The sequence below is a fragment of the Coregonus clupeaformis genome, chromosome 13 (genome assembly GCF_020615455.1).
Source record: "Coregonus clupeaformis isolate EN_2021a chromosome 13, ASM2061545v1, whole genome shotgun sequence".
Classification (NCBI taxonomy): domain Eukaryota; kingdom Metazoa; phylum Chordata; class Actinopteri; order Salmoniformes; family Salmonidae; genus Coregonus; species Coregonus clupeaformis.
The window spans coordinates 7,614,347-7,675,294 of NC_059204.1; the positions used below are offsets into that span (position 1 = coordinate 7,614,347).

Here is a 60,948-nt window from a genome sequence, read left to right on the forward strand (position 1 = left end):
TCCCGCTCTTCCAAAGAGAAAGTTACATTTTTTTTAGTTCAGTGCAGCGATAGAGCAGTGTAAGGGCCGGTGGCTGATAGGTCGCTGGTTCGGGTCCCCGTTTTTTGACCTTGTCAAAGGGAGATCTGTCGACGTGCCCTTGGGCAGGGCGTTGACCCTGGTTGCTCCTATGGGTCGCTCTGGATAGGAGTCTGTTAGATGACTAATGTGATGTAGATGTTGAGCGGCTTCACTGCAGGTAGTTTGTATGTTTTAATATTTTTAAATATATATATTTATTTTTAACAGAGCTGCATGGTCCTGACTGTTACCATAGTGACCAGAGCACGCCAGAGCCAATGGTGGCGTCAGTGAAGATGGAGGATGAAAGTCAGACGCAGGAGCTGAATGTCATATAATCAGAGAAGAAGAGGTGGATCATTCTATTTAGTTGGGTTTAGGGCTGGATAAATAGGTGTGTCTGGACTTGTTCTTCTGTCCTTGTGGGGACCTGAAACCCCCAAATGTCCCCACAAGGATAGTAAAACAAGGAAAGTTCTCCCCACGTGGGGACATTTCCCACTTCCCCATGAGGGCAAATGAATGGACTTTGAATGGAATTTAATTTTGGGTCCCCACGAGGATAGAAGAACGTGTCAAAATCAAGGAAGAAGAAAAGTTTATAATAATTGTATTTACCAAAGTAAGTATTAGTTAGTTGTGTATGTGAGTGCGATCAGGAAATACACTACCAGTCAAAAGTTTGGACACACCTACTCATTTAAGGGTTTTTCTTTATTTTTACAATTTTTTACATTGTAGAATAATAGTGAAGACATCAACAGAAGTACATGTCACTCTTGGTATTCTCTCAACCAGCTTCATGAGGTAGTCACCTGGAATGCATTTCAATTAACAGGTGTGCCTTTTTAAAAGTTAATTTGTGGAATTTCTTTCCTCCTTAATGCGTTTGAGCCAAATCAGTAGTATTGTGACAAGGTAGGGGTGGTATACAGAAGATAGCCCTATTTGGTAAAAGACCAAGTCAATATTATGGCAAGAACAGCTCAAATAAGCAAAGAGAAACGACAGTCCATCATTACTTTAAGACATGGTCAGTCAATACGGAACATTTCAAGAACTTTGCGACTGCACTTGAAGAAACTTTCAAAAACCATCAAGCGCTATGATGAAACTGGCTCTCATGAGGACCGCTACAGGAACGGAAGACCCAGAGTTACCTCTGCTGCAGAGGATAAGTTCATTAGCGTTACCAGCCTCAGAAATTGCAGCCCAAATAAATGCTTCACAGAGTTCAAGTCACGGACACATCAACATCAACTGTTCAGAGGAGACTGTGTGATTCAGGCCTTCATGGTCGAATTGCTGCAAAGAAACCACTACTAAAGGACACCAATAAGAAGAAGAGACCTGCTTGGGCCAAGAAACAAGAGCAATGGACATTAGACCGGTGGAAATGTGTCCTTTGGTATGGAGTCCAAATTGGAGATTTTTGGTTCCAACCGCCGTGTTTTTGTGAGACGCAGTGTGGGTGAACGGATGATCTCCGCATGTGTAGATCCCACTGTAAAGCATGGAGGAGGTGGTGTTATGGTGTGGGGGCGCTTTGCTGGTGACACTGTCTGTGATTTATTTAGAATTCAAGGCACACTTAACCAGCATGGCTACCACAGCATTCTGCAGCGATACGCCATCCAATCTGACCCAACACATCTCCAGGCTGTGTAAGGGCTATTTTACCAAGAAGGAGAGTGATGGAGTGCTGCATCAGATGACCTCAACCCAATTGAGATGGTTTGGGATGAGTCGGACCGCAGAGTGAAAGAAAAGTAGCCAACAAGTGCTCAGCATATGTTGGAACTCCTTCAAGACTGTTGGAAAAGCATTCCAGGTGAAGCTGGTTGAGAGAATGCCAAGAGTGTGCAAAGCTGTCATCAAGGCAAAGGTGGCTATTTGAAGAATCTCAAAAAATAAAATATTTGGATTTGTTTAACACTTTTTTGTATTTCATCGTTTTGATGTCTTCACTATTATTATACAATGTTGAAAATAGTAAAAATAAAGAAACTCTTGAATGAGTAGGTGTCCAAACTTTTTACTGGTACTGTACATCAGACTTATTCTTCAGCAAGGCTTATTCTGTTGATATCTAGACTATTCTGGAGTTCTGAAGGAAGGAAAGAGGAAATGTGGGAGTGTCCTCAGCCTGGTAAGTTTTATGATAATAGAAGCATTATAGGAATTTTGGCAAAACAGTTTGGATCACCGTAGACAGTTTATTGAATTGGCATTTCAATTTACTACCTGAATTGATTGAATGGAAATTGTAGGCATTTTTATTGAACTAAAGACCCTTTTTACCTTTTACAGGACTGTGGAGAAAGTTATTTAACAGACCACCAGTCTATGGAGAACTCAATGAAACCTCACTGCTGCACTGAATATGGCAAGACCTCTTCGGCAAAACATTTAACAAGGCATCAGCTTGTACAAAAGGAGAGAAGCCTTACCATTGCTCTGACTTTGGGAAGCGTTTCAGATATAAGAGCAGTTTGGTACAACATCAGAGAACACACACTGTGGAGAAACCTTATCGCTGCTCTGACTGTGGGAAGCGTTTCAGTCAACGTTCAAACTAGGAACACCATCAGAGAAAACACACGGGAGAGATTTGATAGCTGCTGTGTGAGGAAAAACCTCAAACGAAATGAACATTTGGTACAACATCAGAGAATGCATAGAGGGGATACATTTTTGTAGCTGACTGTCGGAAAAGTTTCTTGGTCTTCTACTCTAAAGAACTGTACCTCTGCTCTGACTATCACCTGGAGGCATCACGATTTAAAATCCTAGATAAGTAAATATATTTAGTTGAACAATGTATGTAGGAATATAGCGCCATTTAAAATTTAAAGGCAATATTCCAACGTTAACAGAGACTGCATTCACTGTGTGGAACGCTGCATATTTCGTCTCAATCGGAAATTACCTTTAAAAAAGGTGCAACATGCAGAAATCGCTCCGCCATTTCCTGGTTGCAAAAAATTCTAATGGATCACCTAATTTCAGTTTGTGACAAAACAAGCAATGTTTTGTGTAGAGAATCATTGTACCATCTAAACCACTGTGAAATATATTTTCAGCTGTTTGAAGCTGGTGTACAAAACCGGAAGGAAAATAAGCAAAAATGAAATTTAAGCACAGGAAGCATAGAAATAGCTCACATAGAACAGATCTACCGCTTCTCATTGCTTTCAATGAGTGACAGATCTATAACTCACATTTCTATGTGCAATTGGTCAGGTCGCCCCAAAAAGTTACATACTGCAGCTTTAAATTTCAAGTGCGCTATAGTGCTGGACTTCGCCGATGCGGATTGAATCGAGCCCTTACACTTTGGGTCAGATGTGACAATTTCTTTTCACACAATATATATATATATATATATGGGGTTGAAAGAAGACTGGAGTTCAAGCTTGTTGGTTCAGTGTTATGCTGGAACAATGGTCTCGATGGTGGTATTGATCTAAACAGTGGAAAACATATTACTACAGTAGTTGTCAAGTTTCCTCAATTCTTCTCAAAGCTCATTGGAGGAGAGGATCCAAGGTCCCAAGTTTCCTCAATTCTTCTCAAAGCTCATTGGAGGAGAGGATCCAAGGTCCCGGATCTTATTCACATTCGGATTGTGCTACACATTGTAGTCATTGCATCTACACATGGTAGTAAAATGTCTCTTATCCGTCCAGTGTGTGTGTGTGTGTGAATATATCCCGGTCCCTTCCCTGTATGCAAATTGATGTCAAATCAATGGTGTCACCTGTCAATGATTTTAGAGGGCGGAATTATGATGATTTAAAATTGGTTTCACCGTCCAGATCCGGCTACACCTGTAAGATACCCAGACACGTGAGTGTCTGACTACCTGCGGAGGTGGGCAGGCAGATCGGATCACAATGCGCCTTTTAATTGTCTACATCTGTCTAAATATGTGGACCCAATCATAATGTGGACAAGATCAGGAGACATGTTAGAACCAGGTATAAAACGGGACTTACATTTCATATACAGTATAAAAAGACAAAAACACAGTCCCAGTCCTAGAAAAATACATTACCGTTTTTGCATTGTATAATACACACACACACCATTTTTTTTACTCCCATTTAAGCTCGACGAGTAGAAACCATAAATTAAAAAAATTAAATAAAACAAAGGAGTAAAGTGCATATTTCAGAAACGTCCTATTATATGCACAAAAGTGATAAACATCTGTTAGAAATGTACACATCCATGTGGAGATATTCTGTCCGCCCCACCACACAAAGTCCAGACTCTTAACAGATAGAAAACATATCGATATGGAAATATTGGCTCACACACACAGTCCAGACTCCAACTGATATAAAACACGTTCTAAAATGATGAAACACACTCAAATGCACAATACAGACATATGCAACAATAAAACACATTACTCATCCTACAAGTCTCTACATACAGTGGAGGCCAAATATATTGACCCCCTCCTTGCACTTTTCTTAAATTCCCTATTTCTTCTCAAATAAGTTAGAAAAAAACTTTTGGTCCCCACACCTTATTGGATTTTCAACATTGCAGAAGCAATTTTCAACATTTCAGAAGCAATTTTATTTTTGTAAACTTCAGTTGGCCACAAATTGAAGAATTAGAGCAGTTTGCTGCTGAAAAGTGCCAGTAGAAAGGTGCAGCCAGCTCATTGTTGGCTCCAAGAAGCATTTGTTGGCAGTTATCTTGGCCAAAGGCTGTGCAACCAAGTACTATCTCCGGGGTGCCAGTATAACGGCACATGCTGCCTATAACATACTTAGTCTCCCCCTCTCTCTCTCGCTCCCCCTCTCTCTCACACACACACACACTTCAAGTAGTCTTCAAGTTAATGTAGGCAAGACAGAGAGAAGACTGTGCTTGTTTGAACTGATTGAATGATATTAAGTGATTGACTTGATGATTGTGCTGGTTGTGCTGCTCAGGTTTCAGGCCCACGAGGTATTGAACAGTCAAACTCATCTCGGAAAACAACCTCTAGCCCCTCTACCCCTTTACAGTCAGCACATCTGGGCCCGCAACCACAGAGCATCTCAGAGCAGGAGTCCTGATCTAGGATCTGTCCATATAATATTATTCATTATGATCTAAAAAGGCAAAAACGGATCCTAGATCAGCACTTCTACTCTGAGACGCTTTGTGGATACGGGCCCTGAAGAGAGAAGCTTTGTGTTAGCATTAAGCACAATGGTGATGGATCCATCTATTCTTCCTATGTTCTATGGGAAGGCAGCCATATTGTACATCCTATCAGAGTTTTGCAAATCTGCAAGCGACGGGGGGGTAGAGGCTCAGGAAAGTGGCTGGGGTTTGACCCGTTTTCACATAGTTCCAGATAGAAATAAAGTAGAAATTAAACAGTTATTGCATACACACATTCATCACTTTGTGTCTCGCGCTCTCACACACACACACACACACACACACACACACACAGAGAACAGTGTGAGGGTCACATAGTGTGGTAGAGGGTGCTGACAGTCTGTTTCTTCAGCCTATGTAGGGGGTGTGTCCTTCCGTACTGCTGTCGTGTTGCCACGACGATCAGGTCAGGCATCGGCGAGGGGGCGTGACCAGAGTCAGGCGGAGGAGAATGCAAGTGTTCTGAGGGGGTGTGTCCACCCTTACAAGGCCCCTCCCCTCCGGTCCTGAGGGACTCTGGCCTGCTGGTTGAGACAGAAGAAGTCAGACAGGGGGCATTGTGGGATAGCACCCTCAGTTTCTTGGAGGACTCGTCAGCTGCCACCAAAGGAGGGAAGGGTTCCACGGTGGGGCTAAGCTCCCAGCCGCTCAGGTCATTGGCCGACAGCTCTAGGCAGCCCAGCTTAGCCAATGAGGCAGAGCGCTTCATCAGGGAGGGCGGGGTCAGTCCAGCCCGGCGAATCCGGGCCTCTATCTCCCTGGCTCTCTGCCGGTCGCCCCCCCTGCTCCCCTTCTGCCTCGCCTCCACACCTTCCCCCCACACCTGGCCCATACACCTGGGCTCCTTGGCCCCATCCCCGCTCTCCTGGCGACGGAACGCCCCCATCTCCCGTGTCTCCCTCATGATGTCACCGCGTCCTCGTCCCGGGGGGCTACCCCAGTTCGTGCCCGACTCCAACTCAGTCACCCCCTCCAGACAAAGGAAGTCCACGGAGGACAGGGGGGCATAGCAGAAGGCAGTGTGGCGAGGGGTGATGGAGGCAGGGTGGTGGGAGGGGTCGAGTGGGAGGGACGGGGGAGTTGGGGAGGGGGAGCCGTGCTCCTGCCTCATTCGCTGCTCCAGCTGTCGGGTGACGCGGCGCACAGAGCCCATTGCCCAATCACCAGAGAGAGGGGTGGGAGGAGAGTGGGAGGCAGTTTCCATCTCCTTTGCTTTGTCCTTCACTTCCTCTTTGACAGCCTTCACTTCCTGCTGTGACTTTGCAACTTTCTCCTCTACTTCCTGGTGTGACTGACACATTTCCTGGTCCTGGGAGGCTGTAGACTCTGGTTGGCTGGAAGGACCAGGGGAAGGGGCCACAGTGTGCATCAAGGACTCCAGTTCTGTGACTATGAGGTGAACAGAGACGACGTTCTCCTGAGAGAAAGAAGAGAGAAAACCAAGCAGTAAGTAAAGTATAGAAGAAGTCTTGGTAACTAAAAGTTCATTTCCAAAGTATATTTTATTTATAAAGCTGCAATATGGAACTTTTTGGGCGACCCGACCAAATCCACATAGAAATGTGAGTTATAGATCTGTCATTCTCATTGAAAGTGAGTCTAAGAAGCGGTAGATCGGTTCTACGTGCGATATTTCTCTGTGGCCGACGTGAGTAAGACGTTGAAGCGTGTTAACCCTCGCAAGGCTGCCGGCCCAGACTGCATCCCTAGCCGTGTCCTCAGAGCATGCGCAGACCAGCTGGCTGGAGTGTTTACGGACATATCCAATCTCTCCCTATCCCAGTCTGCTGTCCCCACTTGCTTCAAGATGTCAACCATTGTTCCTGAACCCAAGAAAGCAAAGGTAACTGAACTAAATGACTATTGCCCCGTAGCACTCACTTCTGTTATCATGAAGTGCTTTGAGAGGCTAGTTAAGGATCATATCACCTCTACCTTACCTGACACCCTAGACCCACTTCAATTTGCATACCGCCCCAATAGATCCACGGATGATGCAATCGCCATCGCACTGCACACTGTCCTATCCCATCTGGACAAGAGGAATACCTACGTCAGAATGCTGTTCATTGACTACAGCTCAGCCTTCAACACAATAGTACCCTCCAAGCTCATCACTAAGCTCAGGGCCCTGGGTCTGAACCCCGCCCTGTACAACTGGGTCCTGGACTTCCTGACGGGCCGCCCCCAGGTGGTGAAGGTAGACAACAACACCTCCACTTCGCTGATCCTCAACACAGGGGCCCCACAAGGGTGCGTGCTCAGCCCCCTGTTCACCCATGACTGTGTGGCCACGCACGCCTAGGGCTGTTACGGTGACCGTATTACCGCCACACCGGCGGTCACGAGTCATGAAGGCAGTCAAATTCCATGTGACCGTTTAGTCACGGTAATTAGGCTTCTCCAAACTCTGATGCTGCTGATGGTCATTAGTAGTCTTTAAAAAATAAATATAAAATAAAATAAAGTTTGGTAAAGCTAAACGTTCTCATCTGTTGGGTCAGCCACATTGCATTTAAAAAAATGTTTTATGCTAGTGGTTGTATTAATTTGGGATCTATCGCATCCCACAACTGTCCCAGACTATGTTTGGAATATTTATTTGTCGCACAGAATAGGTAGACTTTTGTACTATGGGGGATAGTAGATTGACATAGGCTAGTGCTTTTCCTGTTCGTTAGACCTACTCATCTTGTTGGCTGACGAAAAGTAAATGTGGACAGTTCTTTCAATATCGTCAATATGCACCTCGGAATTGGATAAGGACGCGCGCAGTTGCGTCCCCGATGTGTCGGTCTTCACTTGTAGCCTGTGAGAAACACCTGATTACGTGATGAGAGCGCGCAGCACTCAGAGAGAAGGGCACAACAAAGGCATGGATCTTTTTAGGGGGCATTACGGCCACACAAAGGGAATGACGCCGTGAAATTCGAGGCATTATCAAGTGCTTGTCAAATTGTGAATGAGAGACTGATGAAGTGTGTGCAGCCTGCGCAAAAAAAACAAAGCAGAGCTCATGCCTTTTCAAGCGACCTTTTTCAAATCATCATTAGAGTCGCATCATGCAGCCTTAAAAAAAAGTTCTTAAAAATCAAAACATATAGCCCAACGTTTGTAGAACGACTAAAGTTGAGAGTGCGTGCCAAAACTGAGATGACCCGCTACATGGAAGAGAAGGAGCCGCCGGTCATGGTGGCCTTTTCCTTTATACTCCGGACTCCACATAATGTTTACATACTGCTTTACTCATTTTATATGTATATACTGGCTACACCCGCAATAACATCTGCTAAATATGTGTATGCGACCAATAACATTTTATTTGATTTTGGAAGGCCATCCTATTTCAGGCAGTTTTTTTTTTTCAAACCGCTCTTACACTAAAAAAGGGCATTATCATAATTTTCATTTCACAGTATTATTCCAACCTCACAGTGTGGGAATATATACTGTATAGAACACAGGAAAAATCACGTTTTTGACTGCACTGGGCCTTTTAAGATCCCCTCTATCCTGTATGAAAATGCTTTAACTCTACTGGGGAAAAAAAGGTTTTAAAATTTGAAGCTACACATTTTCAACGGTGCATGGTCTAGTTCCACTTGTAACAGTTGTATTGCAGCTACAGTTAGTAAAACCTCATCTAATCACTGAAACAATGATTGTTTTCATTACATTGTAAAGATTATTTCCTGTTACAGCATTTCATTATCATCACCACCACCATCTTTAAAATAGTCAAATGACAACTATCGGCTACGCTCACAGGACTGTACCCTTTTGACTGTGTCTAAGGTTAGATTTAAGCATATGTACTTTGGACGGTGTCCATATTGATCATGTCCGTGCTTACAAATATCTGGCCATCTGGATAGGTGAAAAGCTGTCTTTTTAAAAAAGCATATTGATGAGTTAGTTCAGAAGCTGAGAATAAAAATGGGCTTCTTCTATAGAAACAGGTCCTGCCTCTCGCTAAATAGTAGAAAGCAGATTATTCAGTCGACGTTCCAATCGGTCCTGGACTATGACGACGTCATCTATATAAACGCAGCTGCCACTTCATTAAAGCTGTTAGACGCAGTTTATTACTGCGCTTTATTACGGGGGAACGATTTAGTACTCATCACTGCATTCTCTACCAGAACGTTGGCTGGCCCTCTATGATGTCACGTAGGTTGCTATGTTTTCATTTATAAAGCCCTTTTACAAAAAGTCCCACTGTACCTAACATCTTTACTAAACTTTAGACATGAGTTTCCACACCCCGGTCTCAGGGATGGCTAACTCTGGAAATTCCTTTGGTCTCTACTGAGTTAACTAAATGCTGATTTACTTTTCTTGCACCTTATTTGTGGAACACTCTTCAAAATGTTAAATTTGATGTTTTGGTGCCTCTAGGGTAATTCAGAAAGTTGATTGAGGACTTTATTACTGATGAATGTGTTTGTTTTTTATGACAGTGTTTTTCTTCCTGCTTGCATTTATATTTTGATGTAATTCAGGGCTGATCTATAAAAGAGACCTTGGTCTCAGTATGACTCCCTGATAAAATAAAGGTTACATAACATTTAAATAAGGCCCGTAAAGGGCTGGGTAAAAAAAGCGTTCCAGTTCCCCTCCACTTGCAACAAGCTATAAAAGGACATGGAATTGCAGGACCTCATCTCCTTGAATGAGTTCAAAGCTAGGGTCCAAACTATGGTGGACTAAGTGGGGGGCTGGCAATGTTTTGACCCCAGGATGCATCACACCTCCCCAAATAATTATTGCCTGTTCAATGTGTAAATGGATGTTTTTAAATCGTAGTGCTTTGTTTTTAATGTTGTAATTGTGTCTGAAACTTTGTGTGCTGCTATTTTGGCCAGGTCTCTCTTGGAAAATAGATTGTTAATCTCTCTGGAGACTAACCTGGTAAAATAATGGTAGAATATATTTAAAAAATTGTCTCACCCTCTTCCTCTCCTTGACCTCCTCAGTCGCCTCAGCAGAGGGGTCCTCCTGCTGCTGCTCCTGTCCTGGACCCCTGGGTATGGGCTGAGGTGTCTGCTGCAGTGCCTGATCAGAAAAGCAGCGGGTCCTCCCGTCCCGAGTCATGTCCTGGAACTTCTCTCTGGCGCTGAAGAAGTTGATGCGGTCTGTGCTGAGAGCCGAGGACCCCTCTGAGACAGGGTCCTGAAGGGGGGCACTGGGCTGGCTGATGATGAGCACCTCACTACTGGAGGGTTGTTGGGGTCCTGAACTGTCCAAAAACACCCCAGGTAACCGCTGGTCACTGTGTAGTTTCTCATAAGGCACTGGTGCGGACAGCTCTTGGGATCCTGCTGTTTGTCTGCTTGTTACCGGGGTCCTCAACAACAACAACAACAACAACTCGGGCACCTGCGACTGGCGGGACTTTTGCCCAGGCAAGTTAGAGGATGGCTCCTTGGCTTTCAGAGTCTCGTCTGCGCCGGAGGGGGTTGGAAAAGGTGCAGGGGAGAGGGGGAGGTGGTGAAGGGAGGGGGGCAGGTGAGGACGCCCGACCGGCACGGTCTCCACCACGGTTACAGTGGAAACATCAGGCACCACGGTGGCCGCCCGCGGCCGGGGGAGAGACTGGGTCGAGGGATCCTCCTCTGAGTCACACAGGCCGTTGGACAGAGGGGGGGACGGGGGACACGCAGACCCAGCCAGGGGAGCACTGTCTGGGGAATCCAAGGACTGGACCCCACTGGGAGCTGACTGGTCAACAGTATGGGAGGACTGGACCCCACTGGGAGCTGACTGGTCAATAGTATGGGAGGACTGGACCCCACTGGGAGCTGACTGGTCAACAGTATGGGAGGACTGGACCCCACTGGGAGCTGACTGGTCAACAGTATGAGAGGACTGGACCCCACTGGGAGCTGACTGGTCAACAGTATGGGAGGACTGGACCCCACTGGGAGCTGACTGGTCAACAGTATGGGAGGACTGGACCCCACTGGGAGCTGACTGGTCAACAGTATGGGAGGACTGGACCCCACTGGGAGCTGACTGGTCAACAGTATGGGAGGACTGGACCCCACTGGGAGCTGACTGGTCAACAGTATGGGAGGACTGGACCCCACTGGGAGCTGACTGGTCAACAGTATGGGAGGACTGGACCCCACTGGGAGCTGACTGGTCAACAGTATGGGAGGACTGGACCCCACTGGGAGCTGACTGGTCAACAGTATGGGAGGACTGGACCCCACTGGGAGCTGACTGGTCAACAGTATGGGAGGACTGGTCACCACTGGGAGCTGACTGGTCAACAGTATGGGAGGACTGGTCACCACTGGGAGCTGACTGGTCAACAGTATGGGAGGACTGGACCCCACTGGGAGCTGACTGGTCAACAGTATGGGAGGACTGGACCCCACTGGGAGCTGACTGGTCAACAGTATGGGAGGACTGGACCCCACTGGGAGCTGACTGGTCAACAGTATGGGAGGACTGGACCCCACTGGGAGCTGACTGGTCAACAGTATGGGAGGACTGGACCCCACTGGGAGCTGACTGGTCAACAGTATGGGAGGACTGGACCCCACTGGGAGCTGACTGGTCAACAGTATGGGAGGACTGGACCCCACTGGGAGCTGACTGGTCAACAGTATGGGAGGACTGGACCCCACTGGGAGCTGACTGGTCAACAGTATGGGAGGACTGGACCCCACTGGGAGCTGACTGGTCAACAGTATGGGAGGACTGGACCCCACTGCCTACTGACTGGACCCCAGTTGTGGAGGTCAACTGAGCTTCAGTCCTAGTAACAGTGGTATTGGGCTGGCTACTGGACCGTACCACCTTCCCTGCACTAGAGGGCGTCCCACACTCAGAGACGGACTGCACCACCTGCCCCGTGTTGGAGGGGGTTCCCAGCGAGGGGTGCAGCAGCTCCTGCAGGGAGGGTGCGGTGGGACTGTTGCCCTGGTTACGGGGGTCTGAGCGGCCCAGGGTGTGGGGGTGGTGGGCGGTCTTACACAGTGGCTCGTGGTGCTCTGATAGATCGCTATCCGAGTGGGAACGCCACAACTTGTTGTGTCTCTGCTTACTGCGGGGGGGAGGGGGGGAGGGGTAGGGGTAGAAGAGTGACAGAACAAGAGGAAGAAAGAGAGAGATGTTAATCAATGCTGGTAGCTTCCTCTACTCTATCCAGCTACATAGCAGGCTACATAACAGGCTACATAAGACTACATAGCAGACTACGGAAGTTTACATACACTTAGGTTGCAGTCATTAAAACTTGTTTTTCAAGCACTCCACACATTTCTTGTTAACAAACTATAGTTTTGGCAAGTCGGTTAGGACATCTACTTTGTGCATGACACAAGTAATCTTTCCAACAATTGTTTACAGACAGATTATTTCACTTATAATTCACTGTATCACAATTCCAGTGGGTCAGAAGTTTACATACACTAAGTTGACTGTGCCTTTAAACAGCTTGGAAAACTCCAGAAAATGATGTCATGGCTTTAGAAGCTTCTGATAGGCTAATTGACATCATTTGAGACAATTGGAGGTGTACCTGCGGATGCATTTCAAGGCCTACCTTCAAACTCAGTGCCTCTTTGCTTGACATCATGGGAAAATCAAAAGAAATCAGCCAAGACCTCACATTTTTTTTTAGACCTCCACAAGTCTGGTTCATCCTTGGGAGCAATTTCCAAACGCCTGAAGGTACCACGTTAATCTGTACAAACAATAGTACGCAAGTATAAACATCATGGGACCACGCAGCCGTCATACCGCTCAGGAAGGAGACTCGTTCCGTCTCCTAGAGATTAACGTACTTTGGTGCGAAAAGTGCAAGTCAATCCCAGAACAACAGCAAAGGACCTTGTGAAGATGCTGGAGGAAACAGGTACAAAAGTATGTATAACCACAGTAAAACGAGTCCTATATCGACATAACCTGAAAGGCCACTCAGCAAGGAAGAAGCCACTGCTCCAAAACCTCCATAAAAAAGCCAGACTACGGTTTGCAACTGCACATTGGGACAAAGATCGTACTTTTTGGAGAAATGTCCTCTGGTCTGATGAAACAAAAATAGAACTGTTCGGCCATAATGACCATCGTTATGTTTGGAGGAAAAAGGGGGACGCTTGCAAGCCAAAGAACACCATCCCAACTGTGAAGCACGGGGTGGCAGCATCATGCTGTGGGGGTGCTTTGCTGCAGGAGGGATTGGTGCACTTCACAAAATAGATGGCATCATGAGGAAGGAAAATTATGTGGATATATTGAAGCAACATCTCAAGACATCAGTCAGGAAGTTAAAGCTTGGTCGCAAATGGGTCTTCCAAATGGACAATGACCCCAAGCATACTTCCAAAGTTGTGGCAAAATGGCTTAAGGACAACAAAGTCAAGGTATTGGAGTGGCCATCACAAAGCCCTGACCTCAATCCTATAGAATATTTGTGGGCAGAACTGAAAAAGCGTGTGCGAGCAAGGAGGCCTACAAACCTGACTCAGTTACACCAGCTCTGTCAGGAGGAATGGGCCAAAATTCACCCAACTTATTGTGGGAAGCTTGTGTTTGACCCAAGGTAAACAATTTAAAGGCAATGCTACCATTTACTAATTGAGTGTATGTCAACTTCTGACCCACTGGGAATGTGACGAAAGAAATAAAAGCTGAAATAAATCATTCTCTCTACTATTATTCTGACATTTCACATTCTTAAAAGAAAGTGGTGATCCTAACTGACCTAAGACCGGGAATTTTTACTAGGATTAAATGTCAGGAATTGTGAAAAAATGAGTTTAAATGTATTTGGCTAAGGTGTATGCAAACTTCAGACTTGAACTGTACATGCAGGTAGGGGTAAAGTGACTATGGATAGATAAACAGCGAGTAGCAGCGGGTAGCTGCAAATAGTACGGGTAGCCATTTTATTAACTTTTCAGTAGTCTTATGGCTTGGGGGTAGAACCTGTTAAGGAGCCCTTTGGACCTAGACATGGCGCTCCGGCCTTCCTCTGACACCGCCTGGTATAGAGGCACTGGATGGCAGGATGCTTGGCCCCAGTGATGTACTGGGCCGTTCGCACTACCCTCTGTAGCACCTTGCGGTCGGGTGCCAAGCAGTTGCCATACCAAGCAGGGATGCAGCCAGTCAGGATGCTCTCGATGGTGCAGCTGCTGCTAAAATGACTAAAATGTAAATGTAAATGTAGAACCTTTTGAGGATCTGAGGACCCATGCCAAACCTTTTCAGTCTCCTGGGGGAGAAAAGGTGTTGTCGTGCCCTCTTCGACTGTCTTGGTGTGTTTGGACCAGTTTGTTGGTGATTTGGACACCAAGGAACTTGAAGCTCTCGACCTGCTCCACTACAGCCCTGTCGATGTGAATGGTGGCCTGTAGTCCACGATCATCTCCTTTCTCTTGCTGACGTTGAGGGAGAGGTTGTTATCCTGGCACCACACGGCCAGGTCTCTGACCACCTCCCTATAGGCTGTCTCATCGTTGTCGGTGATCAGGCCTACCACCTTTGTGTCGTCGGCAAACTTAATGATGGTGTTGGAGTCGTGCTTGGCCACGCAGTCGTGGGTGAACAGGGAGTACAGGAGGGGATTAAGCACGCACCCCTGAGGGGCCCCCGTGTTGAGGATCAGTGTGGCAGGTGTTGTTGCCTACCCTTACCACCTGGGGTCAGCCCATCAGGAAGTCCAGGATCCAGTGGCAGAGGGAGGTGTTTAGTCCCAGGATCCTTAGCTTAGTGATGAGCTTTCAGGGCACTATGGTGTTGAACGCTGAGCTGTAGTCAATGAACAGCATTCTCACATAGGTGTTCCTTTTGTCCAGGTGGGAAAGGGCAGTGTGGAGTGCAATAGAGATTGCGTGATCTGTGGATCTGTTGGGGCGGTATGTGAATTGGAGTGGGTCTAGGGTTTCGGGGAATATGGTGTTGATGTGAGCCATGACCAGCCTTTCAAAGCACTTCATGGCTACAGACGTGAGGTGCTACGGGTCGGTAGTAATTTAGGCAGGTTACCTTCGTGTTCTTGGGCACAGGGACTATGGTGGTCTGCTTGAAACATGTTGGTATTACAGACTCAGACAGGGAGAGGTTGAAATTGTCAGTGAAGACACTTGCCAGTTGGTCAGCGCATGCTCCGTGTACACGTCCTGGTAATCCGTCTGGCCCTGCGGCCTTGTGAATGTTGACCTGTTTGTGTATCTGTGTGTGTGTGTGTGTGTGTGTGTCTTAGCTAGTGCAGTGTGTGTATGTATGTACCTGGCCAGCAGTATGCCCTGGTACTCCTCTAGCTGTCTCATGAAGGACGGGTTAGGTTTGGTGACGGCACGTCGCTCCTTAACATGGTCAAATGCCCTCTCCAGGTCCCAGCCGTACTCCTTCATAGCGTAGGCTATCACCGTGGAGGCAGAGCGACTCACACCCATCTTACAGTGCACCAGACACTTAGCTCCCACTCTCCTACAGACAGACATTATTTAACACACACACACTGGGACTGGTTAAGGGACTGACATAGGAGAACAGAGATCAGAGAGGTTAGACAAACTAAGACGGGAGAGACAGAGATGGAAAGATGACGGAGAGAAATACAGTGACCATCTCTAGAAAGATGAGAGGAAGTGAATGTACATATATGGAGAGAGAGAGAGAGTTGAGAGAAAGAGAGTTGAGAGAAAGAGAGAGTTGGAGAGAAAGAGAGTTGAGAAATAAAAAGAAAGCGAGAGACATCACTATGGACAGAGAGACAGAGAGAGAGACACAGAGAGAGAGAGAGAGAGAGAGACACAGAGAGAGAGACACAGAGAGAGAGACACAGAGAGAGACACAGAGAGAGACACAGAGAGAGAGACACAGAGAGAGAGACACAGAGAGAGAGACACAGAGAGAGAGACACAGAGACACAGAGAGAGAGACACAGAGAGAGAGAGACAGAGACACAGAGAGATACACAGAGAGATACACAGAGAGAGAGACACAGAGAGAGACACAGAGAGAGAGACACAGAGAGAGAGACACAGAGAGAGAGACACAGAGAGATACACAGAGAGAGAGACACAGAGAGATACACAGAGAGATACACAGAGAGAGAGAGAGAGACAGAGACACAGAGAGAGAGACACAGAGAGAGATACACAGAGAGACATACACAGAGAGACATACACAGAGAGAGATACACAGAGAGAGAGAGAGAGAGAGACACAGAGAGAGAGACACAGAGAGAGACACAGAGAGAGAGAGACACAGAGAGAGAGACACAGAGAGAGAGAGACACAGAGAGAGATACACAGAGAGAGATACACAGAGAGAGATACACAGAGAGAGATAGAGAGAGAGAGAGAGAGAGAGAGAGAGACAGAGACAGAGACACAGAGAGAGAGACACAGAGAGAGAGACACAGAGAGAGACACAGAGAGAGACACAGAGAGAGACACAGAGAGAGACACAGAGAGAGACACAGAGAGAGAGAGAGAGAGAGACAGAATCAGTCGGCCAGTAGTGACTCACTTGGCTCTGGAGATGAACTTGTAGGTGTCGTTCCAGTATGCCAGCAGGTCTGTAGCCTCCTCATCATACACACGGATGTTATGGTACTCAAACACACCTGGGAAGAAGTTGTCAATCTCCTTCGTCACGTTCAGAATATACTGCACACTGGGGAGGGGGAGGATGGGGGAGGGGGAGAAAGGTGGACAGGTTGTCATTATAGATGTGTAGGCAAATACATTTTGAATTTCATGAGTAGTGCAGCATGGGAGTAGTAGTTTTCCAGAGCAGGCCTTACCCACTGTTCTGCAGCTCCTCCAGATTGGATGCGTTCCACTCAGAGCCCTGGAGGGAAACAAAAAATATATGAGATCAGTTCCACTCCTGTCCAGCCTTTCTTACAATGTCCCTTTACACTTTCAGGTCAGGGGAAGTAGGTTTTAAATTGGTGACAATAGCCAGTTACACAGTAAGGATTTGTATTTATATTTATTATGGATCCCCATTAGTTCCTGCCAAGGCAGCAGCTACTCTTCCTGGGGTCCAGCAAAATTAAGGCAGTTATACAATTTTAAAAACATTACAATACATTCATAACAGATTTTACAACATATTAAGTGTGTGCCCTCAGGCCTCTACTCTACTACCACATATATACAACACAAAATCCATGTGTACATGTGTGTGTATAGAGCGTATGTTATCATGTGTGTGTATGCATGTGTCTGTGCCTATGTGTGTGTTGCTTCACAGTCCCCGCTGTTCCATAAGGTGTATTTATATCTTACAAGAGAAAAAGACAGAAGAGAAAGCCAGGCAGATCTACCAGGTAAACGTGGTCGAATATCTCAGTGGGACTGTCCATCTGGCCCAGGATCAGGATCATCTCGTTGTCTATGTACTCCTTAAACTCACGGAGGTTACACACCATGTGCACCTCCAGCTCTGTGCGGATCTAGGAGAGAACACACAGGTTTCATACACACACTAACACGACAGAATATGAAAATGAAGACGGCATGTTATGCATGAACACACCTCTTTGCAGGTGACATTCTCCAAGTCTTTCTGTACCATGATCTCTCTCAGACGAGTCTTGATCAGCCGCTCCGTTTTCTCTCTCTCTGTCGGCCTGGAAACACATAGCGGGCAGTGGACGTTTTTTTTTCTCAAGGTTTTACCGCTAACCTACAAAGCATTACATGGACTTGCTCCAACCTATCTCTCCGATTTGGTCCTGCCGTACATAATAATAAAAATAACAATAATAATATGCCATTTAGCAGTATGGGTGGGCCCGGGTATCGAACCCACTACCCTGGCGTTACAAGCGCCGTGCTCTACCAATTGAGCTACAGAGGACCACAGGTACATACCCATACGTACGCTACGGTCACAAGACGCAGGCCTCCTTATTGTCCCTAGAATTTCTAAGCAAACAGCTGGAGGCAGGGCTTTCTCCTACAGAGCTCCATTTTTATGGAATGGTCTGCCTATCCATGTGAGAGACGCAGACTCTGTCTTTCAGTCTTTACTGAAGACTCATCTCTTCAGTGGGTCCTATGATTGAGTGTAGTCAGGCCCAGGGGTGCGAAGGTGATCGGCAAGGCACTGGAGTGATGAACCAGCCTTGCTGTCTCTGCCTGGCCGGCTCTCCTCTCTCCACTGGGATTATCTGCCTCTGGCCCTATTACGGGGGCTGAGTCACTGGCTTACTAGTGCTCTTCCATGCCGTCCCTAGGAGGGGTGCGTCACGTCGTGCCAGGCTTTTTTCCTCTATACTCGACTCGAGTGGGTTGAGTCACTGACGTGATCTTCCGGTCCGGTTTTGCGCCACCTCTGGCTCGTGCAGTGGAGGAGATCTTCGTGGCCTCAGTCTCGTCTCAGGGTAGTGCTTTGGCAAAGTGGGTGGGGTTATATCCTGCCTGGTTGGCCCTGTCCAGGGCTATCGTCAGAGAGGGCCACAGTGTCATCCCCCCCCCTGTCTCAGTCTCCAGTATCTATGCTGCAATAGTCTATGTGCCGGAGGGCTAGGGTCAGTCTGTCCTATCTGGTGAAATTCTCCTGTCTTATCTGGTGTCCTGTGTGAACTTAAGTATGCTCCTTCTAATTCTCCCATTTCTCTCCCGGAGGACCTGAGCCCTAGCACCATGCCTCAGGACTACCTGGCCTGATGACTCCTGGCTGTCCCCGTCCCCAGTCCACCTGGTCGTGGTGCTGATCCAGTTCCTGCTGTCCTACCTGTGGCTCTGGAACCATGACCTGTTCACAAGACATGCTACCCTGTCCCGGATCTGCTGTTTTCCACTCCATCTACCTCTACCTCTTAAAAAAAACAGATAAAACTACACTTTATGGACTGGGAAGAGACACACACACACAGCATTCGCAAACACATGCTAACACACGCACTCTACACACACACACACATTTTAATAATTGTTATTTTGCTGTATTATTGATTTTGTATTGTAAATATGTTATGGTAGAGTAGTGTGTAATAAGGTGTTGTGTTATGTATTGTTTTATTGTATGTCAATTGTGGTTGGACCCCAGGAAGAGTAGCTGCTGCCTTGGCAGCCGCTAATGGGGATCCGTAATAAATACAAATACCTCCACCGCTCCCTCCCCTCTATTCAAATCAATTTTCAATTTAAGGGCTTTATTGGCATGAGAAACGTACAGTTGAAGTCGGAAGTTTACATACACTTAGGTTGGAGTCATTAAAACTCGTTTTTCAACCACTCCACAAATGTATTGTTAGCAAACTATAGTTTTGGCAAGTCGGTTAGGACATCTACTTTGTGCATGACACAAATCATCTTTCCAACAGTTGTTTACAGACAGATTATTTCACTTATAATTCACTGTTTCACAATTCCAGTGGGTCAGAAGTTTACATACACTAAGTTGACTGTGCCTTTAAACAGCTTGGAAAATTCCAGAAAATGATGTAATGGCTTTAGAAGCTTCTGATAGGCTAATTGACATCATTTGAGTCAATTGGAGGTGTACCTGTGGATGTATTTCAAGGCCTACCTTCAAACTCAGTGCCTCTTTGCTTGACATCATGGGAAAATCAAAAGAAATCAGCCAAGTAATTTTTTTGGACCTCCACAAGTCTGGTCCATCCTTGGGAGCAATTTCCAAAAGCCTGAAGGTACCACGTTCATCTGTACAAACAATAGTACGCAAGTATAAACACCATGGGACCACACAGCCGTCATACCGCTCAGGAAGGAGACGCGTTCTGTCTCCTAGAGATTAACGTACTTTGGTGCGAAAAGTGCAAATCAATCCCAGAACAAACGCAAAGGACCTTGTGAAGATGCTAGAGGAAACAGGTACAAAAGTATCTATATCCACAGTAAAACTAGTCCTATATCGACATAACCTGAAAGGCCGCTCAGCAAGGAAGAAGCCACTGCTCCAAAACCGCCATAAAAAAGCCAGACTACGGTTTGCAACTGCACATGGGGACAAAGATCGTACTTTTTGGAGAAATGTCCTCTGGTCTGATGAAACAAAAATAGAACTGTTTGGCCATAAAGACCATCGTTATGTTTGGAGGAAAAAGGAGCACACTTGCAAGCCGAAGAACACCATCCCAACTGTGAAGCACGGGGGTGGCAGCATCATGCTGTGGGGGTGCTTTGCTGCAGGAGGGATTGGTGCACTTCACAAAATAGATGGCATCATGAGGAAGGAAAATTATGTGGATATATTGAAGCAACATCTCAAGACATCAGTCAGGAAGTTAAAGCTTGGTCGCAAATGGGTCTTCCAAATGGACAATGACCCCAAGCATACTTCCAAAGTTGTGGCAAAATGGCTTAAGGACAACAAAGTCAAGGTATTGGAGTGGCCATCACAAAGCCCTGACCTCAATCCTATAGAATATTTGTGCGAACAAGGAGGCCTACAAACCTTACTCCGTTACACCAGCTCTGTCAGGAGGAATGGGCCAAAATTCACCCAACTTATTGTGGGAAGCTTGTGTTTGACCCAAGTTAAACAATTTAAAGGCAATGCTACCATTTACTAATTGAGTGTATGTAAACTTCTGACCCACTGGGAATGTGATGAAAGAAATAAAAGCTGAAATATATAATTTTCTCTACTATTATTCTGACATTTCACATTCTAAAAATAAAGTGGTGATCCTAACTGACCTAAGACAGAGAATTTGTACTAGGATTAAATGTCAGGAATTGTGAAAAACTGAGTTTAAATCTATTTGGCTAAGGTGTATGTAAACTTCCTACTTCAACTGTATGTTAACATTGCCAAAGCAAGTGAAGTAGATAGTAAACAAAAGTGAAATAAACAATAAATATTAACAGTAAACATTACACTCAGAAGTTCCAAAAGAATAGAGAAATTTAAAATGTCATAGTATGTATATATACAGTGTTGTAACAATGTGCAAATAGTTAAAGTACAAATGGGAAAATAAATAAACATAAATATGGGTTGTATTTACAATGGTGTTTGTTCTTCACTGGTTGCCCTTTTCTTGTGGCAACAGGTCACAAATCTTGCTGCTGTGATGGCACACTGTGGTATTTCACCCAGAAGATAAGGGAGTTGATCAAAATTGGGTTTGTTTTCGAATTCTCTTGTGGATCGCTGTAATCTGAGGGAAATATGTGTCTCTAATATGGTCATACATTTGGCAGGAGGTTAGGAAGTGCAGCTCAGTTTCCACCTCATTTTGTGGGCAGTGTGCACATAGCTTCTCTCCCTCTCCATGCTCGGCTATGAAAAGCCAACTGATATTTACTCCTGAGGTGCTGATCTGTTGCACCCTCTACAACTACTGTGACTATAATTTCACCCTGCTGGTCATTTATGAACATCTTGAAGAACGATCTGGCCTTAATGACCATGTACTCCTATAAATCGCCACCCCAAGCTTCAACGGAAATATGAAGCAACCACGTAATAAAACGACAAGAGAGAAAAACTCAAGTTTTCAGAATGAAATGTCGCCCATTCACATCTGTTTCCTGACTACAATATTTTATCTTAATACATTAATAAATACATGCTGTGTTAATTTTGGCATGTCTACCTGCCTACAATACCCACTGTAGTGTTCGTGATTGCAATTCCATGGTAAGTCAATAGGGCTAACTGGCTAGCTACTACTGTTGGCTAGCTATTGTAGCTATTCACGAAGAATTAACATTAGTTATAGGTTATTTTTGCCTGTTTAACTAGCTGGCTAGATTATTATGAGTCACATATGGATAGCTACTGTCAGGGGAAAAAGTATTTGATCCCCTGCTGATTTTGTACGTTTGCCATTTACATTTACATTTTACATTTTAGTCATTTAGCAGACGCTCTTATCCAGAGCGACTTACAGGAGCAATTAGGGTTAAGTGCCTTGCTCAAGGGCACATCGACAGATTTTTCACCTAGTCGGCTCGGGGATTAGAACCAGCGACCTTTCGGTTACTGGCACAACGCTCTTAACCACTAAGCTACCTGCCGCCCCACTTTGCCCACTGACAAAGACATGATCAGTCTATAATTTTAAATGGTAGGTTTATTTGAACAGTGAGAGACAGAATAACAACAAAACAATCCAGAAAAACACATGTCAAAAATTTTATAAATTGATTTGCATTTTAATGAGGGAAATAAGTATTTGACCCCCTCTCAATCAGAAAGATTTCTGGCTCCCAGGTGTCTTTTATACAGGTAACGAGCTAAGATTAGGAGCACACTCTTAAAGGGAGTGCTCCTAATCTCACCTTGTTACCTGTATAAAAGACACCTGTCCACAGAAGCAATCAATCAATCAGATTCCAAACTCTTCACCATGGACAAGACCAAAGAGCTCTCCAAGGATGTCAGGGACAAGATTGTAGACCTACACAAGGCTGGAATGGGCTACAAGACCATCGCCAAGCAGCTTGGTGAGAAGGTGACAACAGTTGGTGCGATTATTCGCAAATGGAAGAAACACAAAATAACTGTCAATCTCCCTCGGCCTGGGGCTCCATGCAAGATCTCACCTCGTGGAGTTGCAATGATCATGAGAACGGTGAGGAATCAGCCCAGAACTACACGGAAGGATCTTGTCAATGATCTCAAGGCAGCTGGGACCATAGTCACCAAGAAAACAATTGGTAACACACTACGCCGTGAAGGACTGAAATCCTGCAGCGCCCGCTAGGTCCCCCTGCTCAAGAAAGCACATATACAGGCCCGTCTGAAGTTTGCCAATGAACATCTGAATGATTCAGAGGAGAACTGGGTGAAAGTGTTGTGGTCAGATGAGACCAAAATGGAGCTCTTTGGTATCAACTCAACTCGCCGTGTTTGGAGGAGGAGGAATGCTGCCTATGACACCAAGAACACCATCCCCACCGTCAAACATGGAGGTGGAAACATTATGCTTTGGGGGTGTTTTTCTGCTAAGGGGACAGGACAACTTCACCGCATCAAAGAGACGATGGACGGGGCCATGTACCGTCAAATCTTGGGTGAGAACCTCCTTCCCTCAGCCAGGGCATTGAAAATGGGTCGTGGATGGGTATTCCAGCATGACAATGACCCAAAACACACTGCCAAGGCAACAAAGGAGTGGCTCAAGAAGAAGCACATTAAGGTCCTGGAGTGGCCTAGCCAGTCTCCAAACCTTAATCCCATAGAAAATCTGTGGAGGGAGCTGAAGGTTCGAGTTGCCAAACGTCAGCCTCGAAACCTTAATGACTTGGAGAAGATCTGCAAACAGGAGTGGAACAAAATCCCTCCTGAGATGTGTGCAAACCTGGTGGCCAACTACAAGAAACGTCTGACCTCTGTGATTGCCAACAAGGGTTTTGCCACCAAGTACTAAGTCATGTTTTGCAGAGGGGTCAAATACTTATTTCCCTCATTAAAATATAAATCAATTTATAACATTTTTGATATGCGTTTTTCTGGATTTTGTTGTTATTCTGTCTCACTGTTCAAATAAACCTACCATAAAAATTATAGACTGATCATGTCTTTGTCAGTGGGCAAACGTACAAAATCAGCAGGGGATCAAATACTTTTTTCCCCTCACTGTAGATTATTATGAGTCACATATTGCTAGCTAGATTATTACGAAGTAAAAAGTTTGTTTTGTGTATATGTTGTTTCGTCTCGATTGTTGCCATTGTCCTGGCTGGAAGATGCTTCTCAAATATTTTAGGCGTTTTCCACACTCGTCCTCCCAAGAGTGTCCAGTATTTAAGAGAACGTCCTCGGAGAATGAGAGTGTGGAGCACGGTAGTCTGCATATTGAGAAACACCCACTGTTTATTTTACTGTGCATCTGTTTTTAATGTGTTTATCAAGTGATTCAGATTTCCAATTTATTAACAAGACATGTTGGAAAATAAACTTGAAACAGTCCGACACGTTATGTAGCGTGTTTGTGACACTCACACGTCAGAGAAGAGCACGGGAGAGTCGGCACGATGTGATTGGACGTCCTGCATGGCGTTCCACTCGTTGATGCGTGATTGGTCAGAGGAGACCCGGCTCTGGTAGTAGCTGACCCAGGTCAGGAAAAGGCTGCCGGGGTAGTAGTTATGGCAACGAGCCACCTCACACGCCTTGTGGAGCGACTGCAGAGCGGACCTGGGAGAGGGGAGAGGAGAGAGAGGGGTGGAGAGAGGAGAGGGGAGAGAAATGGAGAGAGAGGAGAGGGGAGAAATAGAGAAATGGAGAGAGGAGAAAGAGAGAAATGGAAAGAGGTGAGAAAGAGAAATGGAGAGAGGGGTAGACGGAGAAGAGCGGGAGAAGAGAGGGAATGTGAGAATGTGAAATTGATCATTGGTGGGACATTGAGATATTAAGATTAAGGGTAAATGGAATGCAAGGTAAACTAATAAGAGATGATGTATCAGAAAACACTAGGTAACACCAAAAAAATTGCATATTGAAAAGGTGAAGACCTAAAAAAGTTGTACTCACCACATGGCCTGCACTGACACAGGCTTGAATACATGGACCCTGTTATCAGTGGACACACTGAAACCCCTGACAGAGAGAGATGAAAAACAAGAGGGAGAGAGAGAGAGGGGGTAAAGGAAAGAAGAGAGAGAGGGAGAGGAGAGGAGAGGGAGGGGAGAGAGGGAGGGAGAGGGTCAAATAAGCAGTCAAACTCCTCTGAACCATACGTCTGTCAAGATGAGTCTGTTGGTCTGTCCTGTCATTATAGTGTGTATGTGAGAGACATTCTTACCCGTCTCCATCCAGGTGTATCAGTGTGTCGCTCCATAGGGGGAGAACCAGCCCCACCAAGCACGAGCTGGAACATACAACATTGTTCTATGATAGTCCATGCCCAATACGATCTGTGTCTGCATAAATGCACGCGCACACACACCTGTCTCTGTGTCCACACGCACGCACACACACACCTGTCTGTAGGGCTGAAGTCCATGCCCAGTACCAGGCTCTCCTCTGTGTCCTGGCGGCCGTTAGTGGAGACCACTACCATGTAGCGAGTCCCCTGGTATAAGGTACTCTCCAACCGTACTGCCTAGAGGGAGGAGAGAGAGGGAGAGAGGGAGGGAGGTGTGAAGGAGAGGGGGAGGTGTGAAGGAGAGGGGGAGGTGTGAAGGAGAGGGGGAGGTGTGAAGGAGAGGGGGAGGTGTGAAGGAGAGGGGGAGGTGTGAAGACCAGATCTTGATTATTGAAGAGAACAATGTTTGTATTTTCAAATCAAATCAAATTTTAATTTGCCACATGCGCCGAATACAACAGGTGTAGACATTACCGTGAAATGCTTACTTACAGCCCTTAACCAACAATGCATTTATTTTTAAATAAAAAAGTAAAATAAAACAACAAAGTGTTGAGAAAAAAAGAGCAGAAGTAAAATAAAATAACAGTAGGGAGGCTATATATTTACATTTACGTCATTTTAGCAGACGCTCTTATCCAGAGCGACTTACAGTTAGTGAGTGCATACATAATTTTTTTATTTTATTCTTTTTTCATACTGCCCTCCCGTGGGAATCGAACCCACAACCCTGGCATTGCAAACGCCATGCTCTACCAACTGAGCTACATCCCTGCCAGCCATTCCCTCCCCTACCCTGGACGACGCTGGGCCAATTGTGCGCCGCCCCATGGGTCTCCCGGTCGCGGCCGGCTACGACAGAGCCTGGATTCGAACCAGGATCTCTAGTGGCACAGCTAGCACTGCGATGCAGTGCCTTAGACCACTGCGCCACAGGGGGGGTACCAGTGCAGAGTCAATGTGCGGGGGCACCGGCTAGTTGAGGTAGTTGAGGTAATATGTAAATGTGGGTAGAGTTAAAGTGACTATGCATAAATAATTAACAGAGTAGCAGCAGCGTAAAAAGATGGGGTGGGGGTGGGGGTGGGGGTGGGGGGGGCAGTGCAAATAGTCAGGGTAGCCATGCTGTTCAGGAGTCTTATGGCTTGGGGGTAGAAGCTGTTGAGAAGCCTTTTGGACCTAGACTTGGCGCTCCGGTACCGCTTGCCGTGCGGTAGCAGAGGGAACAGTCTATGACTAGGGTGGCTGGAGTCTGACAATTTTGAGGGCCTTCCTCTGACACCGCCTGGTTTAGAGGTCCTGGATGGCAGGAAGCTTTGCCCCAGTGATGTACTGGGCCGTACGCACTACCCTCTGTAGTGCCTTGCGGTCGGTGGCCGAGCAGTTGCCATACCAGGCGGTGATGCAACCAGTCAGGATGCTCTCGATGGTGCAGCTGTAGAACTTTTTGAGGATCTGAGGACCCATGCCAAATCTTTTCAGTCTCCTGAGGGGGAATATGCTTTGTCGTGCCCTCTTCACGACTGTCTTGGTGTGCTTGGACGACTGTCTTGGTGTGCTTGGACCATGAAGCTCTCAACCTGTTCCACTACAGCCCCGTCGATGAGAATGGGGGCGTGCTCAGTCCTCTTTTTTTTTTTCCTGTAGTCCACGATCATCTCCTTTGTCTTGGTCACATTGAGGGAGAGGTTGTTATCCTGGCACCACACGGCCAGGTCTCTGACCTCCTCCCTATAGGCTGTCTCATCATTGTCGGTGATCAGGCTGTGTTGCTGTTGTGTCGTCGGCAAACTTAATGATGGTGTTGGAGTCGTGCCTGGCCATGCAGTCATGGGTGAACAGGGAGTACAGGAGGGGACAGAGCACGCATCCCTGAGGGGCCCCCGTGTTGAGGATCAGCGTGGCAGATGTGTTGTTACCTACCCTTACCACCTGGGGGCGGCCCGTCAGGAAGTCCAGGATCCAGTTGCAGAGGGAGGTGTTTAATCCCAGGATCCTTAGCTTAGTGATGAGCTTTGAGGGCACTATGGTGTTGAACGCTGAGCTGTAGTCAATGAATAGCATTCTCACGTAGGTGTTCCTCTTGTCCAGGTGGGAAAGGGCAGTGTGGAGTGCAATAGAGATTGCATCATCTGTGGATCGGTTGTGGCAGTATGCAAATTGGAGTGGGTCTAGGGTTTCTGGGATAATGGTGTTGATGTGAGCCATGACCAGCCTTTCAAAGCACTTCATGGCTACAGACGTGAGTGCTACAGGTCGGTAGTCATTTAGGCAGGTTATCTTAGTGTCCTTGGGCACGGGGACTATGGTGGTCTGCTTGAAACATGTTGGTATTACAGACTTAGTCAGGGACATGTTGAAAATGTCAGTGAAGACACTTGCCAGTTGGTTAGCACATGCTCGGAGTACATGTCCTGGTAATGCGTCTGGCCCTGCGGCCTTGTGAATGTTGCCCTGCTTAAAAGTCTTACTCACATCGGCTACGGAGAGCGTGATCACATAGTCATCCGGAACAGCTGGTGCTCTCATGCATGCTTCAGTGTTGCTTGCCTTGAAGCGAGCATAAAAGTGGTTTACCTCGTCTGGTAGGCTTGTGTCACTGGGCAGCTCGCGGCTGTGCTTCCCTTTGTAGTCTGTAATAGTTTTCAAGCCCTGCCACATCCGACGAGCGTCAGAGCCGGTGTAGTACGATTCAATCTTAGTCCTGTATTGACTCTTTGCCTGTTTGATGGTTCGTCGGAGGGCATAGCGGGATTTCTTATAAGCGTCCGGGTTAGAGTCCCGCTCCTTGAAAGCGGCAGCTCTACCCTTTAGCTCAGTGCAGATGTTGCCTGTAATCCATAGCTTCTGGTTGGGATATGTACGTACGGTCACTGTGGGGACGACGTCGTCGATGCACTTATTGATGAAGCCGATTACTGAGGTGGTATACTCCTCAATGCTATCTAAAGAATCCCGGAACATGTTCCAGTCTGTGCTAGCAAAACAGTCCTGTAGCATAGCATCCGCGTCTTCTGACCACTTTTTTATTAACCGAGTCACTGGTGCTTCCTGCTTTAGTTTTTGCTTATAAGCAGGAATCAGGAGGATAGAGTTATGGTCAGATTTGCAAAATGGAGGGCGAGGGAGAGCTTTGTATGCGTCTCTGTGTGTGGAGTAAAGGTGGTCAAGAGTTTTTTTTCCTCTGGTTGCACATTTAACATGCTAGTAGAAATTAGGTAGAACGGATTTAAGTTTCCCTGCATTAAAGTCCCCGGCCACTAGGAGTCCTGCCTCTGGATGAGCGTTTTCCTGTTTACTTATGGCCTTATACAGCTCATTGAGTGCAATCTTAATGCCAGCATTGGTTTGTGGTGGTAAATAGACAGTTATGAAAAATATAGATGAAAACTCTTGGTAAATGGTGTGGTCTACAGCTTATCATAAGGTACTCTACCTCAGGCGAGCAAAACCTTGAGACTTCCTTAGTATTTGATTTTGTGCACCAGCTGTTGTTTACAAATATACACAGACCGCCACCCCTTGTCTTACCGGAGTCAGCCGTTCTATCCTGCCGATGTAGCGTATAGCCCGCTAGCTGTATGTTGTCCATGTCGTCGTTCAGCCACGACTCGGTGAAACATAAGATATTACAGTTTTTAATGTCCCGTTGGTAGGATAATCGTAATCTTAGGTCATCTAATTTATTTTCCAATGATTGAAGATTGGCTAATAGGATTGATGGAAGAGGCAGTTTACTCGCTCGCCGTCGGATCCTTACAAGGCCTTGTCGGGTGTCTGTAGGATATGCTTCGCGTCCGACTCGTTGAAGAAAAAAATCTTTGTCCAATACGAGGTGAGTAATCGCTGTCCTGATATCCAGAAGCTCTTTTTGGTTATAAGAGACGATGGCAGAAACATTATGTACAGAATGAATTACAAATAACGCGAAAAAACACACATAATAGTACAATTGGTTAGAGGGCTATTTTGTGTGTGTTTGTGTGTGCGTGTACTCACCAGTTTGATGTTGTCCTCTGGTCGGAGGAGAGTGAACATGGTCTGCAGGTGCTGCTGGAGATCACCTAGACACACACACAGTTAACGTTGCTGTGTGTCCTCATTATCAATAACCATTCCTTGTTAGCGTCCTTATGGCATTTAGGGTACAATTAGCATATCTGCTCAATAGTAAATGCTAAATCAGATCATCTTTTCTCTTTAGTCCCACTAATGCTTTATCACTGGCATTTCTACATCCATCTCCCCTTCGGCAGTTCTAACTCATTAAAAGCTGAATTATGGAGCTTCTCCTGGCCACTGTGCCTTAGCTTCTCCTGGCCACTGTGCCTTAGCTTCTCCTGGCCACCGTGCCTTAGCTTCTCCTGGCCACCGTGCCTTAGCTTCTCCTGGCCACTGTGCCTTAGCTTCTCCTGGCCACCGTGCCTTAGCTTCTCCTGGCCACCGTGCCTTAGCTTCTCCTGGCCACCGTGCCTTAGCTTCTCCTGGCCACCGTGCCTTAGCTTCTCCTGGCCACCGTGCCTTAGCTTCTCCTGGCCACTGTGCCTTAGCTTCTCCTGGCCACTGTGCTTCTGCTGGGTCTAGGGCGGGTAACTGTACAATAGGACCGGGACGATACCAGTATCGCGATATTTGTTAGTATCGTGGCAAGGAAACAAAAACACAAAGCGGATTTAACTTCTTTAGGAAAACAGCCCTAATGTTGAAAACAAACATCATTATGTTGTCCTCAAGAGTTACATTTATTTTTTAAGATATAGCAATATTTTACATTCAGCAAAGGAGCAATATTGCGAAACTGGTATTGTCCCGGGCCTACTGTACTCTAGCTGTGACATCTGCTAATGTAAAAAGGGATTTATAAAAAACATTTCATTGACTGAACATGAAGCTACCGTGCTCCGTTTTCCCATAATGCCCCTTGATGTCTGTACTCCGTACTGTACCTGCATGTTTGCTGCGGAGCTGAGAGAAGCGGGAGGTAGAGCTAGGGGAGGAGCCATTTCCACGTGGCAGGAAGAGGGCGGCGCCTTTCACTGTCAGGAAGCTCTCACTGATACTGGAGGGGGTAGAGAGAACGTGTGTTTAGTGTTGCATGGTAACCGGTACCACGCAGGGTTTATACCGGTACCACGCAGGGTTTATACCGGTACCACGCAGGGTTTATACCGGTACCACGCAGGGTTTATACCGGTACCACCCAGGGTTTATACCGGTACCACGCAGGGTTTATACCGGTACCACGCAGGGTTTATACCGGTACCACGCAGGGTTTATACCGGTACCACGCAGGGTTTATACCGGTACCACGCAGGGTTTATACCGGTACCACGCAGGGTTTATACCGGTACCACGCAGGGTTTCGGTTAGCCGGCTTTTGGCTGATTAAAAAAATGTAAAACTAATCAATAAATAACTGTTGCATGTTAAAATGACCAGGAGAAGAAAAAATCCTATTGCAAAATAATGCTTTTTATTCGTTGATGGAAATACCAGTCGATGGAAATACATTTGACCTTCATGCTTATCGGTTTATACGTGCATTTGCATAATTTTAGTGTAATTAAATTGGCCTGTGTGTATTTTCGTTAATCATCATGCATCTTATTTATCCAACACAACTATCACACACGGCATACAGAGCCTACTCTGAGGGGATTTCTTACTGCTGGAGTAAAACATGCTTTTATAAACCCATTCATTGCACAACAACTCTAAAATGCGCAATCGGGTGTTAAAAACCGCTTTGGTGCACGATTAAAAATAGATTTTCTATTTTTATTTCTCAACTGGTAATTGAAGAGCGCCATTCATTCAACATTTACAGTGCATTCGTAAAGTATTCAGACCCCTTGACTTTTTCCACTTTGTTAAGTTACAGCCTTATTCTAAAATAGATTAAATAGTTTTCCCCCCTCATCAATCTACACACAATATCCCATAATGACAAAGCAAAAACAGGTTTTTAGAAATTTTTGTAAATGTATTCAAAATAAAAAAAGTAAATATTACATTTCCATAAGTATTCAGACCCTTTACTCAGTACTTTGTTGAAGCACCTTTGGCAGCGATTACAGCCTCAAGTCTTCTTGGGTATGACGCTACAAGTCTGGCACACCTGTATTTGGGGAGTTTCTCCCATTCTTCTCTGCAGATCCACTCAAGCGCTGTCAGGTTGGACGGGGAGCATCGCTGCACAGCGATTTTCAGGTCTCTCCAGAGATATTCGATCGGGTTCAAGTCCGGGCTCTGGCTGGGCCACTCAAGGACATTCAGAGACTTGTCCCAAAGCCACTCCTGCGTTGTCTTGGCTGTGTGCTTAGTGTCGTTGTCCTGTTGGAAGGTGAACCTTCGCCCCAGTCTGAGCTCCTGAGCGCTCTGGAGCAGGTTTTCATCAAGGATCTCTCTGTACTTTGCTTTGTTAATCTTTCCCCTCAACCCTGACTAGTCTCCCAGTCCCTGCCGCTGAAAAACATCCCCACAGCATGATGATGGCACCACCATGCTTCTCCGTAGGGATGGTGCCAGGTTTCCTCCAGACGTGACGCTTGGCATTCAGGCCAAATAGTTCAATCTTGGTTTCATCAGACCAGAGAATCTTGTTTCTCATGGTCTGAGAATCCTTTAGGTGTCTTTTGGCAAACTCCAAGCGGGCTGTCATGTGCCTTTTACTGAGGATTGGCTTCTGTCTGTCCACTCTACCATAAAGGCCTGATTGGTGGACTGCTGCAGAGATGGTTGTCCTTCTGGAAGGGTCTCCCATCTCCAAAGAGGAACTCTGGAGCTCTGTCAGAGTGACCATCGGGTTCTTGGTCACCTCCCTGACCAAGGCTCTTCTCCCTGATTGCTCAGTTTGGCCGGGCGGCCAGCTCTAGGAACAGTCTTGGTGGTTCCAAACGTCTTCCATTTAAGAATGATGGAGGCCACTGTGTTTTTGGGGACCTTCAATGCTGCAGAAATGTTTTAGTACCCTTCCCCAGATCTGTGCCTCAACATAATCCTGTCTCGGAGCTCTACGGACAATTCCTTCGACCTTATGGCTTGGTTTTTGCTCTGACATGCACTATCAACTGTGGGACATTACATAGACAGGTGTGTGCCTTTCCATGTCATGTCCAATCAATTGAATTTACCACAGGTGGACTCCAATCAAGTTGTAGAAACATCAAGGATGATCAATGGAAACAGGATGCACCGGAGCTCAATTTCAAGTCTCATAGCAAAAGGTCTGAATACTTCTGTATATAAGGTATGTTTTTTATATTTTATAAATTTGCTAAAACATCCTTATTTGTTTGAAACCTGAATGCTTTATTTCATATTATGAGCTTGCTTCAAAGTAGCCTAGTAAGCAAAATCTGACCTAGTGTCTTGTATGTGCCAATCCAATAATGTCCACTTCACTTTCATGCACATCGCACAGGCCAGTCTGAGTAGGCTTTGAAATTGCAAGTTCACTGTCACGCAGCCTCTGGCAGAGAGGAAATGGACACAGCTTCACAACAGCTTCACAGCAAAGAAAACCGGCATGTCTTTAGCTAAAAACAATATCACCCATATTACCAGAACTACCTTTTTTTTTTTTTCTTCCTGCGCGATTTCGCACGCATTTTACATTATATAATTTACAAACAATGTCGCGGGCCGTTTTTAAACTAATCCTGCGTATCTAATTATTGGTTTGATAACAAACAACGTTGGTCAGTCGTGTTACCTAGCTAGCTAACAACCTGCAAATGTGGCAGTAGGTCTAGGCAAATTTGATTGGCACAGGAAGAAAGGAAATGGGTATGGCTACCGTGAAGAAACCCATAGTGGTGTCTCTGGTGGGAAGTGGTTACAAGTGGTTAGGCATTTTCAACGCACAAATGTTTCTTAAAAAGACTAGAAGAGAAGTCGTCCATTTCTCCTCAACCAAGAAAGACTATCATGCATGTTGTTGATGTTAGTTCTGTGTGTGCAGTTAAGGGCAAGGTGTGCTGCTCTGTTTTGAGTCAGCTGCAGCTTTGCTAGGTCTTTCTTTGCTGCACCTGACCATATTACCGGACAGTAATCAAGATTGGACAAGACCAGAGCCTGAACTAGTACAGTTGATCTTTGTGTCAAAAACATATTTTTATAACAGACATACATCTCCCCATCTTCACAAAAACCTTATTTATTTTTTTTTGGGGGGGTAGATCAACTTTAATATTGCAGATAGATTGTAACTTCCATCAATGTAATATTTTTTCTCACCCATCTACACACAGTACCCCATAATGACACAGTAAAAACATGTTTTTAGATTATTATTATAATATTTTTGCTGTCTTTCTGGGTAAGTCTCTAAGAGCTTTCGACACCTGGATTGCTCCTGATTGTTTAACATTTACCCATTATTATTCTTTCCAAAATTCTTCAAGCTCTGTCAAATTGGTTGTTGATCATTGAGAGACGACCATTTTCAGGTCTTGAGAAATATTTTCAAGTAGATTTAAGTCAAAACTGTGCGTAGATCCGTTTCTTTTTTATCCTGAAAAACTTCCCAGTCCTTAATGATTACAAGCACACCCATAACATGATGCAGCCACCACTATGCTTGAAAAGATGGAGAGTGGTACCCAGTAATGTGTTGTATTGGATTTGCCCAAACATAACACTTTGTATTCAGGACAAAAAGTTTTTGCAGTATTACTTTAGTGCCTTGTTGCAAACAGGATGCATGTTTTGGAATATTTTTATTCTGTACAGGCTTCATTTTCACTCTGTCAAATATGTTAGTATTGTGGAGTAACTATAATGTTCTTGATCCATCCTCAGTTCTCCTATCACAGCCATTAAACTGTTACTGTTTTAAAGTCACCACTGGCCTCATGGTGAAATCTCTGAGAAGTTTCCTTCCTCCCCGGCAACGGAGTTAGGAAGGACTCCTGTATCTTTGTAGTGACTGGGTGTATTGATACACCATCTAAAGTGTAATTAATAACTTCACCATGCTCAAAGGGATATTCAATGTCTGCTTTTTTATTTTTACCCATCTACCAATAGGTGATCTTCTTTGCGAGGCATTGGAAAACCTCCCTGGTCTTTGTGGTGGAAATGCACTGTTCGACTGAGGGACCTTACAGATAATTGTATGTGTGGGGTACAGATAGGAGGTAGTCATTGAAAAATCATGTTAAAACATTATTATTGCGCACAGAGGGAGTCCATGCAACTTATTATGTGACTTGTTAAGCACATTTTTACTCCTGAACTTATTTAGGCTTGCCATAACAAAGGGGTTGAATACTTATTGACTCAAGACATTTCAGCTTTCTATTTTTTATGAATTTGTAAAAACATAATTCCGCTTTGACATTTTGGGGTATTTTGTGTAGGCCAGTGACAACAAATCTCAATTTAATCCATTTTAAATTTAGGCTGTAACACAACAAAATGTGAAAAAAGTCAAGGGGTGTGAATACTTTCTGAAGGCACTGTATTTAAAGACCAGTTTATTGTTAATTACCCATTCTGACACAGACTAACTCCTTGCTAAGAGTCTCAGCGAGCTCACTGGCTGTAGGTGCTGATGTGTGTACAATCATCAGCATACATAGTCATTTTAGCTTCTTGTAAGTGGCAAATCATTTGTAAAAATAGAGAAGAGTATCGGCCCAAGACAACTGCCCTGAGGGATACCGCACTGTACATATCAGATGTTAGAGAAGCTTCCATTGAAGAACACTATCTGGGTTCTATTGGATAAATAACTCTCCAACCATGTGATGGCAGGTGATGTAAAGCCATAACAAGTGAGTTTTTTCAATAACAAATTATGCTCAATAACACCAAAGGCTGCAGTGAAATCTAACAGTACAGCTCCAACTATCATCTTATTATCCATTTATTTTAACCAATCGTCAGTCATCTGAGTTAGTGCAGTACAAGTTGAGAGCCCTTCCCTATATGCATGCTGAAAGTCAGTAGTTAGCTTGTTCTTTGAAAAATAGCATTGTATTTGTTCAAACACAATTTTCTCCATCAGTTTACTAAGAACAGGCAGCAAACTGATTGGTCGGCTGTTAGAGCCAGCAAAGGGTGCTTTACTATTTTTAGGTAGTGGAATTACTTTAGCTTCTTTAGGCTTTGGTTAAAGACATAGCAAATAGGGCTGGCAATACAGTCTGCTACCATTCTCAATAGTTTCCCATCTAGGTTGTCTATACCTGGTGGCTTTTCATTATTCATGGATAATAATTCTTCCACCTCTTCCATACAAACTTGACCAAACTCAAAACAGCAATCCTTCTCTTTCATTATCAGATCTTCAATACACAAATATGATGGTTCACTGTTCAAAGTCATTTCACTTCTTAGGTTTGTCCACTTTACTATTGAAATAGTAATTGAAATGATTGGCACCTCTTTTGCATCATTTCTTCTAACCATAAAATGTTTCAGTTCATCATCAAACCAGAGGGCTCTAACGGCTCACAGTCAGTTTCTTAACAGGTGCATGCTGGTCAACAATTGGCACGAATGATTTTACAATATCAGTGCTGCATCTGGATTCACTTCCTTATGCACATCAGACCAACATAATATTTTTACATCTTCAACAAAAGACTCCTGAGAAAACATTATGTAAATGAGACTAGTGGTCAAGGAGGTGCCAAGAGAACATGACAACCTCAACAACTTGTATAAAAGAAAGTCCACAAATGCAACGATTTATTTACTGAAGTGCCATAGCCTATAGCGCTCTACACTCCGCACAGATTAGCTGCTGGAGCATCAAAGGACAGTTGGAAAGAGGAGGAGATGTAGAACGTTTTATAGACAGACTAAGTTAGCAAAACAATTTCTTATAATCATTAGTAAACACTCCACTATTAGGTCAAGTTTATCTACACGAAAATAAAGTAAACATTTTTTTATGAATGTCGGCGTATTTAAACGGTTTTGATGATCATTCTATTTTCATGACGTCTTCATCCATAACCGTCAGTTACACAGTTATTCAATTACTGTCACAAACCTATATACAACCTTATGTTATACTAGGGAAATTGGGTTTCCATAGCTGGGGCTGACAGTGAGGACTTGTGAAGAGCAGACTCAACAACCTCTGCATCATCAAAACAGTTGCTTTGTGAGAAGGTGTTAAAATTAACACACAGAGATGTTGTGCAGTGATGGGAAAAAAAAAGTTACATATCACAATATTATTTTGGGACAATATTATTTTGCTACTGTTGGTAGAGTAATATCATATCATGAGGTCCCTGGCAATTCCAAGCCCTACACACACACACGCACGAGCAGAAGGCAGTGTTATGTGAGAGCTGTTCAGTTGGGAGTCTGTGGTGTACAGAGACAGGACAAACCTGATCTACAACAACTCCACAGCTCAGAAACTCACTGCCCTAGGCAACAAAAAGAAGAACCCTGCATTGTGATGTTACAATTGCACAGGACAGAACTCTCGCACAGGAGTTCTTTATGATGTCTCAATCACAGGACAGAACTCTCGCACAGGAGTTCTTTATGATGTCTCAATCACAGGACAGAACTCTCGCACAGGAGTTCTTTATGATGTCTCAATCACAGGACAGAACTCTCGCACAGGAGTTCTTTATGATGTCTCAATCACAGGACAGAACTCTCGCACAGGAGTTCTTTATGATGTCACAATCATAGGACAGAACTCTTGCAATGGAGCTTTTGATGTCACAATTAGGGTTGCAAAATTCCCAAAACTTTCAATAAATTCCCTGGTTTTCCAGAAATCCTGGTTGGAGGATTCCGTATTTCCTGCTTATTACCTCCTGATTCCGGGAATCTTCCAAATGGGATTTTGTGAAAACCAAGGAATTTATTGAAAGTTCCTGGAATTTTTCAACTGTAGTCACAGGTGCTGTTCTTGATGTCACAGGTGCTGTTCTTGATGTCACAGCCACACAGGACATTCCTCTGATTTCACAATAGCACAGGTGATCTCTGAGAAATCAGTCACACAGGCACAAAGTGACATTTGCAATGTCACAAACAAGGGTGATGATGTCACGGGGGGCGTGTCTGTCTTACCTTCTAGGCTGAGAGCGCAGGTCCTCCTCCCCACTGCCGGACTCCTGAGGAGAGAAACACGCAGCCGATTAACACAACACACAGCCGGTTAACACAGCACACAGCCGGTTAACACAGCACACAGCCGGTTAACACAGCATACAGCCGGTTAACACAGCACACAGCCGGTTAACACAACACATAACACACAGTATCAGTGTGGTCAGCTAGTCTAGCGAATGATCAACTCTAACACTGACACACATACAAGTAACAGAGAATGACTACAACAGGCTGCAGTCTAACTACCCCTATTAGAGCAGAGAGACAGGCTGCAGTCCAACTACCCCTATTAGAGCAGAGAGACAGGCTGCAGTCCAACTACCCCTATTAGAGCAGAGACAGGCTGCAGTCCAACTATCCCATTAGAGCAGAGAGAGAGGCTGCAGTCCAACTACCCCATTAGAGCAGAGAGAGAGGCTGCAGTCCAACTACCCCTATTAGAGCAGAGAGAGGGGCTGCAGTCCAACTACCCCTATTAGAGCAGAGAGAGAGGCTGCAGTCCAACTACCCCTATTAGAGCAGAGAGACAGGCTGCAGTCCAACTACCCCTATTAGAGCAGAGAGAGAGGCTGCAGTCCAACTACCCCTATTAGAGCAGAGAGACAGGCTGCAGTCCAACTACCCCTATTAGAGCAGAGAGAGAGGCTGCAGTCCAACTACCCCTATTAGAGCAGAGAGAGAGGCTGCAGTCCAACTACCCCTATTAGAGCAGAGAGAGAGGCTGCAGTCCAACTACCCCTATTAGAGCAGAGAGACAGGCTGCAGTCCAACTACCCCTATTAGAGCAGAGAGAGAGGCTGCAGTCCAACTACCCCTATTAGAGCAGAGAGACAGGCTGCAGTCCAACTACCCCATTAGAGAAGAGTTAGAGAGACGAGCCATTCAGCCTGGATTCAATTTGCTCTCCAGGAAAATGACCTCAGTCCGTTTATAAGGTGCGGTCCGAGAGAGAAACCCACCCAAACACAGACCCACCTCTAGTTCAGTAGGGTTCTGACAAGATAAGATCCTCTGGGTCCAATGTGAGTGTTCTTCCTGACTGTCACTGACCTGGTACACATCTCAGCTGATCTCCATAGTAACAACACAGATATAACAAGTTATATCTACCAGTATAATATATATCTATATTATACTGGTATATCTATATTATACTGGTATATCTATATTATACTGGTATATATATATATATATATATATATATATATATATATATATATATATATATATATATATATATATATATATATATATATATATATATATATATATATATATAAACATGAATGGTTCTCTCATGTGAGATATATATATATATATATTATACTGGTAGATATATATATCTACCAGTATAATATATCTCAGATAAGAGACAAACCATTCATGTTTAGACTGAGGGAAGAAATCATGGCCAGAGCCTCAGCCTTCAAAATAGAAATTCATGAAGAGTGGGGAGACGGGTGTGGGTCAGGGTTACTATTGTGGACACACACAGCCAATTCAAATGCAGTGTGTGTTGGCCAGTGTGGTCAGATACCCAGGAAGTGGCCAGGCTGTTGTGTTTGTCTAGAGACAGGAAGTGGCCAGGCTGTTGTGTTTGTCTAGACAGGAAGTGGCCAGGCTGTTGTGTTTGTCTAGACAGGAAGTGGCCAGGCTGTTGTGTTTGTCTAGAGACAGGAAGTGGCCAGGCTGTTGTGTTTGTCCAGACAGGAAGCGAGAGGAGTAGCACAGATTCCCCAGTCGGGACATTTACATACATGCAAAACCCTCAGGGTTTGTTTTTCAGTGTGTATGGAAATGTGTGTTGTGTGGTTCAGCCATAATGTGTGTGTGTGTGTGTCAGTCATAATGTGTGTGTGTGTTTTAAGGCATCTGCAGGATAGGACAGGTAGGAAAACAGAGCAGGCAGCAGAGAGATGAGGTGAATCCCCCACCGCCCTCAGCCATTCAACATCTTCCACTTGGACCATTTACCCTATTAGTCAGAGAAGGAAGGGTGTAGTTATCTACTGAGTGCAGGCTTCCCTCGACTCCATGGACTCTTACAGCAGCAGAGTGTGTGTGTGTGTGTGTGTGTGTGTCTGGCTCTCAAAGGCCCTCATTGTCATGGCAACACAGCATTGGAGCTGGCCAGGTTCACCACAGGGTTCCAGAGAGAGAGAGAGAGAAAGAACATCCAGCGGGCATCTCTCAAGACACCTCACAGTCAGGATGTCACACACACACACACCACACTGAGCCGTGGGACACAGCGTGTGTGTGTGTGACAGAGAGAGTATGTGTTATGTGTGTGTATGGGGCAAGGGAGTGTGCAAGGCAAGGCTATCATCTGAACTAATTCACAGAACCTGTTTGGTGGGGGGGGGGATGCAGAGAGAGACGTCAATGACCGGGTCTCGTCCAAGATCACAAATGCTGGCAAGGAACATTCTCCCCCCATACCTCTAACTCAGCACTGTCGTTGACTCCAAACTGGCTCAACTGGTCATAAGACAGTTCAAGGATACGGACTGACAACAAGAACCATGGTGGTGGTTTTTAGGTTGGGTTGGGGAGGGTGAGGGTAGAGGTGTGTATGAGTGGGTGAGGGTAGAGGTGTGTGTGAGGGTAGAGGTGTGTATGAGTGGGTGAGGGTGGGAGCTGGGTGAGGGTAGAGGTGTGTATGAGTGGGTGAGGGTAGAGGTGTGTGTGAGGGTAGAGGTGTGTATGAGTGGGTGAGGGTGGGAGCTGGGTGAGGGTAGAGGTGTGTATGAGTGGGTGAGGGTGGGAGCTGGGTGAGGGTAGAGGTGTGTATGAGTGGGTGAGGGTGGGAGCTGGGTGAGGGTAGAGGTGTGTATGAGTGGGTGAGGGTAGAGGTGTGTGTGAGGGTAGAGGTGTGTATGAGTGGGTGAGGGTGGGAGCTGGGTGAGGGTAGAGGTGTGGGTGAGGGTAGAGGTGTGGGTGAGGGTAGAGGTGTGTATGAGTGGGTGAGGGTGGGAGCTGGGTGAGGGTAGAGGTGTGGGTGAGGGTAGAGGTGTGTATGAGTGGGTGAGGGTGGGAGCTGGGTGAGGGTAGAGGTGTGTATGAGTGGGTGAGGGTAGAGGTGTGTGTGAGGGTAGAGGTGTGTATGAGTGGGTGAGGGTGGGAGCTGGGTGAGGGTAGAGGTGTGGGTGAGGGTAGAGGTGTGGGTGAGGGTAGAGGTGTGTATGAGTGGGTGAGGGTAGAGGTGTGGGTGAGGGTAGAGGTGTGTATGAGTGGGTGAGGGTAGAGGTGTGGGTGAGTGGGTGAGGGTAGAGGTGTGGGTGAGTGGGTGAGGGTAGAGGTGTGTGAGGGTAGAGGTGTGTATGAGTGGGTGAGGGTGGGAGCTGGGTGAGGGTAGAGGTGTGGGTGAGTGGGTGAGGGTAGAGGTGTGGGTGAGGGTAGAGGTGTGGGTGAGGGTAGAGGTGTGTGTGAGGGTAGAGGTGTGTGTGAGGGTAGAGGTGTGTATGAGTGGGTGAGGGTAGAGGTGTGTATGAGTGGGTGAGGGTAGAGGTGTGTGTGAGGGTAGAGGTGTGTATGAGTGGGTGAGGGTAGAGGTGTGTATGAGTGGGTGAGGGTAGAGGTGTGTGTGAGGGTAGAGGTGTGTATGAGTGGGTGAGGGTGGGAGCTGGGTGAGGGTAGAGGTGTGTGTGAGGGTAGAGGTGTGTATGAGTGGGTGAGGGTGGGAGCTGGGTGAGGGTAGAGGTGTGGGTGAGTGGGTGAGGGTAGAGGTGTGGGTGAGGGTAGAGGTGTGTATGAGTGGGTGAGGGTGGGAGCTGGGTGAGGGTAGAGGTGTGGGTGAGGGTAGAGGTGTGGGTGAGGGTAGAGGTGTGTATGAGTGGGTGAGGGTGGGAGCTGGGTGAGGGTAGAGGTGTGTATGAGTGGGTGAGGGTAGAGGTGTGTGTGAGGGTAGAGGTGTGTATGAGTGGGTGAGGGTGGGAGCTGGGTGAGGGTAGAGGTGTGGGTGAGGGTAGAGGTGTGGGTGAGGGTAGAGGTGTGTATGAGTGGGTGAGGGTGGGAGCTGGGTGAGGGTAGAGGTGTGGGTGAGGGTAGAGGTGTGTATGAGTGGGTGAGGGTGGGAGCTGGGTGAGGGTAGAGGTGTGTATGAGTGGGTGAGGGTAGAGGTGTGTGTGAGGGTAGAGGTGTGTATGAGTGGGTGAGGGTGGGTGGGAGCTGGGTGAGGGTAGAGGTGTGGGTGAGGGTAGAGGTGTGGGTGAGGGTAGAGGTGTGTATGAGTGGGTGAGGGTAGAGGTGTGGGTGAGGGTAGAGGTGTGTATGAGTGGGTGAGGGTAGAGGTGTGGGTGAGTGGGTGAGGGTAGAGGTGTGGGTGAGTGGGTGAGGGTAGAGGTGTGTGTGAGGGTAGAGGTGTGTATGAGTGGGTGAGGGTGGGAGCTGGGTGAGGGTAGAGGTGTGGGTGAGTGGGTGAGGGTAGAGGTGTGGGTGAGGGTAAGGGTAGAGGTGTGGGTGAGGGTAGAGGTGTGTGTGAGGGTAGAGGTGTGTGTGAGGGTAGAGGTGTGTATGAGTGGGTGAGGGTAGAGGTGTGTATGAGTGGGTGAGGGTAGAGGTGTGTGTGAGGGTAGAGGTGTGTATGAGTGGGTGAGGGTAGAGGTGTGTATGAGTGGGTGAGGGTAGAGGTGTGTGTAGGGTAGAGGTGTGTATGAGTGGGTGAGGGTGGGAGCTGGGTGAGGGTAGAGGTGTGTGTGAGGGTAGAGGTGTGTATGAGTGGGTGAGGGTGGGAGCTGGGTGAGGGTAGAGGTGTGGGTGAGGGTAGAGGTGTGTGTGAGGGTAGAGGTGTGTATGAGTGGGTGAGGGTGGGAGCTGGGTGAGGGTAGAGGTGTGGGTGAGGGTAGAGGTGTGGGTGAGTGGGTGAGGGTGTGAGCTGGGTGACCAAGGGACAACATTTTTGTAAACACCTTTGCCTTAGTTTGAGAGAGGCTCTTCTTGCAACTAAACTGTTACGCCACAAACAAGAGCTGCTTCCCTGATATGCTGACAGACTGACTCACTAGAGCACTAACACTCAACCTCTGGCAGCGGTTTCAGAATCAGAATCACCTTTATTCGCCAAGTATATTTAAATGTGATTCTGAAACAGCCGCCAGGAGGTTATGATTGATTGTGATTGTGAGTTTGTGGTGTTGACCGGTGTTAGACACGTGTGTGCTTGGCGGTGCAACGCTTCAGTGTTTTATACTTTTAAAAAAAATAAAAGTTACGTTAATATTTCTAAGACACTAACATTTCATACTTTTAAAACTTTTGTTTTCGGGACCACGTTGTTGGTGCTGCTGCTTTCAACACGCCGTGTTCGGCTGGACTGTTTCAGTCTCCTGGAGCTAGCGTTAGCAGGGCTAGCTTCGACTATCTAGGACACCTGGCTGTAACCGGCAAAGCTTGTCTCACGTCGCGGATGGCTCTTGTAGCCGGGACCGCCGTTTCTGACCCGAGAATAGGCACGTCGGACTCCTCTGTTTTGGAGTCGGATCCCGAGATGGACAGCAAAGTCAGAAAATGTGAGACCTGTGACATGTTGATTGTAGTCAAAGAGGAAGAGTATACTATATACTTGTGATAAATGCAAACAGCTCCGTGTCTCAAAGGAGTGGATCATTGAGTTCCTAAGAGAACGTCTCGCTCTGGCTAAGAAGACTTCAAGACTGCATGCTGTTTTTGATGCGGAAATTCTACATGAATGAGGGGATAATCCAGGGTGCTCTATGAGATTGGGCTCCTCTGCAGTAGCTACTGAGGATACTACCTTGGACCACTTTCCCGTTTTAACACATCCCACCGATGAGAATCAGATCATTTTGCTCTACTCCATCTACTCGGAAGCAAAGTGGAATAATTTCAACGCATCCTCCTTCTCGTCCAGATCTAACCGTCTTTCAGTTCTGAGCCCCCTAACTTCACCGGCTCTAACCGTTTTTCAGCTCTGAGCCCCCTAACTTCACCTGGACCCTCCGATGGGGATTTACGCCGCTCCCCCGAACTCACCCTCTCCTGGATGACTAAAAATCGGCCATTTCCTGGTATTTTTGTTGTTGTATTTTATTAGGATCCCCATTGGCTGTTTGTGAAAGCAGCAGCTACTCTTCCTGGGGTCCACACAAAACATGACATAATACAGAACATTCATAGACAAGAACCGCTCAAGGACAGAACGACATCAATTTAAAAATGGCCCACGTAGCCTACATATCAACACATACACACAAACGATTTAGGTCAAATAGGGGAGAGGCGTTGTGCCGTGAGGTGTTGCTTTATATGTTTTTTGAAACCAGGTTTGCTGTTTATTAGTATTTATATTAGCCCTCTGATTACAATGAAGAGCAAGACGTGCCGCTCTGTTCTGGGCCAGCTGCAGCTTAACTAGGTCTTTCCTTGCAGCACTGGACCACACGACTGGACAATAATCAAGATTAGACTAAACTAGAGTCTGCAGATCTTGCTTTGTGGAGTGTGGTGTCAAAAAAGCAGGGCATCTTTATTACGGCCAGACCTCTCCCCATCTTTACAACCATTGAATCTATATGTTTTGACCATGACAGTTTACAATCTAAGGTAACAACTTGTTCAACAGCCACACCATTCATTACCAGAGTCAGCTGAGGTCTAGAACTTAGGGAATGATTTGTACCAAATACACTGCTCTTAGTTTTAGAGATGTTCAGGACCAGTTTATTACTGGCCACCCATTCCAAAACAGACTACAACTCTTTGTTAAGGGTTTCGGTGACTTCATTAGCTGTGGTTGCTGATGTGTATATGGTTGAATCATCAGCAAACATGGACACACATGCTTTGTTTAATGCCAGTGGCAGGTCATTGGTAAAAATAGAAAAGAGTAGAGGGCCTAGAGAGCTGCCCTGCGGTACACCACACTTTACATGCTTGACATTAGAGAAGGTGGTCCTCTGTAGCTCAATTGGTAGGGCATGGCGCTTGTAACGCCAGGGTAGTGGGTTCGATCCCTGGGACCACCCATACGTAAAAAATGTATAAAAGCGTCTGCTAAATGGCATATTATATTATTATTATTATTATTATAGAAGCTTCCATTAAAGAAAACCCTCTGAGTTCTATTAGATCGATAGCTCTGAATCCACAATATGGCAGAGGTTGAAAAGCCATAACACATAAGTTCTCTCAACAACAGGTTATGGTCAATAATGTCAAAGTCTGCGCTGAAATCTAACAGTACAGCTCCCACAATCTTCTTATTATCAATTTCTTTCAACCAATCATCAGACATTTATGTCAGTGCAGTACATGTTGAGTGCCCTTCTCTATAAGCATGCTGAAAGTCTGTTGTTAAATGTATTTACAGCGAAGCATTGTATTTGGTCAAATATTTTTTTCCCAACAGTTATCTAAGAGCTGGCAGCAAGCGGATAGGTCTGCTGTTAGAACCAGTAAAGGCTGCTTTACCACTCTTGGGTAGCGGAAAGACTTTGGCTTCCCTCCAGGCCTGAGGACAAACATTCCTCTAGGCTCAGATTAAAGATATGACAGATAGGAGTGGCTATAGAGTCAGCTACCATCCTCAGTAGCTTTCCATCTAAGTTGTCAATGCCAGGAGGTTTGTCTTTATTGATCAATAACAATTTTTCCACCTCTCCCACATTAACGTTTACAAAATTCAAACTTGCAATGCTTTTCTTTCATGATTAGTTTTTTTTTATACATAAGTATGACGGCTCACTGTTCGTTGTTGGCATTTCCTGCCTAAATTTGGCCACGTTTCCAATGAAGTAATCATTAAAATAATTGCCAACATCAAATGGTTGTGATGAATATGCCATCTGATTCAATGAAAGATGGAGTTGAATTAGTCTTTCTTCCCATAATTTCATTTAAAAGTACTCCAAAGTTTCTTTATATAATTGATCTTGGCTTCATAATACAGTCTTCTTCTTTCTGTTGAGTTTAGTCATATGATTTCTCAATTTGCAGTAAGCCAGACCTGTTAGCCTCTCCTTATGCCCCATCTCTTTCAACCATACAATTGTTCAATTTCTCATCAATCCATGAAGCTTTAACAGTTCTTAACAATCAGTTTCTTAACAGCTGCATGTTTATCAATAATTGGAAGAAGCTATTTCATAAATTCATCAAGTGCAGTGTCTGGATGCTCCTTATTAATCACATCAGACCAACAAATATTTTTAACATCACCCACATAACAGTCACAACAAAATCTTTTGTATGATCTCTTCTAAACTATTTTGGGCCCAGCTTTTGGAACTTTGGCTTTCCTGGATATATGATCACTGGGTACGGATACAGCTTTAGAACAATGTTCTACAATATTAGAACAAATGTGATCGATACATGTGGCTGATCTTGTTCCTGTAGTGTTTGTAAACACTCTGGTGTGTTGATTAATAACCTGAACCAGATTACAGGCAGTAGTTACAGTGAGAAGCTTCCTCTTGAGCGGACAGCTTGATGAAAACCAATCAATATTTAGGTCCCCAAGAAAGTAGACCTCTCTGTTTACATCACATACACTACCAAGCATTTCACACATATTATTTAGATACTGACTGTTAGCACTTGGTGGCCTATAGCAACACCCCAAAAATAAAAAGGCTTTAGATGTGCCAAGTGAACCTGCAACCACAACACTTCAATAACACTTGACATAAGATCTTCTCTAAGCATTACAGGGATATGGCTCTGAATATATACAGCAACACCTCCCCCATAAGCATTGCTGTCTCTTCTTTAGATGTTATATCCTTGACCATCACACTCTTATTCAAAGGTTGACTGAAATAGGCCTGGATCAGGCTTTTTCCAAGTGGTTTGATAATTATCTGTCAGATAGGACTCAACGTGTGATTTCTGATGGTGAAGTCTAGTTTCCTGGATAATACAAAAGGTGCAGGGGTCGGTACTGGGACCTGTTCTCTTTACTATTTATATAAATAATATTGGTCTATCTGTTAAAACTTGTCATATTCCTCTGTATGCAGATGACACTGTTATATACAGTGCATCCGGAAAGTATTCAGACCCCTTGACGATTTCCACATTTTGATACGTTACAGCCTTATTCTAAAATTGATTAAATTGTTATTTTCCCCTCATCAATCTACACACAATACCCCATAATGACAAAGCAAAAACAGGTTTAGACATTTTTGCAAATGTATACGAAATAAAAAATGGAAATATCATATTTACATAACTATTCAGACCCTTTACTCAGTACTTTGTTGAAGCACCTTTGGCAGCGATTACAGCCTAGAGTCTTCTTGGGTATGACGCTACAAGCTTGGCACACCTGTATTTGGGTATTTTCTCCCATTCTTCTCTGCAGATCCTCTCAAGCTCTGTCAGGTTGGATGGGGAGCGGGCTGTCATGTGCCTTTTACTGAGGAGTGGCTTCCGTCTGGCCACTCTACCATAAAGACCTGATTGGTGGAGTGCTGCAGAGATGGTTGTCCTTCTGGAAGGTTCTCCCATCTCCACAGAAGAACTCTAGAGCTCTGTCAGAATGACCATAGGGTTCTTGGTCACCTCCCTGACCATGGCCCTTCCCCCTCGGTTGCTCAGTTTGGCCAGGCGGCCAGCTCTAGGAAGAGTCTTGGTGGTTCCAAACGTCTTCCATTTAAGAATGATGGAGGCCACTGTGTTCTTGGGGACCTTCAATGCTGCAGAAATGTGTTGGTACCCTTCCCCAGATCTGTGCCTCGAGACAATCCTGTCTCTGAGCTCTACGGACAATTCCTTCGACCTCATGGCTTGGTGTTTGCTCTGACATGCACTGTCAACTGTGGGACCTTATATTAGATAGGTGTGTGCCTTTCCAAATCATTTCCAATCAACTGAATTTACCACAGGTGGACTCCAATCAAGTTGTAGAAACATCTCAAGGATGATCAATGGAAACAGGATGCACCTGAGCCCAATTTCGAGTCTCATAGCAAAGGGTCTGAATACTTATGTAAATAATGTATTTTTGTTTTGTATTTTTTATAAATTAGCAAAAATGTCTAAACCTTTGTCATTATGTATATTGTGTGTAGATTGATGAGGAAATGTTTTTATTTAATCAATTTTAGAATAAGGCTGTAACGTCACAAAATACGGAAAAGGTCAAGCGGTCTGAATATTTTCCGAAGGCACTGTATGCCATTGACCCAACTGTGGACCAGGCTTGTTAAAAACTGCAATGTGACTTTGTTGCCTTGTTAAAAACAGCAAAGTGACTTTGTTGCCTTGTTAAAACAGCAATGTGACTTTGTTGCCTTGTTAAAACAGCAATGTGACTTTGTTGCCTTGTTAAAACAGCAAGGTGACTTTGTTGCCTTGTTAAAAACAGCAAAGTGACTTTGTTGCCTTACAGAAAACTCTGGTTGGTTTAAAACTTGTACTTAAGGTGGGAAAGACTAAACATGTTGTTCTCTAATTCTCGCAAAAATAAAATGTTTCAGATGAACTACATATTTATTAATTGGATGGTTCACCCATCGATTGGGTTCAATCCTAGAAATATCTGGTTATTTGGACAAAGACTTAATAAGGAAAGATTTAAGATTTAAAGTGGGCTTATTTATTTTATATAAATATATTTTGCCTCTCCCTAAATAGCAGGAAGCAGATTATACAGTCAACTTTCCTGCCAGTTCTTTACTATAGTGAAACCATTTACCAAAATGCATTAGCTCTTAAACCTGTGGATGCCATCTACTATAGCGCCCTTCGTTTTATCACAGGTGACAGTTTTAATCCTCACCACTGCATCCTGTATCAAAAGGTTGTCTGGTCCTCATTAAAGTCTCAGTAGATCACTTCACTATTCCCTTTCTGTTTACAGAGCTCTACTACACCAGCTTCCGACTTACCTAACTGAAGCATAAAAACATGAGATACCAAACCCGCTCGCAGGATTAGTTAACTCTTCAGGTCCCTCTGGTCTCGACCAATTTAGGTAAAAACCTCCTTTAGTTTTATAATAATAATATGCCATTTAGCAGACGCTTTTATCCAAAGCGACTTACAGTCAAGCGTGCATACATTTTTCTTTTGTGTATGGGTGGTCCCGGGGATCGAACCCACTACCTTGGCGTTACAAGCGCCGTGCTCTACCAGCTGAGCTACAGAGGACCACATTGTTTTAGTGCCCCCCATTGTTGGAATAACCTACAAAATTACTTGCATCTTGATTCTCTGGTGCTGCTAGGGCAGTTTAGGACTCTGGTGTTGAATTAATTCATTGAGGATTGCAGTTTTTTTTTCGATTGATCGTAGCGGTTTATTTGTTGAAATTGTGGTGTTGAGGTTGTGCCTTGTGGTTAATTTTATTCTTGTTTTATTTGTAATGTTAATTTTTCTTCCTGTTTGTGAGAAAATGTTTTTACTCAGGGCACCATTGGGAATGAGACCCTGGTCTCGATTAGGTTACCCTGAATAAATAAAAGCGAATAAATAAAAAGTTCTGACTAAATCAAGCATCCATCAAGGCGTTACTGACAATATGGGCCATCATGTTCTGATAACATCTATCGGAATTCCTACCTCTCCACTTTGACCCGACAGACTGGTTTAGATGAAAACACAGAATAGGAGAGCTAACGCACAACTTGCTGTGTACAAGTAAATGGTGAAAATGTGGATGATGTTTTTGTCTTTTGTAAAAAAAAAAAAACTATGTTGCTGTGGTTTCTTATTATCTAGTTTGTGAGAAATGTAGAATAAGAGTATTCGTAAGCCAGAGCGCCCAGACCAGGGGAGAAGCGGACCAGGGGAGAAGCGGACCAGGGGAGAAGCGGACCACTAGTATTGTTCCACTTTTCACATTCACGAGCTGAAGAGAAAAAAAAAATGGAGGAATTGGAACTGACCCTCTCCATCTTCGGAGGATGCAGCGTTTAAAGACTTGTTGGTTGACTTGTGAAGCGCTTTGAGATTCTATGAAAAGCGCTTTAGAAAAGTAATACATTATTATTATTAATAACAATACTTGGCCCCAAATTATCCTACACCAGGCCGTCGGCCTGGGAGGATGGAACCCCTTCTCTCAAAATTCCCTGTAGATCTTCTGCACTAAAATCTCTCACACCTAAATATTTCTCTGCTGCTGCAACTACCTCATGTATCTTCTGTGATTTCCGCTCCATCAGTGCAGTTGATCACCATGGTTATAAACACAAGAAATCCAACCTTACTAAAACTCATCCTCTCTGGATCTCTCTCATCAGGCCTACTCACTGGGGGGCTCCCAGTCGTCTCCCTCACCCTTGGTCTATCCTCTACTCTCTTCACTGCTTCAGCATAGGAAACTTTCTGCCCCACTCAAACTCTGGCAATCTCAACGTGTCTCCGTCTCTCACAGGGGCACTTCGGATCTCCAGCTGAATGGGCATCCCCACAGTTGACACACAGTGCTTTCTCTATTCCAACTGTACACTCCCTCTAACTATGACCTCCTGCACACCTCCCTTCTACACACTGCTGCAACGTGTCCCAATCCTTGGCACCTAAAGCACCGAAGCGGGTTCGGAACATAGGCCCTCACGGAATAGTAGATATAACCTAACCTGACCTTATCAGGTAGAAACACTGTTTCAAAACTCAAGACAGACAGGGTATTCTCAGTCCCTCCTTTGCCACCGGCTCTACATCTCACCAAACAGCGGTCGTCACAAACACTAGGAATATTCCTTTTCATTTGATCCACCTCTACACTCAACGGTAACTCTCCAGGACAGCACGTGACTTCCGTCTCGCTTCCGCATTGTCTCCGTGCTGCTCTGCTGTTTGTTGCTACTTGGCTACCTGCCAAACTATTCACGTTTTACTTTTAATAAACGTTTAATTAATCTCTGTGTTCAACAAATTTACCAACTTTTTAGTTTTGTCCTCACTCATCTTTTTTCGTTAAACTTTTTCACCCCGGACGTTTATCCCGAGACAGAAGAGTCACTTTCCTGTGCGTTTTAGCTGCCAACTTTACGTTATTTTCCTTTTTTCCATCGCAACTTTTTTCCCTTATTCAACTTTTTCACTCCGGACGCTTCATCTGGACATGGTTCATCAACATCTTCAACAGCCGAAGCTAAGTAGTAACATTAACATGATGTCTTCTAATTGCAGTCGCTGTACTCATAATATACAGGAGAATTCTCGCCTTACGGCGAGAATAGCTGTGCTACAAGCCCAGCTTCAGACGCAATCGTTAGGCAAGAGTAATATCAGTGTAGGAAAGGAAGAAACAGCGTCTGTGCCACCAGCAAGTACAGACAGTAACGTTAGTATAAATCCCCCCGCACAGTCCCCGCAGCCGGACAACTTTCTCATGGCTTCTGGAGGGAAATACTGTTGGAATGCTCAACCGGTGTCGCTCATTCAGCCGACAGAAACCTTCAACCGGTTTTCCCCATTATGTAGCGAGTCGGAGTCTGAGTCTGAGTCTTCTCTAGTCTCTACTCCTCCCGTTACGGGGTCTGAGACTCGAAGGCTCCCACCATTAGCTCTGACAAATTGAAAACCCTAGTCATTGGCGACTCCATTACCCGCAGTATTAGACTTAAAACGAATCACCCAGCGATCATACACTGTTTACCAGGGGGCAGGGCTACCGACGTTAAGGCTAATCTAAAGATGGTGCTGGCTAAAGCTAAAACTGGCGAGTGTAGAGAGTATAGAGATATTGTTATCCACGTCGGCACCAACGATGTTAGGATGAAACAGTCAGAGGTCACCAAGTGCAACATAGCTTCAGCGTGTAAATCAGCTAGAAAGATGTGTCGGCATCGAGTAATTGTCTCTGGCCCCCTCCCAGTTAGGGGAAGTGACCGAGCTCTACAGCAGAGTCTCAGCACTCAATCGCTGGTTGAAAACTGTTTTCTGCCCCTCCCAAAAGATAACATTTGTGGATAATTGGCCCTCTTTCTGGGACTCACCCACAAACAGGATCAAGCCTGACCTGCTGAGGAGTGACGGACTCCATCCTAGCTGGAGGGGTGCTCTCCTCTTATCTACCAACATAGATAGGGCTCTAACTCCTCTAGCCCCACAGTGAAATAGGGTGCAGGCCAGGCAGCAGGCTGTTAGCCAACCTGCCAGCTTAGTGGAGTCTGCCAATAGCATAGTCAGTGTAGTCAGCTCAGCCATACCCATTGAGACTGTGTCTGTGCCTCGACCTAGGTTGGGCAAAACTAAACATGGTGGTGTTCACCCTAGCAATCTTATTAGGATAAAGACCTCCTCCATTCCTGCCATTATTGAAAGAGATCGTGATACCTCACATCTCAAAATAGGGTTACTTAATGTTAGATCCCTCACTTCAAAGGCAGTCATAGTCAATGAACTAATCACTGATCATAATCTTGATGTGATTGGCCTGACTGAAACATGGCTTAAGCCTGATGAATTTGCTGTGTTAAATGAGGCCTCACCTCCTGGTTACACTAGTGACCATATTCCCCGTGCATCCCGCAAAGGCGGAGGTGTTGCTAACATTTACGATAGCAAATTTCAATTTACAAAAAAAAATGACGTTTTCATCTTTCGAGCTTCTAGTCATGAAATCTATGCAGCCTACTCAATCACTTTTTATAGCTACTGTTTACAGGCCTCCTGGGCCATATACAGCGTTCCTCTCTGAGTTTCCTGAATACCTATCAGACCTTGTAGTCATAGCAGATCATATTCTAATTTTTGGTGATTTTAATATTCACATGGAGAAGTCCACAGACCCACTCCAAAAAGTCTTTCGGAGCCATTATCGACTCAGTGGGTTTTGTCCAACATGTCTCTGGACCTACTCACTGCCACAGTCATACTCTGGACCTAGTTTTGTCCCATGGAATAAATGTTGTAGATCTTAATGTTTTTCCACAAAATCCTGGACTATCGGACCACCATTTTATTACGTTTGCAATCGCAACAAATAATCTGCTCAGACCCCAACCAAGGAGCATCAAAAGTCGTGCTATAAATTCTCAGACAACACAAAAATTCATTGATGCCCTTCCAGACTCCTTCTGCCTACCCAAGGACGTCAGAGGACAAAAATCAGTTAACCACTTAACTGAGGAACTCAATTTAACCTTGCGCAATACCCTAGATGCAGTTGCACCCCTAAAAACGAAAAAACATTTGTCATAAGAAACTAGCTCCCTGGTATACAGAAAATACCCGAGCTTTGAAGCAAGCTTCCAGGAAATTGGAACGGAAATGGCGCCACACCAAACTGGAAGTCTTCCGACTAGCTTGGAAAGACAGTACCGTGCAGTACCGAAGAGCCCTCACTGCTGCTCGATCATCCTACTTTTCCAAATTAATCGAGGAAAATAAGAACAATCCAAAATTTCTTTTTGATACTGTTGCAAAGCTAACTAAAAAGCAGCATTCCCCAAGAGAGGATGGTTTTCACTTCAGCAGTGATAAATTCATGAACTTCTTTGAGGAAAAGATCATGACCATTAGAAAGCAAATTACGGACTCCTCTTTGAATCTGCGTATTCCTCCAGGGCTTAGCTGTCCTGGATCTGCACAGATCTCGCGAGGGCCTGGGATCGGGAGAGACACTTAAGTGTTTTAGTACTATATCTCTTGACACAATGATGAAAATAATCATGGCCTCTAAACCTTCAAGCTGCATACTGGATCCTATTCCTACTAAACTGCTGAAGGAGCTGCTTCCTGTGCTTGGCCCTCCTATGTTGAACATAATAAACAGCTCTCTATCCACCGGATGTGTACCAAACTCACTAAAAGTGGCAGTGATAAAGCCTCTCTTGAAAAAGCCAAACCTTGACCCGGAAAATATAAAAAAACTATCGGCCTATATCGAATCTTCCATTCCTCTCAAAAATTTTAGAAAAAGCTGTTGCGCAGCAACTCACTGCCTTTCTGAAGACAAACAATGTATACGAAATGCTTCAGTCTGGTTTTAGACCCCATCATAGCACTGAGACTGCACTTGTGAAGGTGGTAAATGACCTTTTAATGGCGTCAGACCGAGGCTCTGCATCTGTCCTCGTGCTACTAGACCTTAGTGCTGCCTTTGACACCATCGATCACCACATTCTTTTGGAGAGACTGGAAACCCAAATTGGTCTACACGGACAAGTTCTGGCCTGGTTTAGATCCTACCTGTCGGAAAGATATCAGTTTGTCTCTGTGAATGGTCTGTCCTCCGACAAATCAACTGTACATTTCGGTGTTCCTCAAGGTTCCGTTTTAGGACCACTATTGTTTTCACTATATATTTTACCTCTTGGGGATGTTATTCGAAAACATAATGTTAACTTTCACTGCTATGCGGATGACACACAGCTGTACATTTCAATGAAGCATGGTGAAGCCCCAAAATTGCCCTCGCTAGAAGCCTGTGTTTCAGACATAAGGAAGTGGATGGCTGAAAACTTTTTTACTTTTAAACTCGGACAAAACAGAGATGCTTGTTCTAGGTCCCAAGAAACAAAGAGATCTTCTGTTAAATCTGACAATTAATCTTGATGGTTGTAAAGTCGTCTCAAATAAAACTGTGAAGGACCTAGGCGTTACTCTTGACCCTGATCTCTCTTTTGACGAACATATCAAGACTGTTTCAAGGACAGCTTTTTTCCATCTACGTAACATTGCAAAAATCAGAAATTTTCTGTCCAAAAATGATGCAGAAAAATTGATCCATGCATTTGTTACTTCTAGATTGGACTACTGCAATGCTCTATTTTCCGGCTACCCGGATAAAGCACTAAATAAACTTCAGTTAGTGCTAAATACGGCTGCTAGAATCCTGACTAGAACCAAGAAATTTGATCATATTACTCCAGTGCTAGCTTCCCTACACTGGCTTCCTGTTAAGGCAAGGGCTGATTTCAAGGTTTTACTGTTAACCTATAAAGCGTTACATGGGCTTGCTCCTACCTATCTTTCCGAGTTGGTCCTGCCGTACATACCAATACGTACGCTACGGTCACAAGACGCAGGCCTCCTAATTGTCCCTAGAATTTCTAAGCAAACAGCGGGAGGCAGGGCTTTCTCCTATAGATCTCCATTTTTATGGAACAGTCTGCCTACCCATGTGAGAGACGCAGACTCGGTCTCAACCTTTAAGTCTTTACTGAAGACTTATCTCTTCAGTAGGTCATATGATTGAGTGTAGTCTGGCCCAGGAGTGTGAAGGTGAACGGAAAGGCTGGAGCAACGAACAGCCCTTGCTGTCTCTGCCAGGCCGGTTCCCCTCTCCACTGGGGTTCTCTGCCTCTAACCCTGTTGCAGGGGCTGAGTCACTGGCTTGCTGGTGCTCTTTCATGCCGTCCCTGGGAGGGGTGCGTCACTTGAGTGGGTTGAGTTACTGACGTGATCTTCCTGTCTGGGTTGGCGCCCCCCTTGGTTTGTGCTGTGGTGGAGACCTCTGTGGGCTATACTCGGCCTTGTCTCAGGATTGTAAGTTGGTGGTTGGGGATATCCCTCTAGTGGTGCGGGGCTGTGCTTTGGCGGAGTGGGTGGGGTTATATCCTTCCTGTTTGGCCCTGTCCGGGGTTTCTTCGGATGGGGCCACAGTGTCTCCGGACCGCTCCTGTCTCAGCCTCCAGTATTTATGCTGCAGTAGTTTATGTGTCGGGGGGCTGGGGTTAGTTGGTTATACCTGGAGTACTTCTCCTGTCTTATCCAGTGTCCTGTGTGAATTTAAGTATGCTCTCTCTAATTCTCTCGTTCTCTCTTTCTCTCTGAGAACCTGAGCCCTAGGACCATACGTCAGGACTACCGGGCATGATGACACCTTGCTGTCCCCAGTCCGCCTGGCCTTGCTGCTATTCCAGTTTCAACTGTTCTGCCTGCGGCTACGAAACCCCTACCTGTCCCAGACCTGCTGTTTTCAACTCTAAATGATCGGCTATGAAAAGCCAACTGAGAGACCTGAGCCCTAGGACCATACGCCGGGACTACCGGCCGTGGTGACTCCTTGCTGTCCCCAGTCCGCCTGGCCTTGCTGCTATTCCAGTTTAAACTGTTCTGCCTGCGGTTATGGAACCCCTACCTGTCCCAGACCTGCTGTTTTAAACTCTAATGATCGGCTATGAAAAGCCAACTGAGATTTATTCCTGATTATTATTTGACCATGCTTGTCACTTATGAACATTTTTGAACATCTTGGCATGGTTCTGTTATAATCTCCACCCGGCACAGCCAGAAGAGGACTGGCCACCCCTCATAGCCTGGTTCCTCTCTAGGTTTCTTCCTAGGTTTTGCCTTTCTAGGGAGTTTTTCCTAGCCACCGTGCTTCTACACCTGCATTACTAGCTGTTTGGGGTTTTAGGCTGGGTTTCTGTACAGCACTTCGAGATATTAGCTGATGTAAGAAGGGCTATATAAAATAAAATTGAACGCTATCCCACTGATCACCCCTTTTATCTGCGCTCTGCTCCACAGGTTGAGCCCCGAGCTGCGTGACTCGAAGTGACAGCTTCCTCTGGGAGCCGGATACACAAAAAATCTAAACAATTCCACTTCTCGAAACTCACAGATGTAACCATTCCCAGTTTGTCCTTCACCCCGTCCCCCCGAGCATCCCTTTGGTTCTCATTGGTACATAGCATGCGGGAGGGGCAACACCATGTGCTAGCTAGCTTGCTAGTTAGCTAGCCAGCACACGGTGTCGCCTCCTGCCTGCTGTGCACTGGAGTCCTCCTTTGGACTAGCTGGCTAAGCTAGCACACAGTGTCATTCGCTCCCGCCTGCCGAACACCTGCCCTCGCTGTCGTTAACAGAACTGCAGGAAAACAGTGCCCAAAAATACAGGGGGCGAAGGACACTCTACCGGAGTGTACTAGCTATAGCTAGCTACCACTGTCGCCCCTGCCTCTTCTTCTTCTCTGGGGTTTATCGGTGGTTGGCATCCAACATTATGGTGCATTACCGCCATCTACTGTACTGGAGTGCCGCTGCCTATGTACTGGAGTGACAAACGGAGCAATAGAAGTATAAGGAGGGGTGTTCCCTGCAGGTGCAGGAACGCCCACATGCAGGAACGCCCACATGCAGGAACGCCCACATGCAGGAACGCCCCGAATTGCGGGCTGCAGTTGCACCCTTCTCGCATAAAACTGGTTTGATAAAGTGTTTTAGGCCTGTATGAGTCAGCCAAGTACCTCAACTCCTCCACGGAGTTGAGCGCAGACTAGAGTTATTTTTTATTTATTTATGAACTTCCAGCTCCTTCGAGTCGCTCTGTGTCGATCCTTCAAAAAATTGTAAGTCTTAAACCCTTACCGTGTACCTATGTTTGTCCTCTGTTGTTGTGTGGCATCCATACTTTTTAATAAAACGTTAATCAAAATGGGCAATTCCAAGGTGACAGAATTACGCCGACTCAGTTTCTTCACCTTAAAATGCCAAACAAAAACCATTGATTTCAAAGTTTAACAAGTCATACAACACTGTGCACAATAATTACTTTTAACAATTTCCCCAAATGTACAAAAACTAAATTTAGTGAAAGATCTGTGTAGATGCAAACTTTGGTAACAGAACTACGGTAAAATCTCCCTCAGGTTTTTATGCGACCATGTTATCCAAAAACTCTTAAATATCAGCTATGACATTGCACCTTGACTTTGAAACACCAGGTCACAGAATTACGGTAACAGAATTACGGTAACAGAATTACATCATGGTTCCCTGCTCTGTACTACACAGAAATGCATCATTATGGATATGAACGACATTCTCCTCACGTGTCAATAGTTTCGACATCACAGCAGAGCACAGTGCAGTACAATACAGCAGAGCACAGTACAATACAGCAGAGCACAGTGCAGTGCAATACAGCAGAGCACAGTGCAGTACAATACAGCAGAGCACAGTGCAGTACAATACAGCAGAGCACAGTGCAGTACAATACAGCAGAGTAGAGTAGAGTTCAGTACAGTATACTGTACTATAAGTGCTGCATTATACTGTACTATCCAAACTTGTGAAACATACGTCTATCATAGGTTCAGTCCGGTCCGTCTGTGGACGTTAACATCAAGGCCAGGGTGGACTGTCAAATGTAAACGTCCATGGAGGTCCGGTGTCGGTCGGTGCTCAGCGGGTGAGGATGCTGTTTACAGTAAATGGAAAGAGCAGGGGCTCATGGGTAGGTGTCAGTAAGCGCTGGGAGAGGTGAAATTAACTGGAGAGAGAGAGAGAGAGAGAGAGAGAGAGAGAGAGAGAGAGAGAGAGAGAGAGAGAGAGAGAGGCAGAGAGAGAGAGAGAGAGAGGGGGTGAGAGAGAGAGAGAGAGAGAGACGGAGAGAGAGGCAGAGAGAGAGAAAGAGAGGCAGAGAGAGAGGCAGAGAGAGAGAGAGAGAGGGGCAGAGAGAGAAAGAGAGGCAGAGAGAGAGAAAGAGAGGCAGAGAGAGGCAGAGAGAGAGAAAGAGAGGCAGAGAGAGAGAGAGAGAGAGAGAGAGGGGTGAGAGAGAGAGAGAGAGAGAGAGAGAGAGAGAGAGAGAGAGAGAGACGGAGAGAGAGGCAGAGAGAGAGAAAGAGAGGCAGAGAGAGAAAGAGGCAGAGAGAGAGGCAGAGAGAGAGAAAGAGAGGCAGAGAGAGAGAGAAAGAGAGGCAGAGAGAGAGAAAGAGAGGCAGAGAGAGAGAGAAAGAGAGGCAGAGAGAGAGAAAGAGAGGCAGAGAGTGAGAGAGAGAGGCAGAGAGTGAGAAAGAGGCAGAGAGTGAGAGAGAGAGGCAGAGAGTGAGAAAGAGAGGCAGAGAGAGAGAGAGAGCGAGCGATTGTCCAGATTCAGACTGTTTTAACACTCTTGGTTTGACCACCAGACAACAGAAAGACAAAGAAAACTGTTATGAGCTGAACATAACCGTATGCCAGCGGAAGGGAGGACAGCAGCAGGTGACCCAACTGTGGTTTGTGACTATTGGGATTTCCCATTGAAGCCAATTCAGTTGCAGTGATTTTGTGTAATTCTGTTACCAATTTGGTAAATATGTTCACAAATTGGTAACAGAATTACGAGTTTTAATCACTTAATAATTCCTAAACAAAATTGAAATCAGTATGGTAGGTCTACCATTACTTGTTACTTCTGTAAAGTTTCATTATCCTCCCTCCTCATGAGGAGAGATGTTTGAAAAGTAACGGAATTTCTTAAACTTACAGAAGGTAAACAATTTCTCCAAAACCAAATCTAAGTGCTGATATAAGTTGGCAGGGGTTTTCACGTCAACATATGTGTTTTGATGTATTTCTGATACCTTTTAAGACTTTCCTGGTAGATGTTTTCTAAAAAGACCCCTTTTCCCTCAGTTTATCCAGAAATCAAAGCCTTCATTTATGACTACTTTTTAGAGATGGAAAATGGCTGAAAAAGTAACACTATATATACAAAAGTATGTGGACACCCCTTCAAATTAGTGGATTCGGCTATTTCAGCCACACCCGTTGCTGACAGGTGTATAAAATCGAGCACACAGCCATGCAATCTCCATAGACAAACATTGGCAGTAGAATGGCCTTACTGAAGAGCTCAGTGACTTTCAACATGGCACCGTCATAGGATGCCACCTTTCCAACAAGTCAGTTCGTCATATGTCTGCCCTGCTAGAGCTGCCCCGGTCAACTGTAAGTGCTGTTATTGTGAAGTGGAAACGTCTAGGAGCAACAATGGCTCAGCCACGAAGTGGTAGGCCACACAAGCTCACAGAACGGGACCGCTGTCCTCGGTTGCAACACTCACTACCGAGTTCCAAACTGCCTCAACGTCAGCAAAAGAACCGTTCGTCGGGAGCCCTAACCCTATAAAAAGGTGTAAAATAATTTCACCTTTATTATTACTATTATTTATCTGAAAGATACAGTTCGTTACTGTTTCCAAAACCGTACCGCAAGCAATGCATTTTGAAGTTCAGAACGAGCATCAGGGCTCTTAACAAAACTCCCCGACCCCTGGCCAGAAGATAGGCTACTATCGTCAATGGTCGCTAAAGGTGGTTAGTGTCTATGAATGGGTCAATGTCGCTAAAGGTAGTTAGTGTCTATGAATGGGTCAATGTCGCTAAAGGTAGTTAGTGTCTATGAATGGGTCAATGTCGCTAAAGGTAGTTAGTGTCTATGAATGGGTCAATGTCGCTAAAGGTAGTTAGTGTCTATGAATGGGTTAGTCTGTGCTTAACTCCGTAGAGGAGTTGAGGTACTTGGCTAGTATGAATCGGCATATTGGATGATTTGGGGAGGCCAGTTATTTTAGAGAAAATATGCCTATTTTACAGTAGACTACAGTCACTGGCTGATGTTTAGTCCGGCGTGTAGGCTACATCGCGATGTCACTAGCCTATACAGAGGAAACCCACCAGACAAAATGTAGCCTATATTTTCTCCTCCTGAAACTAATACTACGATGTGATACAATGTAACACTCGAATAAACGCAAGCTTCTGTGGTTGGTAAACTAGTCGCAACAGTGACAGCTACAATGTATACATTTTGGGCTCGACAGATTCTACTGTATTCCAAAATGAATATACATTTTACGCATGCGTACAAGTACAAAGGCTAGGCACTTATGGACAGTCAGTAAAAACAGAGGAAATCAACCCAAAGCTTCGAGCTAGGGATTCAATGGTTGGGGGATCGAAACAACGATGGCTTACCGAAACACAGGGGCTGGAGCTGGTGCTGGGGGTCGGTGAGCGCCGCACGGTTACCAGCGCCATTCAGCGACCGGGAAACAGATACCTGAGAGAAAGCGACAACGGCGAGACGGTCATAATTGTTTCGGGAGAAGTCAGCTGTACCCGGGTTATTCGCTCGTTCGTAGGCAGCTAGCTACTCCCCGGCTGTTTCCTCTGGACGGATGATTAGCGCATGCGCAGCAGCCGCCAGCTGTCAATTCCGATTTAACCTGTTATGTGCTGGAAACAGACAAAGCAGCAGACAGTGCAGGCCAGAGTTTCCCAACTGCCCCCCCTCCTCCCCCCCAAGTTTTCTGAGCAAGTGATTTTAATTTTGTAAATCTGTTCCCAAGTATTCCCACGCATAATAGAGACACGTGATCATATACAAACGTAAGCAAGGTTTGAAATGATTATGTTTTAGTCAAATATTATATCTGTTTGGGCTTCTTGCGGCCCATTTGCAGTCTACAAAGTATTAGGAATTATGTTCCAGCCCCTGCTCAATAAAAAAATCGTCCCGCAGCTGAATCTAGTTGATGATCCCTGGTTTAGACTATGAAGTGAATCCCCACACTCTAAAATAATAATAAAGTCTATCTGCGTGACTTGTTTTCTGCTGATAATTCAGTCACCCCCCTGTAACAGAGAGTTTTCTGTTTTGTTCTGATGGAAATGTGGTGAAATGAATTGTGTGGGGTGTTGTTTTGTGGTGAAATAGTTTGTGTGACCTCTGGACTGTAGTTATGGGCCCATAGCCTACTCCAGTCAAGCTAAACAGTCACTTTCCTGTAAACGAAATATATAATACATTGATTAAAAGACCAACAAGTGTCATCTATTCAACAGATCGTACCTGTATCCACACCTCACACCATGACAGTATATGGGTCACATTTGAAGGGGTTATTTCAATCGAATTCTACAGGACCCCAGTAGGGCAGGCAGATTACCACAGCATTCAGACTTGTTCATGTGAATAACTGGCTAAAAGGGGAACCTGCCCATATACAGTGGGTCCTCAGGACAAGGGTTGAGGAATGGAACCCTACATTACATGGCCGCGGGAGATGTTTAGGGGTGGGGGGTGCTGAAGAGAGATGTTTAGGGGTGGGGGGTGCTGAAGAGAGATGTTTAGGGGTGGGGGGTGCTGAAGGGAGATGTTTAGGGGTGGGGGGTGCTGAAGGGAGATGTTTAGGGGTGGGGGGTGCTGAAGAGAGATGTTTA

The 60,948-nt window shown here is 45.4% G+C and overlaps 1 protein-coding gene across 1 annotated transcript; it reads right to left on the reverse strand.

Moving 5' to 3' along the window:
- Positions 1-3,095: 3,095 nt before the first annotated feature.
- LOC121579111 lies at positions 3,096-59,892 on the reverse strand. Its single transcript, XM_041893413.2, has 15 exons — positions 59,701-59,892; positions 37,049-37,092; positions 29,941-30,053; positions 28,994-29,058; positions 25,110-25,231; positions 24,932-24,997; positions 24,661-24,726; positions 24,130-24,324; positions 17,740-17,833; positions 17,528-17,656; positions 17,000-17,046; positions 16,723-16,869; positions 15,475-15,675; positions 10,180-12,283; positions 3,096-6,646 (listed from the first exon to the last, which is right to left on the reverse strand). The coding sequence occupies exons 1-15, from the start codon at positions 59,761-59,763 to the stop codon at positions 5,540-5,542; spliced, it is 4,563 nt and encodes a 1,520-aa protein (XP_041749347.2). The 5' UTR covers positions 59,764-59,892; the 3' UTR covers positions 3,096-5,539.
- Between the last annotated feature and the right edge of the window lie 1,056 nt (positions 59,893-60,948).

What these genes read in the sequence shown, in the direction of transcription:
- LOC121579111 (XM_041893413.2), bottom strand. Translation starts at nt 59,763, where the DNA reads ATGGCGCTGGTAACCGTGCGGCGCTCACCGACCCCCAGCACCAGCTCC. An exon ending in ATACACCTGGATGGAGACGG is followed by an intron (nt 24,727 to 24,931) that starts GTAAGAATGTCT and finishes TCTCTCTGTCAG; the next exon opens with GGGTTTCAGTGTGTCCACTG. An exon ending in AAGTTCATCTCCAGAGCCAA is followed by an intron (nt 15,676 to 16,722) that starts GTGAGTCACTAC and finishes GTCTGTCTGTAG; the next exon opens with GAGAGTGGGAGCTAAGTGTC.